This window comes from Cottoperca gobio, chromosome 12 (assembly GCF_900634415.1).
Source record: "Cottoperca gobio chromosome 12, fCotGob3.1, whole genome shotgun sequence".
NCBI classification, from domain to species: domain Eukaryota; kingdom Metazoa; phylum Chordata; class Actinopteri; order Perciformes; family Bovichtidae; genus Cottoperca; species Cottoperca gobio.
This window is the reverse complement of record NC_041366.1, coordinates 5811839-5883927: the sequence shown is the minus strand read 5'-3', so window position 1 is coordinate 5883927 and position 72089 is coordinate 5811839. Positions and strand designations below refer to the sequence as shown.

Sequence of the window (72089 nt, the reverse complement as noted above, 5' to 3'; positions counted from 1 at the left end):
GGAAGCCTGAACAAGTGGGGTTGAAAGCACAAACAGAGGTGGTGTATGTCTACATTATATATGTATGTGTGTATATGTGTGAGTAAGTCAGGGGCCAGTTGCGCTAACGCTAGCTCTTATCTGCTGCTATAGCGACAAGTAGGTCTTAACGGTATAGGAATGGTATGGTCGTCATCAGACTAGTTGTAGAATTTAGATAGATAGATACTTTATTCATCCCGAGGGAAATTTAGGTTTAATTTAAGTGCAGTTTAAAGCAAAGACTAACCATACATGTATGTAGCTGGGGCCTCATTACATAACTGCTTTCCTAATGTCATCTTGCTATTACAGAAGCAATTTCTGAACTCATGGCTGAGTGATATTCCCAGATCTCCCATCTTATCATCTTAAATCCTAACGATAACTCTAAATGTTATTCTTCAGCTGGCACTACTCCTGTCATGCCTTTATCTTTGATTATAATGTACAGGATACTCAAAATGAACAAGCGATGATATCAACGTCCCTCACTAGTCACTAGCTAGCTCGCTATCATGGACCAAAAAAGACAAGCATTCAATTGTAGCCATGAGAACAGGATAAAGAGTAAAGCCGTTTAAAGACAAAGCGAACATTTAAAGCGTCATATTACAATTTGAGTAGCCGTTCAATCATTAAATTGTAGACGTCCTACAGACCTAACAGTGCTGTTACGTGAGTTGAGGACAGGGTATATGCCATCTACCTACTACGGTTCTGCAATAGCTAAATTCCTATCCTAAAATAAGATTGCTTTCCTAAATGCAGTTAGGAAACATGTTTCTGTAATACCAACAATCCTAAATGTCATCCAAACTGAGATGAAATAGGATTTCAGACTTTCTGTAATGCAGCCTCTGGTCTGTATGTGAGCTTGTTGCTCCGTGTTGAGTCATGGGGAAGAAAAAGGCTGCAGAGACGGGGACTGGTAGCCAAGACTTCGTTGACATAAGAACTAACAGGAAATCAGTTGCTTGGCTTAATGAAAACCAGATCATGCAAAAAAAAAAAAAAAGGAACAAGAACGTACGAGTGCTCAGCACAGCCCGGAGTGACGTCACGTTCATAACAGTAAGCAGTGCTGTACAGGAGCCTGCTGTGGTGTCCCATCCCTCACACATTAACACTGCACACCAGTCAGAAGTACATTAGCTCATGTCTACTTTCAAGCGTAAATCAATAGTGCTCAGCCCTTAGGCACCTAGTTACAGAATGACACTAAAAAGCAGTTTGACAACAAGTTAAAAACTCTAAAATATTAGAACATTTCAAGATATCGAACATTTTCGTCTTTACAGGGGCTCTACCAGCAGGATAGGCCCTATGAAAGCGCAAAATCTGGCACCTTAGAATCGGTTTATCCTGGCTATTTTACATATTTTTTCATCTTGCATCCTTCACTTACCTCAATAAGAATAACAAAACAAGAACAAAATTAAAACTATCAGTACAACTTCTGTGGGTTCAGGCACATAAAGAGTAGAAAAGAAAGAGGGATTTCGATGAGTATAAAACAGTCACATTTGAAGGTGGAGAAACATTCTGTATGTAAATGCACTGGTTGGTGATGGGACGGTTATCGGTGATTCAACAGATCAAAACCTTTAGGATTCACAGGAATGCAAACAAACTGAGAAATATGTAGCTGCGTAGTGAATGGCACCTTCCCCACACCTCTAAACATGCTCTAATAGGACGGCATTAAGAGACAATAAGGCAAGGAAAGATTTGAAGTGACAGCAAATACAACGTTCTCTTTCCTCCCTGAATCTTTCCCACAATTCTCCCACTTAATGGCCTAACTCTCAAGAACAAGGCATAAAGCTCTATTTACTACCTGCCAAAGCTCCTTCTTCTAAGACTCACAAGCTCTAAGGCAGCTGCCAAATATGGAATATGGTTTTTTACTTATGTACCTTAGCAAAGCCACAAGTGGGGGAAACATGAGATGAGAGCCAGTGCAGCCAGAGTCTATGATCCTAATAAAAAATTGCTGTGTTGTTAAATTTTTCTAACCTTAAGGCCGTCCTCATGGCGATTAATCAATTGGATATTGATCGCAGCAGTGTGTGACGGATGGCGATGCACTGGAATGGGAAGCGATTCAAATACAACATAATACAAATCTTAAAGAAGTATTCGATTCTTGTCGGCTGAATAAACTGCAAGACTTTTCAATTTCAAGCAACCTGTTTGGCCTATTCAAAGAGCAAGAAAAGAAGATAACAATACGGGTTTTGTACCAATGCTCCATTTAAACTACTCCCAAAATGAAAATAAACAATAGACATCCTGCATGGAAATGTTCCTCTTCTCTTAACTGTTTTAATTCAGTTTAGTCTCACTTGACCCCTCTATTAAAACAACAGTAAAACAAACATCGGTTACAATGGCAGGGAGAAAGTACGGTATAAAAAAAACTAAATAATGCAGTCAAAAGTGCTCAAATAAGGAGTGTTTTCATTTTTTCTCTTTTTTTCCATCATATGATGCAGACCTTTTTTTGTTGTTTTTGCTTTAACTGTCCTCTAGGATCTGGTTTTGGGGAGGAGGAGAGTGGATACGTGGAAAGCGGCGAAGGAGGTGGTGAAAGATGGAGGCTGATGGATGGCCGGGTCAGGTGCTGTGAAGGGTTCGGCTCCTGGTGTCGTGACGTGTTTTCCTCGACCCCTCAGCTCCCGTTGGCCCTCCCGTGCTCCGATAATCGTTTCCTCCTTAGCGGCCGAGGACGGACCTCTAACCCAGGCTGGTAATGTTGGCCCTGCCGCCTGGTGGTGCCACGATGCGCTGGGTGCTCCGGCGAGGAATGTTGTCGTCAGCCTGAGCGCCTGTGAGATCAAATGAAAAGTTGCTTACTCAAGGTTGTTTTTATACTTGTTTGTTTAAAGTGATTTGGGGGGCTTATCTATACACAGTCTATGGTTGGGGTTAGTTTAATTATTTTTTTTACAACTAAGCTACGGAAAACCTGACAGGCAGGTGGGAGAAAATAATTCTGGTGATCCCTTTTCCAATATTCAAAAGGTTTTCTCTCATGTGTTTACAAACATGTGAACAAAAGCTTTTGATAATCTTTCTAAGAATCTGTTTTTCAGCTACGTTTACTTTTCTTTGTTTGTTGTTGTAATACTCATTTCAGCCACAAGAGGCTGAAGTGCACCACTACCCATGTTTTTAATAGGACTAAAAGCATTCAGGTTTCCTTCCAGGTGAGTTTTCATTGCTCTTAACAATGTAATCATTTTACCTTGTGTATGTACTAAAGTAATGTATTTACCTGAAACATGAATGCTTTTAGTCTTATTTAGAACATTCACAGATGAAGAAAAAGAGAAATTAAAAAAAACTTGAAAGACTATCCTGGTAAACCCTCTTTTTTTTTTTTTTTTACCCATTCTTAAATCATAAACACAGGAGAGAAAACTATTTATCTCAGACTTGGATCACCAGAATCTTGTTTTCTCACTTGCCTCTCAGGGCTTCCGCACAGACCAGAAAGTGGCAGGGAAATATTATTTTGCCCTTTGTTGCAATTCAAAAGCAGTATCAGAAGCTAATTAGCTTGCTTATGACAGAAACTAGCTAGATGTCGACCTAAAACAAACACATTCCAGAGAGCATGGTTGAACTGAAAGGCAGTGCATGAAACAGTGCTAGCCAAAACAACAGCTTCCTCCATTGTGTTGTTAATTTGTGGCATGCACTTTACATTGAGATTAGGTCAAATTTTAAAGAGTGAGAGCAAACAGACAGAGCCAGGGAAAGACAGTAACACACATGGAGTATGCACTGGGCGAGCAGCTTTCACTGGAATGCATGGCTGCCATCTTGGAGTCCAGTATCCAGGTAGAATACATCTGTGGTTAAAAACTGTTTGCAAGTGATCAACAATATGACTTCACATGTCAAAGTTCACCTTAGTATGGATTTCATGTAACTATGACATGAGAGCATTCATTTCTTTGCAGTGACTCAGTTCAGATGGATTGGATTCGGGGCAAAAGTTCAGTGAGGAATGTTTGTGTGGTGGAATGTTTATGGCATCGAGTGGCATCATCTCCAATTATGAAGGTTTCATGCTTTGACGCTATAAGCCTGTTTACTACTGTAAGTAGGCGCTTGCCAAATGTAGGTTTGTTATTCCCTACTGTCTTTTCAACTTTACATAAAATAACAGACATAAATTGCAACCTGTAGTTTATCCGCCCTGTATCTATAGATGTGTAAAAGTATATGTCATTATTTTTTATAGGACCTGTTACTTACGATGGCGTATTGTAGGTAAAACATTTTTTTAAATGAGCCAGGAGAGAGGGGTAATATTCTGAGAAATAAACTCAGAATTTCTGGGATTAAAGTCGATAATGTATGAGAGAAAACAACTTGAATATTGTCTGAGATTAAAGTGGTACATTTATGTTGAAAAACTCACAAATGTACGAGAATATATTGGAACCCCATCACTTTACTTTGCAAGGTTGGATCAACCTCATCACACCACACACTTTACTCTTGGAAAATCTGAGTTTTTTCTCAGAATATTCTAATTAATTTTTTTACCTACAATGGCCCTTATATGCTGTTGTGACTTGATTCCATAAAGGATCTAATTTAACAATGATAATGAAAGCTCACTGTGAACAAAATGAATAGGCCTCTTTGATTCGGTGTTTAAAGGGCAGAGCATTGCTTTAATGAGTCTTCAGAATCAAGTAATAGAAGAGAAGTAACAAAGATACGATGATTAGAACTGACCGGATAGGCTGAAACCAGACTGGTGCAGGTTACGGACGGGCTGGTTGGGCTGCTTGGCAGGGGAGGTCTTGGCGGAGGAGGCAGGAGTCATCGTTTTGGGGGTGACTGACACCTCGCAGACCGGGCCATCGTACAGTCCCCTGGGTACACCCCTCAGCTCAGCCAGCTGCATTTGAAAAAAAGGAAACCGACACAACACTCATGTCAGTGAAAACAAACAAGGACATATCTCTAAGAAGCTGCATCACCCCTCAAGCTTTCCACTAAACAATCATCTTTGTAAAACATTTCTGGTGTAGGAAGCCTCCATCCAACAACCTCACTAGACAACGTTTGTACAAAGTGGCTGTTTACAGAACAACTTCAGTACTGTACCCTGCTGCGAGCTTTTATCCTCTTGTAGACGTAGTCCGGGAAAGGTTTGCGGGCCACGTAGCGTCCCGAGCCCTCGGTGGTGTGGAGGTTCCCTTCCTCCAACACAATCTTCCCCTGGCTGATCACCACCAGAGGCCCGCCGCGCACCTCTGTGCCTTCAAAGATATTGTACTCCACAGTCTGTAGAGGAGAGCAATAATAGAAAAGTAGGTATTCATATATATGAGCTTAAAGCTCATGGTGTGGAATGCACCATTAGTGCCTTTGGAACGACCCCCCCCCCCCCCCATTAGCTGCCCTCAGCAGCTCTCTCTCCAGATTTACAGAACTGACTAAAACCAGTTCACACCAGCCATTAGTGAGATCAACTATTTTAGTAATTTAGAGTTTTGTGTTCAAACGAATGTCTCCCATAGAGAGAATCCCATGTCAAGTGTGTGTCACACATCACAGTTCATGTACCTTTCCTGACAGACGTTTTACATTCACAGTGGGTGGCAGCACTGCTGGATAGCAGCAGCGAGTTGGAAAAGGAGGACAACACACAACAGGAGTGTTCTGAATTCTCACTCTGAGTGGCTAAATGATGCTATTTTAAAATGTCATTTTGTAGTTGAAAGAAAGTATTTTCTCTGGGCTGGATTTCAATGTTAATGTTTAATTGAGGCTTACTAGTAAACTGATTGGTGTATCTCACCATCAGTCAACATATGAATAGCTCTGTTTCTTACAAGCAAAATAAACTGCACCTAACGGAGAACGAGGCTGTAATGACTTCAATAAATAGCTTTTGTAAACTTTTCACAATTTAAGTTCTATTTTATCAATTTTGCAGTTGCCACTTCCACTACAAACCTCACAGATTTGAATAATTAGTTAGATTACTTTTCTGTATCCATATTTAACACCTTCAAATTTTTGTTGAAATGCATTATTTTTAAAAGGTAACCCAAAGTCTGCACATATACAATCCTGGTTATCCTGAAGAAAAGTGCAATATATCCACATTTGAAGCTAATAACAGACTGAGTCAGATAAATGCAAGCAGCAGTCTGGGCTGGAGTATTTGACGTTAGTTATTGTTGTATATTGTATAGTGCTTTCTGCAGTGAAGATTTTGCAACATTATCCATGACATGGTACTGTAGACATTTCTTACAGTGATTTTTAGGTTGACTTTTTAGTTTTGAGGCAGCATGAAGTTCTCGTGTGACAGCAGACAGCTGTGCTCCTGTGTTTCATTACAGCTGCTTATACCTCAAACAACCAATGCAGATAAATCAAATCGCAGAAATACATTCAAAGCAGAGACACACCGATCTCCCACCATCATACCGATGATGTAATCTCATGCTGTATCTGGGAATGTTGCTGCTTTAATTCACAGATTTATGAAAATCTCAACTCAGTCTTTCTCTGGAAACTTGCCAGAGCGATGTTGATGGACATTCCAGTTTGTGTTCACTGATGATGCATGCCACCGTGTGAAATTGGCAGAATGTTGATGGATTAAAGTGCACTTGTGAAGCGAGCTTAACTGATTTAACATGCAGAGTTGAAAGTGAGAGCAAAGATAATCGCTGGGGGAAAAACACAACTGATGTGGCACAGAGGACAAGAAGAAGAAGAGTCTTATGAGTGGTTTGGGTGTGTGTAAACCGGGAGGGTGGGGAGGTTGCTGTGTGATAAATTTGGAAACTGTATGAATGCTCTTTCTTAAAAACTACTGGCGCTATGGCTGAGGTCATGGCAAGCTGGTGGATTCTGAGAACCTGAAATGAGATCACCAGTAGGCTGGGCTATCCTGACACACACACACACACACACACACACACACACACACACACACACACACACGATGTGTTCCAGTTCTCTGGCCGCTTTAAAGGATGACATCACTCCCTTGACGCTGTGAGGCCCACACCCTGTTCATACAACAAAAACTCCTCTAATAAACCAGTTGCTCTGACGGTCATCAATTATATTAGCAGATTTTTGTATTATTAATCAAATAGTACAATAGGTGTTTCTGTATGAATCTAAGATGCATTTCATGTAGAACCATCACCTCGCTTGGTATTTTTAAGAAAGTAAAAAGCAGTGTTGATCTGACTTTTCCTTTGGAGTAATGCTACACTCCATGTTTACACTACATGGTAAATGTATGTGGACACCGCTTGACTCAGACAGTCGATTCTATGAAAGCCTTGAAACAAGTTTCTAATTGGTCAATTGTTTTACTTGTTTATATATAAAAACTTTTTCACTGAAGATTTACTTTTGATTGATATAAAACAATGTATTTAGTCTTGTTGTTCTACTATTCTGCTCAACCTTGTTTCCTGATTTAAATCCTGTTTAGTGAAGCCCTTTGAGCATGCATGAAAGGTGCTGTATAAAAGGAACTATTTTCATGTCAGGTACTCACCCATTCATAGAGCTATTACTGCCTGCATGCACAACACCAGTAACGTGAGAAGACCTTTACAGTATCTGAAAGCCACTATGTTTCGCCTTGTGGCCACAATAATCTACACATGTGGCTTTAACATTTGAGGCCTCACTCCGAGTTAATATTGTCAGTTATTAAGTTATGAGTGAAGCAGGTACCGAGTTGTGGCTCTTGGCAGAGATAATCTTCGTGACGTCGGGGTCCCACAGCACCAGGTCGGCATCTGAGCCCACGGCGATGCGACCCTTGCGGGGGTACATGTTGAAGATCTTGGAGGCGTTGGTGCTGGTTACTGCCACAAACTGGTTTTCATCCATCTTACCCGTCACCTGAAATGAGTCAGAGCTGGGAGTGAGAATAGTCCAGGAAACACTGTCCCACTTTGATTTAGTTTCGTTAGTCCTGATCTACTTTGTGCCATTCCTTTGTTCACATGTTTATTCAATCAGTCTTGCTCAGTGCTGACTATTGTGTGTACTACTGTTCCATAAAGCCAGTATGTCTGCACAGCAGCAGATAACAATTAGGCTGCACTGATTATTATTATTATTATTATTATTATTATTATACTATTTGTAGAATTAGATTCCAGTGAAGGGTTGTTTCAGACTCATGTGATCCAAACATTTCCAATATATCCAGAGTGTTGTAAAGTGCAAAAGTCAAGATGTATTGAAAAGAGATAGATGTAATCATTTCCAAAATATTTGGCTTAAAATCCATATTTGTTGACATTTAGCTTTTCAAAAACAACATTTCCACTGCGGTAAAAATAATTGTTTGCCGCACTCAAAAGAGAGGCACTGACGAGTTATATTGATAATTAAAAGGTGATTTATTAAAAAACTAATTTAATCCGATTAATTAATTAATTCAAATTGAGGATTTTGTTTCGAGCTTCATTTGAAAACCTCAATAGAAGCTTTGAATGTAAAAAAAGACATTCGGTAGATGCCTACTAGAAAGAAGAAAGGTGGAGGGATGTAATGACATTGACCTGGGTGGATTTACATCATTTGAATATCTTGCTATTAGAGCTCAAAGCAGAATTATCTTTGCTCATCATCACATTGTACAGGCCACCAAAATATTCAGAACTATTTCTAGAGGAATTCTCAGAGCTGATTTCACTCAGCATCACTACATGTGAAAGAATAATCCTGCATGGAGACCTAAATATTCACGTAAATAAGAAGAATGATCCCAAGACTATTGAACTTGAAAATTTACTAGACAGCTATGATCTAAAACAAAATATCAGTGAACCCACTCATCAGCATGGTAACACGCTACACTTAGTGATAACGACAAGGCTGGACATCGATAAGGTCTCAGTAATCGAATTACCTAATATCTGACCATCACTGTGTGTATTTGCTGCTAACCTACTCTTAACAAAGACCAAAAGAGAGACCGTGGTCAAAAAAAAGAATACAAGCTGACACAGCAGAGGAAACATTCTCTAACATCATGAGATCATTTGAGCCATGCTCAGACTGCTCCTTAAATCTCATGGTTGAAAATCTAAACAACACCTTGTCATCTACCCTGAATATTGTTGCTCCATTAAGGTCAAAAAGAAATCCACTGACAGAATCTCCCCATGGTTAAACAACAGCAATGTTACTCAGACTAAGAGGACTTGTAGAGCAGCTGAACGAAGATGGAGGAAAACTAAGCTCACAGTTAACTTTGACATCTACAAAGATTCCATGGCTGCCTATGGTAAAGTGTGCAGCTGGCAAGAAAGGATTAATTTTCTAAGATTATCACAGAGAATCTTGGAAATTCTAGAATACTATTCTCGACTATTAACCAACTACTGAACACTGCCCCCACACCTCCGCAGTCCTCTGCATCAAAGTGTGAAGAACTTGCATTGTTCCTCAATAATAAAATAACTTCAATCAGAGCCAGCATCACTTATGATGCAGACACAGAAAACTTCTGCAAACATTGTGATGTAACCATGGGAACATTCACCTGCATCACATTAACTGAGCTTCATAAAACTGTGATGGAATGTAACTCCTCCACCTCTTGTGTTGACCCGATACCTAAGTGGATATTCGACAGCATTTCAAGTCACGTTCTATATATTATAAATACGTCTCTTCTAACGGGCATCTGACCAACTATAGGCCAATATCTAACCTTCCATTCATCAGCAAAATACTCGAAAAAATCTCGGTCCAAATAAACTTCTTTTTTAAAGAAAACAACATCCTGGAGGAATTTCAATCAGGCTTCAGAGCCTGCCACAGTACAGAAACTGCTCTGACTAAAATAATGAGTGACTAGAGTAAACTCTGACACAAACAAGGTCTCAATTCTTATCCTGCTAGACCTGAGCGCAGCATTTGACACGATCGACCATGACATCCTAATTAATCGTCTAGAAAAACTGGTTGGTCTTTCTGACTGTGTATTAAACTGGTTCAGAACATATATCAAAGGGAGAAAGTATTTTGTCAGGCTTGGAGATCATGTGTCAGAGAAGCATGATGCCCACTTTGGAGTTCCACAAGGGAGCTGCCTCGGTCCATTACTGTTCTCCCTATACATGCTACCACTGGGGGACATCATTAGAGAACACAATGTGTGCTTCCATAGCTACGCGGATGACACACAGCTGTACATCTCTGCTGAACCAAATGATGCTACAGCTGTTAACGCCATCACCACCTGTCTGTCAGCAATAAATAAATGGATGAGCAATAATTTCTTAAAATTAAATGAGAACAAAACTGAAATCCTACGAGTAGGTCCTGTAGCAAAAAGAGAGATGATGCTGAATAACATGGGGAAACTTACTAAATAATTTTCAGAGTGTGTATTTTTGAAAAAACTTGAGATCAAATAGACTGTTTTACCACGGGAAAAAGAGGAAGTTTCTCTGATAAATGTGTTTACATGTTCTTTACACAATTAGTGGAAAAGTGAAAGATTAAAGAATATATTGGAGAAAAACCGGCTTTAACCGATAGGTTTCATAAAACTTAACAAACAGGAGTTTGTTTATGAAGCGGGCTTTAACCAAGATTTTGCCAAAATAATCTGGACTCACGGAGACGTCTGTGTTTTATACGTTAAAAGGTCAATAAAGAGGTTGACACTGTAAATGTAAATAATGGGTAGCAAAGGGAGTAAACCAGTTGAAGGGCCACAGGGGCCCATTGTTGATCTCATACTTTCAAAATATGGCCCTGATAGTTTAAAACATTTACAAGAATGGTGTGCCAATGTTATTTTATACTATTTTAATTCTGCTATTTTTATAATGGTACTTCAGACTCATTTACATGAACACTGTGATTATTGTACTGTAAATGCTCTTACTCTGTCTAATCTTGTACTAATTGTTATGTTATTGCTGTGAAGCACTTTGGGCTGCAATTCTTGTATGAAAAGTGCTATACAAATAAAGCTTATTATTATTATTATTATTATTATTATTATTATTATTATTATTATTATTATGTCAAAATTAAGGTAAAAATACACATACCACACACTTGTCCCAGATGATGGACATCCTCTCCTCAGTACCATTGACGCCTTCAGGAATCAAGCTGAAGTCGTCTTTGCCCACGGCACGCTGGGCGGTGTTGAAGGGACAGTGTGCGCTTCCTGTCACCTGCAGGTCACCACTGTACAGAAGGTCAAGGATGCAGAAAGAGGGAGGGAAGAAAGAAATCAAGTTGTAACACAAAGTCCAATTTGGCATTAGGATTCTGTTCACCATATGTCCAGTTTGAATGTTTGGATCATCCTCTCACCAGGACAGCAGGGAGTTGAGATAGTCTGGTGTGGTTGGGTCAGGGCTCAGGGGAGGAGAGGTGACGTAGGCAGCTGCCTTGGCCCAGTTCTTGCTCCAATAGTGAGAACCGTCTGTTCCCAGGCTTGCAGTGATAGGCTCTCCATAGACCACAGTGCCTGAAAGTCAAATCCCAATTTCAACACCAGATAATACAATCCTGGAGTTTGTTTCGCGCGTGTCAATGTTTCCTATTGTACTTGTTTGTGTCTTACGGTGTCTGTTTTCTGTCAAACCTACTGCATGAATACTCTGGATTGGAACTGAACACTTAAAGTCATTTTAAGTAAGTAGGGGTTTTCTACTCCCCTACCCACAAAAGTATTTATGTCAGTGTTAGAGGGGTAGACTGAGGTTTTGTTTGAATTCTCTGTGGTTTCTAGTTTTGGAAAAGAGAAATTTGAAAGGGCTAGTTCGGATTTTTTGAAGTATGAGGTACTTGGACTCAAATTTGGAGAAACAGTACTGGTACCGAAGCAGATCAATGCACCGCTGTGGACGGGGGCAACAGCAGCAAAACTCATTTTAGTTTGAATAACATTTAGAATATTCAACTTAAGTGTGCATGGATTTTTTTTTAGGTGGCTAAAATACATTTTGCTGCCATCTACTGTAGCTAATACACTGATAAGTACCTCATACAACCCCACTTCAAAAAGTCTGCAGTATCCCTTTAAAATTGTGACAAACTGTGCATGAAATGTCCATTTAATCAGAGCAAGATCAGATGTATATTCTGATTATAGTCTCACCCTTCTTCCTGGCCTGGGCGATGACATCAGCAGCACTCTTGCTCATCACCTTGGTAACATAGAGAGGGCAGTTGGTCTGGTTGGCCACAGTCACAGAGCGGTTTACAGCCTCCGCCTCCACCTGCAGGAGAGAAGGGACAATAGAAAGTGGAGAAGGGATATTAGTTTGCCCTTTTCTTTCTTCTTCTTCTTCTCGTCCATCACATCGCTACTTTTCCTAACAATGTTACTACCTGTAAAGCTCTTCCTGTTCTCTCAGTCCTTTGTAGATTTCATATGATCGTATGAAGCCTTTATAACTTTGGGGAGGTTTTTTTGTAATAAGACTTCAGACTTTTATGAAAAATATAGAACAGATAAAATGAGTTTAAGACAATTAAAGAGAGTTGAAGAAAACAATTAAATACAGTCCTTAGGAAATACTCTTATACCTACGTGGAATTGTTAATCATTTTGGGCAGACAGGGCAGTAGGCCAAGAATAAAATGAGAAAAAGAAAATAGATACCCCTCTCATCTGTACATCAAACATGAAGCTATCAACTTGCAGCTGGTTAGCTTAGCTTAGCATAAAGACTGGAAACAGCTCAAGGACTTGACTGACAGCACATCAGTTTGACTCATTTCTCTACTTAGGTACTTCTACTGTTTTTTGTACAGCTGACGGTAACTTCATATTTACGGTACAGACACGACACCGGTTTCAATCTTCTCATCTTACTCTCTGCAAGAAAGCAAAGAAGCCTATTTCACAACATGTCGAAGCTTTCCTCTAAGTTATTTCAGGTTTTAATGTCCTTAGAATCTGTTTTCCATCCATAGCAACAACAATAAGGTAATACACTTAAGAGAACCGTGGCCATTTATTTTGACAAGTGAGATGGCAGGATTGTGATATAACAATGACACACTAACAAAACGTTCCAAGAAGTGAGAACACTGTCAATTCTTCATCTTGTCTTTTTTGGACCAGATTTACTTTCTTTTAGTATTTTTCAGGGTTCCTTTTCTCTCTTTCAATTTGTCCGAGGTTTTAATAACCATTCTATAAATCGCTAAAGATTACAAACCAGATTTGATTACGCTGAGCAGGAATGGCAGGGAAGTGAGAAATCATTCAGTATGTTAGGACAAGTGTGTAATAGCCATGGAGGACGAGGGCACATCCACAAAATACATGAAAAATGGAAATTTGTTTCTCCCCGATTTTCACAAATATTTTCAAAAAGAAGAAGAGAAGAAGAGAAAGACAGAGGTTTTAGCAATAAACCTTGCTGCCATAAGTCAATACTTCAAATGTAATTTTCTACTTTGTTCCCACATCTGGATGTTCATGGGCAACAACAATGATTTACGGAAAGGATGTGCTCCTAGATGTAATGCCTTGGAAAGGTCAAATCCTCTTGTAGCGGGGAAAGGACACAGAGAGGAATGGATTCCTCACTTCCCAAAGTCAAACCAGCTTTTCACCCAAAAAACTCCCAGACAGGTCAGTCAGTGTCCACAGTGCTGAAACTCTCACCTCCTCTGGGCGGCTCAACACGTGCCCCTCAGGCCCAGTGATCCCCTGCTCCAGGATCTTGTGCTGCTCCTAAACACAGATAAAGACACAGACACAAACAAACCAGATGTTGAGTCATGTGCAGGTGCACGTATCAAAGCTTCATTTCATCCAGCAGAAAATCATTCGTCTATTCATGTCCAGATCCCCACTCTTATGAAGGGAAATGTCGTACCTCAGCGATAATGTCTCCATTCTCAGCGTGCACCTGGGCGATGGCTCCCAGATCGCGGATCACACTGAACACCTCGTACACCTGCAGCAGAGAGGGAGACAGTTATAATCTCTGATGCAGAAATGCAATCTTGAAGTTTACTCTTTACTGTATGTCCAGTAGGGGTTTCACTGATCAACGATACAATATCATCGATGTAAAGTGAAAACATCGATACACATCATCTTTAAGATACGCCTTCAGCCTTTATTTTGAAATTCATATGGCACACTTGTGTCACTATTTCCATCCTTCCTACAGATGGACTCGTTGGGATCGAAGAATATGGTGCTTGGCCATTTTATGAGAAAAGCATGTATGGTATGTGGTTGAGGGAGATTTTTTTTCTTTTTTTCATTAAAAGAGTGTTTTATTAATGTGTTTTTTGAAGAATAAATACAGAATATCTCAACTATTACTTCCTTTGGTGCTAACGCGATCTTTGATCTAAAAAGGTTTAAAAAAACATAATGTCAGACACCACCTGAAATATCATTTTTAAAAATACATTTAACAGATGTCTTCGTCAAGCAACAGGTTCACAAGGACATCATGTCAAATCCCATATATCTTTGATTTAAAAAAAAATAATAAAAAATTGCCACGCATGAATTGTTGTATTGTTGTACGGAAGCCCCGAGAGGCAAGTGAGAAAAATAAATCAATTTTTTTAAGTATGATCTAAACAGTTTTCTCTCGTGTTTATTACTCAAGACATATTACATACATATTGCCAGAATAATCTAAGTGCCTTAAAACGTTTTTTTTTATCTTTAAACAGGAAGGAAAAAACAGTTTTGCCAGGATAATTGATCAGATAACTGTTTTTTTTCACCTGTGAAAATCTGTGAATTTCTTTCATCTTTTAAAAGTGTTTGTTGTTGTAATACTTATTTCGACCACAAGAGGCTTTGAGGCATAAACACAGACGAGAAAACAATTTGGATCAGACTTCAGAAGGTGGATCAGAAAAAGTAATTCTCACCTGCCTCACAGGGCGTCCGTACAGTTCTGGCAAAATTCTGTTTTTCTCTTTCTATTTTTAGCCCCTCTATGGATGCTAATGTCAGCTTGACATTTGGACATTTGGATGAATGTCTAAATTTGGTACAGACAGGCATGGAACGGTAATGTCTTTAGTGATCCCTTAACTTTTCTTCTATCCATCAGCAGGTCAAAATGTTAATCTGCCCAATAATTTGGTTTATGACTAGATACCTGCGAAACTAATGACATTCCTCTCAGCCTCAGCTGCACCTTGTGTTTGGAACTAAAATCGATGAACATGGTAAACACTATACCTGCTATGCATTAGCCTTGTCATTGTGTGCATGTTAGCATGCTGACGTGGAACATTTCATCAGCCTCACAGAGCCACTAGCATGGCCGTAGACTCCTACTGTCGTTTGTATTGAAAGGTCTTGTGCAACCCTTGTGCACTGATGAAATGTTACCGGCTTGTTTCATCAATTATTTGCTCGTTTTGTTCGACCAACAGTTCCAATTCAATTCACCATGATGCTGTATAAAACAGAGAAAAGAAGCTTGAACCAGTGAAGGATGGCGAGCACTGCAGTTATAACCAGACCTGCTGTTTTTACACCAATGCTCTAATTAGAATCACTTTACATGAACTGTAGCAGACGAGATATTAAGCCCAAATTTCTTATTATATTATTTATATTTTATACTATATTTTTTTTATCAACCGGTCAATGACCAAAACCTCGGTGGCTCCTAATACTTTAGCGGTTAAATAAAATATGGAGCCTGATTTCCACACGGTATGGACTCAAGAGAAACTGACGTGTGAGTGAATCATCTCCTCCCCACTGCCAGGCACGCACCAATAAAGAGCCGTCAAAGTTTGACGCTAGAGAGAAAATTATAAACTCTTTCCTCCTCACACATGTGCAAAAAGACCAACACAGATCTGTTTCAAAGCAGCTTTCAAGTTGGATTCATTCATTTTTAACCACGAGTCGCTCTCCTCGGAGAAACACACACGGTCGGTATGAAATGACGAGCCAAAAATCAAGGCTGCGATACGACTTCAATGTTATTTTAGTATGTATAATACTCTACAGTATGCTGCTGAAACAGGTAAAAACATAATGTGGTGAACATCTTGGCAGACTGACTGAAAATAAATAAAATATGTTTTTTTGTTTTACCATAATTGCTATTGTGGCTGAGCTGTCAGTCTGACTGACGGCAACAATAAACAAGTTATGATTTAGTTGTTATTCTGGTTAATCCAACTAGTGCCTCTACAGTAAACAGCATTATCTTTGTGCAGTCATGTCCCATTTGTTCATGGACCACTGATGACCTTTAGTCTGACTGCAGTTAGCACAGATCAGATTTAGAGTCATGTGCAGCAGCAAGTTCCATTTTAAAAGGATATTTTTAGTTTAATTAGATTGAGCGTAGGAGAGGCTGCATCCCACGAAGGCCAATCAGTGTCATTGTCAACAGACCAATACAGAATCACAGCATGCCAAACTCCCTCCGGCTTTAATACAAAACAAAGATATTAGATTTCAATGTAGCATTTATTGCATCTAAAAAGGCTGCAACCCAGTGACAAAATGCATTATAGTCTTCCGTTTGTGACAAGGAGAAGCGGAGAAGAGGAGAAGAGGAGAATAGGAGAAGCCCCACCTGAGCGTCAGTAAGCTGGAAAACATCCTTATAAGCCAGGTACACCAGGAAAGAGTTGACTCCTAAAAACACAAGATGTCAAAATGAGAGAAAGGACAGACGCAGAACAATATCATACACCACTCTGACTGAAAGTGTGATAATAGAGTCGCTTTAACTCATGTGATCAAGTATACAACAATAAGCAGAGAGAGGACAAACTGTAAAATACTTCCAGGGTATTAAATAGGTTGAGTAAGGTGCCACATTTTAAGTGTGATTTGGTTAATTGTGGGTTGTAGTGAACAGTGCAGCTCATAGTCTTGGTTCAGCTCGTCTTGAATGGATTCTTTCTGTAAATGGTATTGTTGAACATAAATGTGTTGTTGTGCAGTTTACCGTCATCATGTTACATGACGGGGAACTGAAAAGATCTTGATCCGCCATTTAAAAGCATTTCAAAGCATTTAATTTCTGTCTGTTAAGTCCTCATATCACCGAATGAGGTGACACAATGGTGATTGAGGCTATGGCCCACTGAGGAAAGTATTGCAATACGTATATATTTGCAGTATCAGGTTACAAACTGGGCGTGTATGGCGACATTCCTAGACAAAAAGCTGTCTTAAGTTACTGCGGATGCAAACTGAACATTTCCTGCTGCTGCAGCTTCACATTAAAAGCATTCAACAGGCCAAACGCGAATCGACTTTTATTATGTAGTCACAGGAAATGAAGTGCGTTTGTCAGTAAGCTCGACACTGACTGCTATTGTTCATCATAAATACAGTTCATACAGGTCTTTTTTAATCTTTTTGACAGCAGATCAGTTTGAAAGGAGCCAGGAGCTGCAGGAGACAGGCTGCACACGTCCCGCCAAATCACCCAGGAATGAAATTGGAACTTTTATGAGTCTCTGTGAAACTGGAGATTTTGATTAAATCTAAATTTGACTTTGCGTCGGGCGTGGTCATACCGTGATCCTTTACGAGCGTCTCCATGTCTTCCTGGATGCCCTTGTGCCACTCGCTGATGTCGACATGCAGCGAGTAGTCGCAGCAGGACTTGCTGTCGGCCCATTCGCGCCACTGCTCGAAGGCCGAGATGAGGCTGACTCCAGGCTCAGGAACCACGTGGTCAACTGGATACACACAAACACACACAAACCGTCAAACACATTGACTGAGCCCCTGATATCATCTGTTATCCATGATTATGATGTTGTGTCTAGACCAAACCTGGAACAGATTGTAGTTCACACCTGACGGCCAAATATATTCCAGATTATTCTCAAGTGACTGCTGGTTATTGATCTTTGAGGATTACCAGATACACGAGTCCTGTCTCTATACATATCAGAGCCAGAGCCAAAATACAAACCATCATCTGCTCCATCTGCTCATGGTTTCCACCACTCAGGATGTTATTTTTGAAGATGTTACTTTTGGGTGTGAAGATGTGTGTACGAGTGTTTCTAACTGCTTCTATGTCAGACTTCCTTATATTTATGTTCAGACTGGCAGCTCACATCTGATTTCTGGCATCAATATCCATATTCTGGATTCAAATCCATCTGAATCCAGCAACCTGCTGAAGGGTTTGAAACGTTTTACAGCCAGAAACTGTAAAAATATAATTTTTTGGCGTATTTCGACTTTAACAATCTTTAAATGAATCACGTGTAATGGACGCTTTCATCAGTAAACTAATCTTAGCTTAAATAGTGATATTTCATCAATATCACTTTATTATACATACAAAAATAAGCAGTTTGCAGGTCATCAGATCCTGTAAAAAACATAAAACTCTGAACTACAAGTGGCAAGTCATGATTGACTGAACAAACACGTCATGACAAAAACGAGTGAAACTTGGACTGAACTGCAGGCTGTGTACACAGAGAGGAGAGGACAAGAGAGGTTGTAAACATGTAAATAGTAAAATATGTAGAGCATGTGGAACTGCCTTTTTTTCAAATATTAGTAAGAATTGTGGGCACTTGGAAAAATGTTGTGTACAGAGATCTTATTTTTTTTTACATTTTTGTAAAACAGCAAAATAACTGTTATACAGCACAAAAGACATTTTTGAGTTCCCATGTGACCGGAGCAAAAATCGCTCTTAACTGCTTTGGGTTTAGGCCATAGGTCTTCAACAGGGAGTCCGCGGAGGTACTGCAGGGGGGGGGGGGGGGGTCGTTTTGTTTGTAGATAAAGCAATTATTTTTGCTTTGCGCATTCACATTCCCTCCACTGTGTTTCACGAATGGCGGGACTTCGCTCCTGACACACACACCTACAGTCAGAGACTGAGCGAAGGACCGAAACACCAGTTTGGGCCTTGGCATGAAAAACGTTGAAGACCCCTGGTCTAGGCGGTAAATCTAATCAAACCTAAAAATTCTAAATGTTTATCCTTCTGGCCTCTCAAATCACATTTCTAACTGTCTATTTGGCATTGTCCATATTTGGTGCAGTCACATCTGTTCACATGTGACATGCACTCTGCTGACATTCACTGTTTTGCCATGCATTACGTCCCAGCTCCAGACCTGCCTGATCCCGTAGCAGTCAGCGTTTTGCCTGGGAGTATTTGTTCTACTGTTCAGCTGTTGAGTCAGCAGAGGGGAGGGCCACGGCTTCATTTCATTTTGTTATCTTTACAATCTTGTGTCTCTTTTAAATAATGTAAAGGTGTAATGAAGCCACTGGTTCAGGACTGATAGTATAGACAAGAGACAGTAGAATGTCTCCTTATTGAATTAAAATTCCTCAGGAAACTCAAGACTCGTTCAAGTTGGGTATTTTACCAACTTGAATGGATCCAAAATGAATCTGACTATCAGAACCAAACCCCAGCCACTGTAGCATGAAATAGTACAAGGACATAAATACTGATATACATTAGCACAGGGCTCGGGAACCTTTTTGGCTAGGAGAGCCATAAAAGCCAAATATGTTTTAATGTATTTTCTTGAGAGCCATATATTTAATTAAATTGAAAGAAACTTTATGCATGCAATTTTAAGTATAACACGTCAGTGTTTTATTGAACAGGTGCTCTTTTATTACATAAACTAAACGCTTACGTTATTTATCTAATTTATGTGCACGCTTCAGTGTTTACTGCACGGGTGTCAAACTCAAGGCCCGCGAGAAAATATATGTCGATCATAACTGGCCCACCGGTTTTGGTAATTAAATCAATGCTTGGCACAACCATGGGAAAATACATATTAGCAGATTAGTGGGGAGGATGTGGGAGAAGATGCAGCGGGAGAACTGTGTAGGTGAGCTGACGGTGTATCACTGCATCACACACCAGGAAGCGCTGTGTTGTAAAACTCTGGAGATGGAACATGTAATAAGCACCGCAACACAGACAGGAAACTTTATAAGAGTCAATGTAAGTCTTTTCCTGAGGAGATACATTCTGAACATGGCGGTGCGATGGCTGAGTCGAGGGAAAGTGCTGAATAGATTTTTCGAGTTGCGTGACGAAATCTGCCAGTTTTTGGAAGCAAAGGGAAACACACCACAGATCTCTGGGACGAAAAGTGTGGATGTGAGCTGGCCTTTATCTGCAACATAACGAAGCATCTCACTGTTAAACCTCCAGCTTCAGGGCCAAATTTTAATCTCCAAGATTCTGAGTTCATTTATAATATCCCCCCCCATACCCCTGCTACTTATCTTTTGTTTTTTACCTACAATGGCCACAATACTTGGTCGTAGATCAGATATTTGGAGAATAATTTTGATTTTTTATTTGACCTGACCAGCAAGACTTTGGATCGTAAGAGAAAACCTGAATAAACCCAGGGATTAGAAGTAGATTGCACACAGAAGAAAACAAGCCTGAAATGTATATGAAACATCATGAAAACAAGAATAAGAAGCTTAAAATATACGAGGAGAAGCATCCATTCAGGGTGTTTGAATTAACAATGTCAAGTCTTCAGAATCTATGTGTCCAAAGGGAAATTAACTGACTTCCTGGCTCAGTCTGAACAGCAGTGAGTCCTCAGAGCAGAAGGCCGGTTTTATATTTTGGCTCGGTCATGAGCAGGCCTGGCACCCGTCCTGTTCTCATTAAGACATTTTCAATTAATGCCAATCAGTGAATGAAGAACCACTGCAGTCAGCCACACCCCGGTCAGCTTTCATTCTCACAGAAAGGATTTGAGAGGGAAATATCCTTCAAAGACAAACATGTCGGTGTCAAAACTGCCACAGTAATGTTCTATATTGATTTGATTTTCCACTTTCTCTGAGTACATTTTTTAACCAACCTCAGTCAGTGATCACAGCTACCAAATATTCATTCATTTTCAGAATCTCCACCCTTTAAATGCAAATGAAAAAACACATTCTGGGATGTCAATGATCAGCAACTTTTTTGATTTTGATGTATTTTTTTTATATTTTATATGCAGGAAACCGGGACAATAGCAAGACTTACTGATCATGGTGGTGCCTCCGGCCAGCGCAGCCTTGGTGCCCTGGTAGAAATCATCGGCGGACACCATGCCTCGATCAGGCATCTGGAAACGCGTGTGCACATCGATGCCGCCCGGCATCAACATGCTGCCGTGGGCGTCGATGGTTTTAACCCCACCGGGCACGATGAGATTTTCCCCAATTTGTCTGAAAAAAAGAACGTCATAAATTACAATAACAGACATCACAACACTATAGTAATGATGATGTATATTATGAAAGTTAAATTCAATAGAAAACAAACTGGATTTGAATACAGTACAAATCATGTACGACGTCAACAAGAAATCTTAACTGGAAAGTTTCCAAACAAATTGTCAAAAATGAAAGAAACCTAATATGATCTGAGGAATGTGTTTGTTTTTTTTAAAGGACAAAGTACAAATGTAAAAAACGAACTGTACTTAAGATTACTTACATTTGTGAATTCATGGAGCAGTTTAGTTAGGAGCTAAACATGTGTACTAGACTGAACGTTTGAAAAGAAAAACGTATTGAAATAATTTAATGAACAATAACAAAAATGCATGATCAAAATGGTAGGTTGGAATTATTATTGTAGGGATGTTGAATCATTTTGTAGAGATAATATTTTGGGCTTTTAATGATATTATAGTTTAAGATTAGGAAGGGAGGAGAGAGAGGGGGGAGGACTTGCAGCAAGGGGTTAGGGTCGGATTTGAATCCCGGGCTACGGCTAAGACTCAGCCTTTGCATGTAGGTCACCTGCTCTACCTGATGTGGCTTTTTGGTGCTAAACAGGCTGCGTGTTGTACAGAGGGTGGGTGTAATGATCTGTAGTTTCAGTCAGTAGATAATCTTCTCTGTTGTTTTATTGGGTTGTGTTGTGTTCTGCTGTGGGGTTTTGTTGGAAGTAATTGCCTACTTTGTTTTTAAGAAGTTTATTCTGTCCTGAAAACAGCAGGTGACAAAACAATCTCACCTTAAGGTCCATTTAGTGAGCAAACATGGACAAGAAGTCCTGATAGTGCTCAGAAAAATAGGAAGTGACAACGGGGCAAACTCCATCTGCTGAGGAAGATCGTTATATACGATTGAAAGCTCCAGAAAAAAGCTACTAAATGCCCTGGAGGTAAGATTGTCCCACTCCATATGTTACAGACTGAAATAAATTCCAGTTGCATTGTGTCTGTTACGGTGCTGAATGACAGTATGTTGAAGGTGAACACAGAGAAATTGATTTTGGCAAACGATCATATGTTCACTATTAATCCTTTACTGAGAGGCAAGTGAGACAAAACAATACTAGTGAACCATTTTCTTTTTCTCCTGTGTTTATGACTTAAGATCAAGTGGAACAATTGTTCTCCTTCATTTTTTTCATTTGTGGACCAACTGGGAGAAAACGTTTTGCCAGGATCATTATTCTAATGATGACTTTTTTTTTTATCTGTGAAAACTGGTAAAAAGAACATTTTACCAGGTGAATTTTGTTTTTGTCAGGATCAGTGAGGTGTTTGTTGTTGTAATACTAATTATGGCCACAAGAGGCTGAAGTGCACCACTACTACATGTTCCAGGACTAAAAGCGTTCATGTCTTCTTCCAGGTGATTTTTAAAATGCATGAAGAGATTGTTTTCACCAATAACATACGTTGCACTGATGTAGGAAACATGTAACATAACAACATAACATATACACAGGAGAGAAAACTATTTAGATCAGACTTAGAAAATGAATCACCAGAACATTTCTTTTCCTCACTTGCCTCTCAGGGCTTCCGTACCACTTTTGAGACAAGTCAGACAAATGGATGGATAATAACTTAGTAAACATGAGGAAATCTGGATTTTACGATAAGCAGCTTGAAGAAAAACCAGTAAACTCACTTGATGACTCCATCCTCCATATAGATGTCAGCACAGAAGGACTGGTCATCGTTCACGATCTTCCCTCCTTTGATCAGGAGACGGTCGCTCTGGAAAACAATAAAAGATGATTAGTTGCTGCACATTTAATTCCACACTACATTAAATATTTCATCAGGAAAAGCTTGTGTAAAACTGTGGGAACCAGACTTCTGAGAACGCTTTAGGATGGATCGGGTTTTATAGACGCCTATCAAAATACGCTTCTATGGATGAGTATCCGACTTGGCTGGATTGGATGCTGTATTAGATGAAAAACATTTTGGGAAATGTCACATAAAAAAGGTGGATTGGCAATCAAACAAAAAATAAATACATGAAAGCTGCAGAGTTCACACAGCAGCCTCTGTTGGGCCTTTTTAGGATGCAGTCTGATAAGGAACACATGGCTGTGCAATGTCTTTCAACTGATACTGACTATCTTCATCGCCACACACACGTAATGTGAAGGGTGGGGGGGGTGTTAGAGAAAAGATGCAGGGGGAGACGACTGAGGAGAGGGGAAGAGAGGAAAAGGAGATGAAGAAAACCTGGGACGGGATGTGAGAAGGAGTCTGGCATTTAAACGGTCTGATTTTTGTTACATTTACAAAGTGATTTGTGAAGTAAAAAGACAGGTGTCTGCTTCTGCTGACCAACTCTACAGTCAAGTGACACTGAAGTGACACAAAAGTTCAGTTTACATAAAATGGTCAACAAAAATCTTTATTGGTTCGTAACTGCAGCAGTTTAGTGCGAGTCTTCATTACATATAAAATGTAAATATGCATAGTAGCAGGGAATATTATATGGAACTAATAATGTTCAGAGGACATTTAAACCTAAATTAAACAGAAGAACAGACTTTTTGGAGCTTTTGTTCAGAGAGCTTTCAAAGCAGCATCACTGCTCCTCTTTCTTAATTCCAGCTCTGCATGAACAACATAATGAGGGGGAAAGTATTCACTGTTGTAACAATGAGGACAGCAGCGCGCCTCCAAACACGCCCCTCTGTCCTCTTCATGTGGTCGAGCTGTCCCGGTAGCAGACATGAGAGAACCAATCAGAGCACAGACTGTGTAATCAATCATCTATGCCTGCTGTTGTGCCACTTGTCTCTGTGCGGGAGAGGTGTGTGTGTGTATGCGTGTGTGTGTGTGGGGTGGGGGGGGGGGGGTCTGCCACCTCCACAGCCTCCCACACGGAACCCCTCGCCCCCAGTCCCTGCCTTGTGTCAGCCCGTCGACTCGGGTCTCCTCTGTCCAAAAAGGGAGTGGCAGCTCTGGTCACAAGGCGTCCAGCATCCCCTGCTAACAAAGGCTGCTCTGTTCGAGCCGCTCGCTGCAGCCCGGCCAGCAGCTCTGGCCCCGAACACAACTGCTGCTGCTCTGCAGAGGCTCCCCGTCAGAGCCCCACCCTACATCTGAACCAGCACATGCACAGCTGAGCACTGCACGACAGCTCCGTCAAATATTACATGTTCTTTATCTTTCCAGACTCCTAATCAGACACAGATCAGGCCAACATATAACATCTGACTTGTTTTTATTAAGTCACATGCACTACAATCATTAATGAAGCAAATCTGTCAGAGATTGTCTGGTTCAAGCTCGGCATTTGCTGCTTTCCTCTGTTACATCACTGCACATGAATATATTTGAGTTTTGGACTATTTGTCTGACAAATTAAGCGATATGGAGACCTCAACTTTGGCTCTGGGAAATCCATAGTGTTTTTAAGAATGGATACAGTATCACTAAACATACCATCACCATACTGAAGTGTGTAGATAGTTCCTTACACCCCTAGTACTCCCCAAGTCCTGTAAACAGACTTTGTTGTGTAAAAACTTCCCCTTTCAAGCCTTGACCTAAGGATGTGTCATGTGAATAGATATGTAAAAGGTCATATCTTTCCAAAGCTGCGAATACATACGTTTTTGAATAAAAAGAAACCAGTAAAATAACTTAGGAACCAGTTTGTGCTTGAATTTAGCCAACGATGGACTCAAAAAGTAGTTATTGGTTTTGTTTTTCTCCCGTTTTGCCAGTTATTTTAAAAGAGAAAATGACGATCAACTTAGTTTTCTGTTCTCACAGCTGAACAGTAAGCAGACAAACACGCTGATAGCATGCATACGTCATAAAGTCATAGCCTCTTTGATTTTGCATAGAAAACTGTTCTTAAACTGCTTTGGCAGCCACACATGACTTTTCAATGAGGGGAGGAAGACGCACGCAAACACAATACACAATCTTACAGTACACACACACACACACACGCACGCTGACTGCAGCAGGTCTGAAAAATGCTTTGCTGTTGTCCGAAGGTGTGGCAAGTCGACGCTCTGACAGCACAGACTGAACTAATGCAAACAGATCATGTGGTAATCTTCGATCTATGCTCTGCTGGAGCGACTGGCCTCGCTCCAGCCCAAAGCTGGCCTGCTTTCATCACAACAATGGCTTCCAAATATGTCGTTACATCATGCGCCTCATCATGACTGTCATTATCACATTACTTACTGGAGTTCGACAAGAGACTTCGGTTCATGAGTCGACACTCACACAGACCCAAAGCTGCGCCAGGCAAGACTGAGAGGCAACATTATCTTTTCAGAAACAATTACTCATTTTTGATCCATAAACATGGGTTGGTGTTTGGGTTATTCAGAGTGGGAGAGGCAGATGGTTTAAAAAAAGGTGTTTTTTATCTTAAAGGGTTCAGTTTTTTAAGCTTCAGCTGCAGAAAACTAGAAAGATGGAAATTAGCGCAACAATCACTTGTGCTGAATCCAGACTGTATAATCCTCTAATTGTTTTGGAGCTCATGGGGGTTGGAGAGAGTGTCTGATTGTACTGGCTCAGAGCCAAACATGACAGCGACCTTTCCTTCATGGGAACCTCTCACAGCCTCACAAACAGGATGTGGACAAAGCTCAATGGGCTCACTGTTACTGAACTGCAGTGTTTTCATTCCACACTACAATACGTAACCTCTAATACAAATGCCGTACCAGAAAGATTTTTAAATTAAGAAACCGCTGCTTTGAACCTAAATGTTTATTCATTAATGTTTTTAATATAGGCAATAACTTTCTCTAACCCCACATCCTAGTTGGGCCGCCACTTGGGGGGGGGGTGTAGAAGCTTTTAGGGGGGAAATTAATTAGTTTTATGTGGGAACAATAAAGTATTCCCATGCTAGCGAGGCTAGCAAGAATCAGGTTTGTGTGATTTATTCAGACACATGAAACAGATCGATCTCTATCAGGTTCTTCTCTGGTTCACCACAATGAACCCTCAGGGTCTGAAAAGTGAAGCCAATGCAGAAGTGCCCTAATCTGCATTGTTTCTAATGGCCAGCAGGGGGCGACTCCACTGGTTGTCCAATTGTATAGAAGTCTATCAAAACCTACTTCTCGCTTGATTTATTACTCAATAAACATTTTCAAAATAAGTTTATGGTCTCAATCACTAGTTTCAAGTCTTCTTCAATACAGCATGATGCTCATTTTGTAAATGTTTTCATCCAGCATTAAAATTAACTTGTTCAGCGTTTGGTTGTTCTCACAGGCCTTCTAAGGAGTCGGCAGTCTGTTTTTTGCAGTAAATATTTTTTTGTTGTAAGCATGTTTTTTGCTAACCAAAGTTAGCGTCCCTATTAATATCACCGTTAACATGATTTACGAATGCACTTTGCTAACCAAGCAAGCTAGCGTTTGTTATGCTAACCGTGTCTCAGTACAAATCTTATCTTAATATGGTCATTTCTGGTTCCAGAAAATATATATTTAATAGTTACAAGTTTAATTTACATCTTGGTAAATAGCATTCACTTTAGTTTGTTTTGTTGCTAATTTCATGCTTGAAAAATGAGCTGGTTTAAAGTAAGGTTGGGGGCAACAGTTGAAGAACCACTGTTGTAATCCTTAAGACTGCATTAACAGGTTTTTTCTAGCCACTTGGGGGCAGCACAACAAGCTCTAAACACAACATGTTATCACCTCATAAAGTTTATATGGCAAACAGTTGCCCATCTTCACATCCAGCAGTCACAGAGCAACATTAGCATTCATTTAGAGACGTCTTTTAGCTCATCTCGTGCATACAAGTCAAATGTTCACTCTCTTTTTAGCTCCGTTTTACTCTCAACCATCCCCTATAAAACAATATCCGTCTCTGTAGCTACTAAATGATCCACTTTCTTCACCAGCTGCGTCTAAAAACAACACTGATGAGCGGTGAGAGGGATCCAAAACAGTAAAGTTGTCAGCTGTAAAACCAGAACAATGATCTCTAAGATTACGTTGATAACTGTGTGTTCATCATTCAGAGAGACCCTTTACTCTTACATCATTTAACCCATTGTTAATACAAAAATATTGATTATAGCAGCTTTAAACAAATATATTTATAGAAGTCATTCCAATGCTAAAGACTGCAGAGAATAAATTAATAGACTACTGATAGACTCTGGGAATATTGATTATTTCTCCATTAGTCAGTCAGATCAATATGACTCCTGTAAGCTTTGCTCATTAAATACACATTTTGTATAAACAAAGCCACACAGGTTAAAAACTAAAACGCCTCAACAGAGGAAAAAACGTTCATGAAGTCGGGATGAAATCCATGTCAGCACTATGAAAAAGTCTGCTAGTGTCAGACGTAACCCGGCAACGGCGTGTGTTGTTGTCCAAATGGAAAATATCCATTTGTGAAGTCAGGTGAACACGCTGCCAGGTCAGACGTTCAGCTCTGTGGTTTATGAGAGTCCTGGATTATTGAAAACCCAGCCTGCTACCAAAACCATCTCCGTGCATGTTCAGACAACTGCTTTAAAAACACAAGTTCACAGTTTTTAATTTGAAACAGACCACATGCTCTTACACTAAATAACCAGCTAAACAGGAATTAAACTAATTCTCAGAGGGATGGATGTGTAACTTAACACATATACAGCACAAACTACTGGGTACAACATATCTCAACTGAGATGCATTTGTGTGTGTATTGAACTGATATTGGGAGGCTTTCATAGATACAGTACGACCTTCTTGTTCACCAGAGAAATCCTTAGAGAGGCTTCAGAGGAAGATCATCATTCATTTGAGTCTCTGTTTGACTTTACAAAATAAACTTACTTCTTTGACCATTACAAAATATTTACCTAAATTTTGTCTTTGACTGAAAAATTCACTTAAATTAACTCTTTTGTAGGGCTGCAACTAACGATTATTCTCATTATTCTACCAATTATGTAGATCAATTAATAGATTGGTCTAGGTCCAAAAACTGTGAAAAATGTCTATCAGTTTCTCAAAGTCTAAAGGTAATGTGTTTAAATATCTTGTTTTGTAAGTGCATAACTCAAATATATTCACTTTAATATGATATAAAACTGAACAGCAGGAAATCTCCATATTTGAGAGGCTGAAAAAATCCTTTTGCCATTTTTACATAAACAAAGAATGACTTTAATGATTAATCATTTATCACAATAGTTGGTGATTATTTTTGTTGGATCAACTTGATTGGCTGACATCTTGACAACAAAAACTAAAAGTTCCCTCAAATTCTCTCTTCAACTGAAAAAAATAAATCACATAAACTCTCTTAACTATAAAAACATCCTCTCATTGACCTCTTTCTGAAGTGTATAGTGCAGCTGGAGGCACCATGATCCTGTTGCAGATTCTACTCAACACTATTCTCCTTTGTTAAGGTGCTGATAAAATAATAAAGTTCACTTTCTGTACACACACGTTGCGTATTCTCTCTGACTTCTGGCTTCATGAATGGGGGAATTCAGGATCACGTTGAGTGTAAAAAAGCGAGGCTGAGCCGCAGCATGTTGTGTGAGCAGAGCGAGCCCCGGGCTGCTGTGCTCTGTGAGAGAACAGCATTAAACAGACTGAGGACACCTCAACCAACACACAGCGAACTTCCGCCGGGGACGACTCCTGTACTACAGGCGGGCAAACGAGCAGACTGCCTAATGATCTCTCATCCTCTGAGGATTGTAGTCACAGAGACTTTAATCCAGGACAGTCTTATTATAGCCTCAGTCTATTTTTAACCTCCTTTCAAACGTGCACATTAGAGCGGCATTTACTTTACTAAAACATTAGCTTTGTTTTTTACTTTGCTTTCACCTGTATTTATATCTTTCACTGTCCAAACACACCGTTCTTGTTTTGGGCAGAAATAACTTTAATGGATGAAACATTTGTAGACATGGGATGTCTACAAATGTCTGGTTTTAAATGTATGTGATTAAGTGATTTAGTTGATGCGATGATGAATGACAAAGAGAAGCAGGAAACCCTCTCATTTGAGAGGATAGAATCAGAGATTATTGGAATTGTTTCATTAGACGTTTCGTACATTAAACGATTTTCGATTTAATTGAAAAAATTAATAGCAGATCAATCGATAATCCAAATAATCGGCAGCTGCAGCCCAAGATAAATGCCCATCACAAGTTTCAGAGTCCAATATGAAGTCTTCAAATGACTGGTTTGGTCCAACCAACAATCGAAAACCCAAAGATATTCTATACGCAGTGATAAACGTGAATCTGAGAAAGTGGGCAGGGCTTAAATAACTCATCAATCATCACATTTGTTGAACTGAAAACTGTAATCTGAACATATAAAACTGAATGTCAGACAAAACAGTAATTTAAACGAGGTCTCCTTAGACTCTGGGAATTTTTGACATTTTAACGACCAAATTAATAAATCAGCAAAATAAATATTTGTAGTTGCAACCCTTTGTTAACTCAATATTCACTTCTACCTTTAACTTGGCTCTGATTTAGCCGTATGAATCTGATGAGTCACAGGAGCTCCAAACCCAGGTGGTCAACTTGTGGAGGTTCATTCATATTTGATGAGATCTGCATTAAGTACGTCCCTGCCTGTGCAGCTGACCCGACTCCATCTGTCCAACACAAACCAGTCATCTCTACTGTTATACGGAGACTCCACCCCTAATGACCGGGGGGTGGATGGATGAAACATTTAAATTCAGCATTATGAAACACTAATTGTGATTGGAACACACAGGGATCCTTTGTCACTGTGGCTAAAGCCTTTCCTGTTTAGCTTTTTATTGAATTTGTCTTCATTCATTTCCTCTGCAGCATCCGTTTGGTTTAATAAACTTGTCCACTCTTCACGCTGACGTCTGTTTAGTGAAGAAGACCAGTAGTTCTGACCCAGGACCAGCTGGAAGAATGAAATCCACAAAGTCACTAAGAGATGCTCCTGTTCAGCAGCTATAGTCTCTTTCAACACATTAAAAATATATATTTTAAATTCTGTCTCTGACCCCCTTTTCTTTCATGCACTGTTCAAGAATAGGCAGTCGATCCATTTAGGTCTGACTTAATCACTATTGGAACTACAACCCCTACTAATCCTCTGATCTCTCCACCAACTGGCTGCTGCCTGCAGAGAGTCCAGGGGGAAATCATTCACCTGAGAAGTTGCCCATTTTCATTGGGGACACCAGGACATGACCACTCTCTGCGTAGATCCACAGATCACATGCATCTGTGCTGAACTATGATTGCAATTTATGACGTCTGCATGATGGCAGTTCCAAAAGCTGTGTTGTGAGTCACTTTGGCAACACTGTCACATGCACCTGGTGCAGGAGAGATGGAGGTGTTGGCCTCTTGCATAGGCACAGATGCATAAAAAGTCCCTTGTCCTCACCACCCCACCCCACCCACATCACAATATACTTTATTATAGAAAGGGAATTAGATTTTTTCAGAAAGACTTTTGACTGAACAGACTGAAATGTTAACATCATTAAAGATTTCACCCCAAAATACACATGTTTCCTCTTACCTATAGAGTTATTCATCAATTTAGATTGTTTTAAATGGTAGATTAGGCACTCAGCTTGTGGTGCTCAAAGTGCCAAAAAACTACTTTAAAAAAACTAAAAAGCAATATCTCTTTCCAGAAATCATAACCCGGTTAGTCCAGATAATCTACAGACTTTGTTGTGAGCAGTTTCATGTAGGAACTATTTCCTTTTCTACTGAACTACTCCCACCTCACTTAACACTGGGGTTATAGTTTAGGGAACCCCTGATGGCCTCTGGGCCTGTCCCGTGGTATTTATGAGTATGAGCCACATGATTCATGTAGTACTGCATCTTTCTATCTACACAAAGCATCAACTCATATGTGTATCAAGAGCCCACATATAAGACACTCAGACACTCCATAAGGCTTTAGTTCTGCATGTTCTGAGACATTTTTGACAATGTAACCCAATTACATTCACTTGACTAACATCAGCATGGAGAGACAGTGACCTCCTTCCTGATCAGCTCTACCTTTCTGCATCTTCCCTTCATTACACAGCTGAGTGAGAAACATGGAAGGAAATAGGACCCACCGTCCCCTCCCTTCCCCCTGCTCCCCTCCCTTCCCCTCCCTATTCTCTACTTTCCATTGAACCACCACCACCACCACCACCACCATCCCTGCAGCTCTGCTATGAATTCAGGGAAGTAATCTAATAACAACATTAATGTGAATTGAAATGCTTCTGCTCCTCTAAAAATGAGATTAAAAAGCCAGTTTTACAAGGAGAGCTCGGAAAAAAACCCGCCGGGTAGTGAGCGTTAGAGCGGATGCAGGAGAGCATTTGCCCCACCAGTTGGTGTGCAGCAGTGATACCCGGCGAAGCAGACACACCGTGTAACAAAGACCACCGGCGTGAAATCTCAACTGTCATGCATACCATGCACAAAGGAGAGCACCCTGGCTGTTGATCTTCTGCAAAATTAGTATTCTGAAAGGTTAAGTGGTGGGTTGTATCCACTTGTCGCAAAGATGCTGCAAAAAAAAGCACACACATTTTTCAGCCTCACCACACAATCGGCGATTTATCGATCCGAACGTGTGGTTGAGTCTCCGAGAAGCATTTCTCAATAAAATCCGATCTGCTAAACGCATCTCAGGAAGAATAGCAAACTCGTGCGGTCATATCCTTCAGCTTGGAGCTCAGATTTGTCGCGTCGCAGGCAGCATGCCGCCCCGGTGACATCCTGCACCCACACCCCGCAGGCCCGCGCGGCCACTCACTGGACACCCCGGTGGTTATAGTCTCTGCTACTTCAACATTTAAACACCCAACACTCACTGTGATGCGGGGGATGTTCTTCTTGCCCTGATATCCAGACATCTTCACCGGTGGTTCGTCTTGCGCTACAATGAATGCGACGGGATGTACGGATTACCGCTGCTCGCCGGGTGGAAACGAGGATGACGGCGAAGAAGAAGCTCACAGCTGATCCTCGGGAGGCCACAAATGTAAACGAATCAAACTATCTCTCAACTCCGGATCGAGTCCTGTCCTGGCAGCCTCCCCGGTCTCTGCCGATGCACCAAACCTTTGCCTTTCCCAGACGGAGTCAGACAAGAGAGGGGAGGGGAGGGACCGCTTTGCGAGGCTCGTCCCATAAAAGAACCGCACGGAGCATGCGCAGAGCCTCGCCCTGCTCCATTGACAGGAAAGAGCCACTAATGCCATCAATTGCTTTCCTTGGATTAGTGAAGAAGGCAGAGTGCACCAAGTCGAACAAATGAAGAAACAGCCAGCAGCCATCTTAACTCTACTTTCATCTGTTGGGTCTTAAAACGCGAATTGTATTTATTATTATAAATCAAAACTCAGCCAGTGGCCGGAGAGAGCTCACTCCACCTGTTCTCTGCTCTAATGAACTTGTTTCATCAATTTTCTTGGCTCACTATTTTTCATAGGCTATAGGACACACTGGAATTTAGCTTTCCAACTGTTTTAAGAAAACAGAAATAATGTCAAACTAAAGGGCACTAGAAGAGCGCAGACCTACATAAGGCCAAATCTCTTCATTTGCTTTGTTAAAGAAAGTGAAACATTTATTTGTGCATCCGCCCCGTGATTGAGTGGGTTCTTCACTGGCCCCTGCTACACCCTTCCACAAAATGTCATGAACATTTGGTCTGTAGTCATAGTCCATAATCCTGCTGACAGACAGACAAACCAACCAGACAGAAAACATAGCCTCCTTAGTGGAAGTAATAAAATTGACTTGGCATTTAGGGAAATTATTTTCCATAGACTGCAGAAGCGAGACCAGAACTTGGTTTGTGTGAAATAACAGGATGAACGCCCCAATCTTTTTACAAGAGATACAGTAAAATCAGATTGAGAAGACTTCACTTAAGAGTAAATTAAATTAATTACCTTAATCAGGGGCGTCAAACTCATCATCGTTCATGGGCCACCATTAAAATCAGAGTACTTTGGACAAATTGTCCAAAGTACGTTCTGAAAATGTCTATCTTTGTACAAAACATTATGAACAACCTGACATTTCTTAAGAAAAAAAGGTGCAATTTCAACAATATTATGCCTCAATTTATCATTTACACATGTGCATTACAACTTACAGATCACAGTGTATAGTATTTCACTTTATGATCAAAACACATTTTTACACTTTACAAAGTCATCCCGCGGGCCGGATTGGACCCTCCTGGTGGGCCAGTTTTGGCCCGCGGGCCGTATGTTTGACACCCCTGATCTTAATGCTTAATGGACTCTATCTCTGCTCCAATTACAAATTATGGAAAACTGCAACTTTCATTTTTCATTTAAAGCAAGACTATGTACATTCTTCTTTTAAAAGAGCTGACTTAACTTATTTTAAAGGTTACATAGTCTCATTTTAAGGGCTAACTTTTAAAAATGCTGCACAGGTCTGTATGAGGAAAGATTGTTCTCCAAAGTTCAACCTATATTTTAAATACAGATCTCTGCAGACTATAATATGTTTTACTTTGGTTAAGAGTCCCAATACCACATTTTGGAAATAGTGCATATAATATTTTACTTACAATATGTAGTACCAAAAGTGTTATATTATAGTATTAATTATATTATAATTATTGATGCATTCATGCTAAAGATGGGAATAATCTTAATTACTTAATACACTGCGAGGCATCTTGTGAATTCTCCCATTGCATCAATAAAGTCTTATTCCATAGTAATTGTTTCATCATTTATTTGTTGATTATATTTTGTATTATTTATCTGAATCTGCAAAGTAATGTATCAAATAAATGTAGTTAATTACAATATCGGTCTTTTTAAATGCAGTCGTGCAGAAGCATGAAGTATAGAAAATAGAAATACTCATTTAAACTCAGTAAATGTACTCAGTTGTTTTCCACCACTGCAGTCTGCTTATGTGATGACCAAGCGTGATCCTAGGATGTAGGCGAGCTTTTAAACATCCCATCCTTTCATTATTATCTCTCTAATCATTAACAACCAAGAAATTAATCCATGTCAAATGTATATTCTTTCATCAGAGAAGAGCAGGGCTACTACACATGTAAGACTTAAATAGAGATGTGTAGAGAGTATGTCAAGAGCACATTGTGTGACTAATGCTTCCAGACAATATGTAACATGAGGCTCAACACTAAAGCTTTTAACAGCATCCTGAGTGCTTACATATTAAGTAAAGGAAGCTGTTTGTTCCACGGTTTACCACCCAACTGTAAAATATGGACGGTGAGTTTGAATCTGCAGCAGAAAAGTTGACATATTTTCCTGCAAGTCATGCAAGTCAGCTGCCATTATCATCCCCACACCCTGAATGCTGCTCTTAAAGAACTTAATGCAGCAGCCACCGATCATATTGCCTTCAGAATCAGGTTGATATGTTTGCTGTTGTTTTTTTTAACATTCTAACAGACATGTTAGCAGATGTTTTGCTCAAAGACACTTCAGCACTTTATGAACACCCTCCACAGTGTTGTATTACCGGCTGAAGTGTGCAGCAGAGGGGATCAAATCAACACCAATGTAAGCTCCAGCCAACAGGAGCCACTCCCTCCCGCAGCTCTGCATGGTGGGGCCCTCCATTTATTGTATTACATCACCACACTGCTTTCTGGGAAATGTAGTCAGGGCAAGTTGTCTGGCTGTGAGCTTGAGCAAACTCAAATGAGTGGTGGTTGTACACTTTCACATGAAAATGGCGCAGGTTTGTGCAAAAATCTGAATGTTGGATGACAGAAAATATATATTTTTTTAAACATGGATTTGTACAAAAAACATACACAATAAGCATGTAAAATCAGAGAGATTTACCCTTTTATTGTCCAGATTCTGCAGAGCTTCTTTGCCCGTGCTCTCCCTTATCTCCACCTTCCTCGGCTGAGAGATGTCGGTCTGCCGGTCAATGACTCGCCCGTCACTCTTCTTCCTGCACGCCGAGAGCGCATCAAAGTCCAGCGTTTTGCTGTCCGAGGAGCCTTCCACCGGGCAGAACATGCCACAGAATTTCTGCCTCGGCCTGCCGGGGCTGTCAGAGCCTATGCTCTTGAAGAAGGCTGGTACTTCCCCGGTGGACGACATGCCTTGCAAGTGAGGCGGGGGACGGCTGTGAGGTTTCTGAGGGGGAGTACAGCTGCACAGATGCTCAGAGTCTCAGCTCCTTTCCTTTTTTTTCAGCTCTGCACGCCTGGACAGCCACCGCCTTTTGCCGGGTTTCAAGCGCAGGTGGTCGCAGAATGACAAAAGATCTGTGAGGCTAATGCTGCGTGAAAACACTCCCACTAGAGAAATGCAGCATAAATCTGCGTGATATTAGAAGGGAAAGATGTGAGATAATCCTCCGCTGACGATCCCTCTACAGATTGATTTGCTTACGCATGAGTCTATATTAGCTTCTAGCCTCCAGCAAATATCCTTGTGCGATTTCAAGAGTCACAAGTCAGCATATGAGGGAGAGACTTCCAGTCTGGCTTTGTCAAAATAAAGATCCAATAGGCTAAGGAGGAGGATGTTTCCCAATGAGTGATTACCTGTAGCCTGTGTGAAGACACCAGATCTGCCTGTCCGGAAGTGATTAGTGCTTTCATGTCCAAAGTAAAGACTTGATGTATAAAGATCTAACCCATCAGGGTACAGTGACCTGCTGCCTGTCAGTGAGTGTAAAAGCTGTGTAATCTAATAAGTGAAGCATGTCATACAGCTGTGAGTCTCAGAAGGGCGTTTCATGCACAAAGTTTGAAGTGATCAGCACCACGGAGAGTTCCACAAAGTCACACCCTGTCCAACATTGAAGGGCGCTGTCCCGTCAGCACCACACGATCAGATGCAGCCATATAGCACACATGTGTTAGGATATAGCACAGGTATAGAAAATGCTGAATCATAAGCACATTGTATCTAGTAATAGTGGGTATAATGAGTATAATGCAAGGAAAACAGTGCAACATGTGCAAAATTAATTTAAACTAATGTTTGCATTTAGTTGAAATATTTAAATCAATATGGATTAGGAAAGAGAAAAAGGAAAGACCGATCGAAGTAAAAAGGCAACAAAAAAGACAAATATAACAATAAATGTGTAAATACTAAATAACAGAGACACACAATACCCGCTGTTATATTAATATTGATTGTTACCCCTGCAAAATCCTGCACGGCAAACTTCTGCTTGGAGTGTTTTCAGACTTTGCAAACTCGACACTTCTTCAGCGTCAGATTGTCTCCTCCCATAAGGTTATAATTTGTCATTTGATACAATTTACTCTCTACTGTCACACAGCAGAGTAATGCACTGCATATGTACTGTATAGTAGTGTGGCGTGTACATCTGCAACCATACTGCAGTTACAGTATACCAAATTCTGAATGTATTTTGTATGTAGAGTTAGATTCTTCAATATCGATACACAAATATCAATAAGTCAGTAATAAGAGCAGAACTGTAGTGTAATTAAATTAGGTTTTACTGACTGACAGATGTGGCTTGATGGAGAGGAACATGCTCACTATAGAAAATCCCTATTTTTTACAAATGATTACTTTCAGCTTAGAATGTTTGTTGCGTGCGTTCGTCCATATTCTCAAAAACATTTATTAAAAGTTTTCCAGAGGCTTATCATTTCTGCACAAACCTTGTGTTTTCAACTGTTTAACAGTATTCTCTAGGCTTGTTATTCTTACTGCCACTTAATCATTGTTTTTAATGCCCTTCAAATCCTCAAGCACACAGTGTAAGCACATCAATACATTATAGCCATCATTGTATGAATTATCGACACGCATCATAGGTCTGATGTGGACATGTCATGTGACTGTTCGCTTTTAAATATCCTCAGCAACACATTGGAAAAACATTATATGGACATAAGAAAATGTTCTAACAAGCATTAATGTTTGTTTTTTTAAGTATAACTTTTATTTAATAAATGTATTACTATAAAAATAAAATATTACTATAAACACAAAAACAGGCCATTACACACAGCACACGTGATGAGTCTTGTATTAACTACCAGGATCTGTGCATTTCATTATCATATTAGAAATAATGTTTTATGTATCATAAGTTGTGGAAAATCTTATTAAAGTGAAACAAATTAAATAGTAAATGAACTCACCATGTAAAGTCACAGGAAAAAGCCATTACCATGGATGGATTACTGATTACAGCACAGGCCCCCTGGCCTTCACCGACAAAATGTCACTCAGAGGGACATACCAACCAGGAAGAGACTCAAAATGACCACAAACAAACATGAAACGACTACAAAGAAACACAAAGAGACTCACAATAACTATGAAAAGGGCAAAAACAACCACAAAGAGACACAAAATGACCAAAAAGAGACAGAAAGCAACTGTAAGGAGGCTAAGAATGACTACAAAGACACCAAACAGCGACAATGACACAAAACTACACAGAGACGAGTAATGACTACAGAGACTATAAGTGATTATAAAGTCTGTGTGTCTTGCTCCTACGCAGGAGAGGTGATGTCCTTTGTCTGTGTCCAGGGGCCTATTTCTCATTATCCACCCTTAACCATGACAACTAGTAATATCCTACAATATGTAGATGTACCTTATTATGTTGCTTACAGTGAAGTTAGAGTCATCTGAAGAATATGTATATTCATTCATCATGGGTTGTAATGGACATACTTCCATTTTTAGTTGAGCCTCATAGAGAATAGATGGCTGTGAGACATAAATAAATCAGTGCTGCATGGTGATCAATAAGAGCAGGAACAGCATTCTCCCACACACACACACACACACACACACACACACACACACACACACACACACACACACACACACACACACACACACACACACACACTGCAACATAGAAATCCTCTCCTGCACATTGGAGACATTTCATTTCAGTGAGTCTATGTCCACTCAGTTTCCATAACAACGTAATGGGCAGCAAATGGCTTTGCTGCTACTATTGCCTCTCCCAGGGGGCTGTGAGGGCCGCTGTGTGTGTGTGTGTGTGTGTGTGTGTGTGTGTGTGTGTGTGTGTGTGTGTGTGTGTGTGTGTGTGTGTGTGTGTGTGGGTGTGTGTGTGGGTGGTTTGATGGTCATCACTGCAGGGGAGGCCAACAGTCTGAATGTCAGAGTTGGATTCTGAAAAACTGAAAATATTGAAGGTGCAGCCACGCCCAAAGGTTGCTGTTCCACAAAACAAAACAAATGTCCCTCGCTGGGAGAAAGAGACACACACAGGGGGGGTGGGTGAGTGTTAGATAATTAGAGGGGAAAGTTGGCAGCGTTCCAGATAAACAGTTGGAAGAGGCGGAGAGAGAGAGAGTGTGGTCTCTGGACAGGAAGGCCACGGTCCTGGCATCCAGGAAAAGATGTAGGACATGTAGTGATATCAGCAGCATGAGAGGACTCTCCGAAGTGCTGCCCCAGCAGAGTGTTATCAGATTAGATTATTGGTTCTGTTGAGTGCAGTTTACACAGCAGTTTGTCAATCTCAATGAAGCCAATTTAATATTTGTTGCATTTTGTAAGAAATTGAAATGAATCAGCGCGCATCATGAAGTCGGTGCTAATGTTTCAAAAGAAGTCAAAACCAAGAAAAGTAAAGATTTGATAGAATATAATCCTCCCCGAACACAAGAACCTGTGTCGGGGCCCCTGGGGCCAAAAATGCTAATTCACAAATGTTGGCATGCTAACGTGTCTTTGACCTGGCCAGAATGACATTGTCTCTCAATGTAGACATAGAGCTTATTTGCATAGCCAGTCATTTAGGGGAAAGTAGCGACATCACCTGTGACTAACAGCCAGACAGCAGCCTCGGACAAAAACAAAAAAAGCCTCAGATTTGAAAGCCCACATTGATATTACATTTGAATTCATCACTTTGACACAGATCTTTAAACGCAGTGAGGGTTAAAGAAGTCATAGTGGCTCTTTAACCCACGTTTCGTTCTGGTAGAAGGCACGTGGAAGTGAGTGAGGAGAGGGAAGTCAACCAAGACAACCCGCCTGCCAACAGGAAGACATTTCTGTCAGCGAATGTTTGCCACTGACTTTGTTTTATAAATAAATATGAATGACTAGAAATGGCTTTTCCCATATTTAATGGATCCATGTGTCTGCAATTTGTGTTAGCTGTTGACTTTATTAATAAAGCATGAACACAGCTGATGTTTCACATTTACAACAGCTGTCTTGATTTGCAGACACATCATTCAAAGAAGCTAAATTATTACTGATTATTGTTCGACTGTCAGGATTCTGATTTCTTCTGGCAGTGAAAGCTGATGCAGTGTAGTGCTGCTGAATCCTGAGGAGGGGATAAGGGAAGGAAAGTCTTCCTCACCAGAGGGATGGAGACGAGCTGGCCACCACCCTGTAACCCATGGTAACACCATCAGCTGCAGTGGGAGGAGCTAGGCGTCTCACTGTGTCTGGATTGGCTGGGAACAGGTGTTCTGAGGTTGCATATAGGGAAGATGGAGGAGGGCTGGAGGAGGAAGCATGTCATCATTGACATATTATTCATAGCTTTATATGTTCTTTTATCTTTCTACTTGGATTATATGAACTTCTGATATTTAAATGTATTATATTAATTAGGTTGAAACTGAAATGTCAATTAGTCTTATGTCAAATGGGGGAAAGAGTAAGGAAAAAATCAAGGAATAAAAATAAATAAATGGCATTATATAAAAATAAAATGTAAACAAAATAAAGGAATATACAGAAAATATAGAGTATGTTAAATGCAAAAAATATATAATAAATAATACAAGTATATTCATAAATGAATGAACAAATAAATAGGAAAATAAATAGGAAAATATGTTTAATTATTTTTTTATATTATGGTATATGTCTTTATATTTCCACATTTATTTATTATTTTATTTATTCATCTTTATATTTCCACATTTATTTTTCTTGTTTTTTTTTTACAGATTTATTATCTTTTATGGATAAATATTTATACTAACTGGAGCTAACAGCCAGATTAGCATAAAGAATGTAAACAGGGGGAATTGTTAGCCTTGCTCTGTCCAGATGTGAAAAAATTTAAAGAATACAAATGTGTCCATACCTGTAAAGCTACATGCTTTCCTTTCTGCTCTCATTTGCTTCGCTTTTTGTCTGTTAGATTGAGAACATTGTCTTCTGTTATGCAATGTGATTTTATGTTAACTGATTATCTGCTTCACATTGTTGTGTATTCATTGCTTGCATTTTACATGTCCTACTTTGCGTGATGCTTGCCTTACTCCTCTCAGCTTTTTATCCTGTTTAGCTGCTTCATGTTTTTCCTTCTCCAGTTCAAATTGACATGTTGTGTGTTTTATTGTTGTTTTTTGTCTAATTTAACATCTGGTCAAGGGACAAACGTTGAAAATTAGCCTTTTAGCTAACAATGGCCCATATATAAAGTGATATTGATTAATTTGCATTGTACCTGAAAATAAATAAATAAATAGAAGCTGTGTGTTCAGTCCATACAGAAAGTGTAGGATCATGTTATTACTGAGCTTTCAAGGTGCTGGTAGGCATATTTCCCCCTGCTTCTAGTCTTTATGCTAAACTAAGCTGAGCTAACTAGTTTCATATTTAATCAATTGAATGGTATCAAACTTCTCAGCAAGAACCCGACTGATCATTTACAAGTCAAACTGTTCCTTTAACAAACATATACTGTGGAGTACAAAGAACACAGTTCCTCTCTAAAATGTAAAACACCAGAAGTATATTTCGTCCACAAATGATAGCACAAGGGAACAAAATGCAAAATGTTTAATTTCCATATATCAACTTTGGACTTTGCGAGTGTAATCCAACTAATAGTATTTATTCAGGCAGTGAGAAATATAGATCAGTGGAGGGGCAGAGCAGCCGAGACTGCACACACAGCAGAGTGATGTTATATGTGAGGTAGCTTTAATACCCTTCAGCCGGGAAGTGAAACCATTGAATGATAAGTGCCCCAGTGTGGTGATGAAAGTAGAATTACACTTAAAGCTTTAAAAGTACAATACCTAAGTACATCTTCTTCAGTTTCTGAAGGAAAGAATGGTATATATTATGCGATATTGTGTGAGAAAGAAAGAAAAAAGAAATATCTTAAAAGCATGGGATGGAGTTCTAAAGTGCTCAAGGTCTTAATGCAAATGTGCAGTCATAAGGGTCTTCTCTTCATGTTTTAATTAGGCTTTGTGAAAGATATTCCTGTGTTCAGTGCCTTGGAACTACATGTCAAGGAGCAGAAAACACATAAATAAACTAACTATCTTTCTGGCTAAAGTTAAATACATTGAGGACTGTTGTAGCAAATATGAGAACAAGACAAAGTCATTGGTAATTGTGTGGAGAGTACATTGTTAAGGGAATAAGAGAAGGTACCAATGACAGTCAGCACTGCAGAGTGTCTGCCACTGGAGTGCAGCACTTCCCCAGTCAGCTCTGTTCAGCAGATTTACTGTCTCCCTCTGTGACAGAGAGGGAGAAACTAACAGATTGAGACAGAGGTAGAGCAGCAACTCCTGTGTTCTGCGAGGTAAAATTAATGTTTTTATTAATGGAGTCTGGTGGCTTTGAAGAGAGCATTGATAAGGGCTTCAGTTCCTTGTCGGAAAGGTCTGTCTGAGAGAAACGTAAAGTGGAGAAAATCTTCTAAATATAGCGTACTACTGCTTTCTTAAAGAGCCTTCTTTAGGACTTTCTTTTAAGCTGCATTGTTTAGCTTCTGTGCCTTTACCCCTGTCTGTTTTTCCAAACTGGGGGCGTGCCGACCACCATCTATGGTAGACTATGATGGATAAGTACCACATATTAACCCCATTTCAAAACATCTGAATCATCCCTCTAAATTCAGTCCTCTGCTCTGGTTTCAAGCAGCTCAAAACATCCAGGTCAAGGTTAAAGGTTTAATGGTTGAGGGTTCTGCGAAGAACAACTTGACACTTCAAGTGTCATACTTGACAGCAGTGGCTTTAAACAAACAGGTATGTTACAGCAGGGCCACTGAGGACAGATTCAAAACAAAAGACCATAACCAATCTCAAACCTAACAAAGTACTGTTCTCTGGACAACTTAAGAGCCTATGAAAATACATAATTTGCAAATATTTCAACCTAAGTGAATTTTTTGTCAAGTGTCTTCTCTCCTCAGCTGCTTTTGATCCCACACTGTAAGTGTCAAGCAGAGCTCGCAGGAATGCTGCAAGTTAGGAAATGTCTGGTGATTTCCTGAGAGGCTGCACTGCCTCAGGTATGTGTGAACTCACTGCACAAAGCTTCCACTGCTGTGGACCTGACATGTTTTTACAATTTACACTTGAATGTTTGTGTTACTTTAACGCACATCTCTGTACACTACACACTCTTCCTCACACTCCGTAGTGTGTAACTTCCTCTGACAATTTTGCACAATACCACCACTTCTAAAACTGCACAGATCTTCCACTTTCAATTCAGATATACAGCACTGTTCATGTTTTTTCAGTCATTTGTTATTTTCGTTTCTTGTACACATTAAAGAAAATTATAATAAAATATTAAAACGTAAACCATGCCTGGGCATTTCATTTTTTTTTTCATTTTTCTGTGCGCTTTAAGGACTTCTGTAGCAATATTGATTAGATAAGTTTGAGATTTGGTTGCTTCTAACAGTTTCATATTATAGTAAAATACTATTGTAGTCTTTTTTGGGCTGCTGGTCATCAAAATCTATTCTTTATTTTTTTAAGAAATTGATCACTTTGGTAATAGTAATACATCTTTAAGTATTAAACATGTTTACAGTAACTCATTCAGAACTGTCAAAATGTAAAAAGACACACTCAGCAAATGACTTCATTCAGGTCATCTTTAATGACAAAATGTTTATTAATTATTCCAATGTAGTGGGAAAAAAGAAAAATCAAGCAAATGCATCATTACAATAATAACTACTGTTAGACCATCGCAGTCTGAGGGAAGTCTCTTTCCACTCTCTGCGACATCAGGGAAAAAAACCTTAAAACAAGACAACTCAAAAAACAAACAGGAAATAACAATCCAAAACACGGCTGTCAACCGTGTTCAAACACAGGCAGACTCAGGTGTGTCGCAGGTAAACAGTACCTCTGTGGCTGAAAAGGAGAAAAACCCCAGTGTTGGTAGTTATTGAGTCTGTCAGAAGAGGTCAAACTAAAAGAAAACGCGTACTAAGTCGACCTGCTGGGTCAAAGAGTATGCTGCAAGAAGTAGTATTTTAAATACTTTCACATATATGCTTCAGGACGAACTCATAACTTTCCTATAGAACAACAATACGCCTATTGTTTTCTTGCTCTGTGAAATGTAACACTGAAATGCAGTAATCATAAAATATTTTTTTTGAAAAGGCAACAAAGCGACGTCAGGTACACTACATGAAAGCTCACCTTTAAATCTGAAAATCATTGCGTCATCGTAGAAGTCAAAGAAGAAGCGGAAGAAAAACTGAAAAGGCTAAAAAAGAAGAACTTCTTGGCATTCGATGACATTTTAACTTCTAAATGAAATATGACTTGTCGCAGGTGTGGCTGTGGAAGGACCACATTCCACTGCAGTGAAGCCGATGTGTGATATCAAACTTATTCAACATGCTAGCCAATAACTTATGCTTCCACATAAAGTAGAGCCTGGTCAGGTAAAAACAAACCTCCCTTCAGTCGATTAGAAGTTGCTGCACATCTCCAGTCTGTCAAAACCCTGGAATCAGTTCCCTTCATCTGCAGCTTGATTAAGCATTTCTGGGGAAATGTTGGCAAACGTGTTGGGAGTGTTAAAAACCAGGGCTGGCTACCACCGCACATTTTTCACTAAGATAGCGGCGTTAAAAAACAATTCTCCTGACCCAACCAATATCTTAAAATAAAAGTAGATTCATTGAAGTTTAAAATTAAACTTCAATTTCATGAAATACTTAAAAAGTTAAATAAAATTACTTAAATATCATCAAAACAAAAGCCAATAAAGAGACTTCTCTTTATTTCACGCTTTTTGGTACCAAATAACTTTTGCTGAATTAAAATCCACAAAAATACGAAACGTCAACACCACGTATGTCGTATCCATCCCTATCTGGAGTGGAAGTACGGGGGAGCCGAGCGTTCAGGGCCAAACTCTACGACATGTTGCAGACAAACCAGAAAGCTAACTGGAGGAGCAACGTGGACCGCACCGCGCCGCCTCCCAACACCCAGCCACAAAATACTGTCAGTGTGCGCCTGCCTGCACCACACACATCTACACTCTGGTATCCAACTATTGTCACTTTGCAAAAATATTCATTCAGATGTAGAATAGATTTTAATTTCTAGTTTCCATCACATAAAAAAAAAAGTGAAAAGAATGTCACATACATCTCTCTCAGAGCCAGAGACTTCCCCCGTGCAATTCAGGAGCGCTTGTGGTTTAGCATGGCCACTATGTAACTCCTTTCATCATTACACCTTCTCAATAAACCACCACGGTTTTAAAATAAGTTTAAAGAAAATATTACCTAAAGAAAATTAGCTACTTTCAAAAAGGCATGATCACATTTTCAGCTTGCGTAGCCCTTTCGAGATCGAGTGTCGGGCTACTCATGTAGGTGGCACAATCTGTGGTCAGTTCTAAAACGGGTCGGTCCTCCCTTGTTGTCACATGATCAAGGGGTCGTGTGTAGTAGAAGAGTTTGGTTAGATGCTGCGACCCTCGCTGTAAAGCCACCCGTTAGAAACATGAAACCCAGTCGCTGGGGGAAAGGGAAATATGACCTTAATTATTCTTTGAAAAGCTTACACAAATGAGTGAAGGAGAACAAAAGGGTGGGGAGGGAGGGGGAAAGGCAGATGCATTTCTCCTGAGAACATGTCATATCTCAGGGACGAGGAGGGGAGGCGGGGGCAGGCGGGACAGAGGTGAGAAGAGACGGGACGTTCATCTCACGACAGCAAAACTTTCTCCAACAGCTCGTGGCCACTCCTCAGGCACTTTCCTTCTGCTTAGGGTTCAGAAGGAGCTGGTGGGGGGCGTGGTCAGCCTCTTTCCGATGTAGACTCTGTCCAGAATAAAAGCACACACGAGGAGCAGGTTTCATATCACCGTCCATGCATTGGACTAAACAGGTGTGAATAATGACATTAAATGTTTCATCACAATAATAAATGGCACAGAGACATCGTTAATGATTAAAAACTAAACTTTCACCTGTACTTCTGTGTCTCCACATCTCTATACAGATCTGACATTTTTATTTAAAAGCTACTGATACTGATTCATACGATCAGAATAAGGTTTATTGCCAAGTATGTTATTCACATACAAGGAATTAGCCTTGGTGTTTGGTGCAATAGAAATACAGCAATAGTAAAGAAATATGAATATAGAATAGAAAGTGTGCTTTTGTAATGCTGTACAATCAATATGTAATGTATGTACAATACTGATTGGGTGTGCAATTCCAAACAAGTTTCTCAGACTTCTTAAGTGTTTTTTTCTTCTTTGAAAAGTCCAGGATACTTTTATTAAGTTGTTGTAATTTAACAGTAGTATTAGGTGACTTACTAAGAGGAAAATACATCCCTAAAATAGCACTTTTGCACTTATATAACTATGATTAATAGTTTTATACAAAGTAACCGATATTGGAATATTATGGATATAGATTTTGACAGCCGATATCGTCTGAAGCGGATGCCAGTACATCAGTGTATCTCGTGTATTAGTACCTGGGGATCTCTAGTTATTTGTAATAATTGTGGAAGTCGTCAATGATCTTAATCCTGTCTTTTGTCAAGTAAAAAACCCCACTGCCAATGACCTATCCATATATGACCTAACACAGAGGTCATGTGATAATACAAGTCGAATCAGCATCTCTGTGACTTGGGGTCATATTTGTATTTTTGCAAGGTATTTGTTTGGAATTGTAATAGAATTATAAATAAAAGATTTGACAGCATTTTTGGCTCGTCTCGCTACACAGCATGGAGACCCATTCGCACCGGATGCAAGAGGCCTTTAGGAAATATTATATAAAGATAAAAAGGCCTGTTTCATATAATATATATAATGTTACATATACATATGATATAGTTATGTTTTTAATATGTTACGCCGAGTCTTGGCATCATATCCGGGGGATAATGTCAGTACATTTGAGTAAAGTACAGACTTAGCACTGACACAGGGGGAGGTCCCATGGTAATGCTAGTCCAGTGCAAAGAGGGCAATAGAAACTAGAAACATCCAAACCCAGCCCTATGGACTAACCGGTACTCTAAGTCTGGTACATGAAGAGGATGATGAAAGATTCAAATAAACAGAAATCTAAATAATAAAAACCCTATTAACCCTCTGTCTCGTAAACCTCTTCATAATCAACAGTTACAGTCCAGTGAGAAGCGCCACGGGACTTATTATGCAACAGAATAAACTCCAGAATGGCCAACAGAGCTGTTGTGAAGATGACAGGTTTGTTAATGACTCATTGCATACCACATCACGTAGAGGAAAATTCTGCTGCCTGAAGGCTTCGCTGCTGTGACATTATCTGATTGAAGAGCCGGGATTATTATGACACGTGTTATCTCGAGCAGAAAAGGCTCATGGGAGTGTTGGAGCTGTGAGACAGCAGGTGTGCAGCCTCTTAGTCAGCAGCTGCTCTGACTGTTTGGCACACAGATCTGAAGGGAGGGAGGGTACAGCTGACTTGTGTCTGTGGCCCTTCAGCGCCCCCTACTGGGAGTTACGTGCTGCTAAATGTGAAGAACCTCTAACAGGGGAAACCGGTGATCTGTGGTGTTTTTTCCTTACCCCAGCCCCAGAGCGAGGATGTGTGATAGTAGCAGCGAGGGGATGAATACTTTGAGGAAGTCAGAGGAGAAGATTCCTCCTTTCTTCATGGCCCCCGTCTTCCTCATGCTGAGTGTTACTGAGCGTCGAGGGTGACGAAAATGAAACTCCCTGCAAACATCACAGTCCCTTTAGACACAGCACAGGTGATTGCCCTCAAACATCTGTTCGTGTTCAAGTCACTCATAGAGCAAAAATAGGAAAACGTTATTTAGTTAAAGCTTCTTTCAATCGTTCCAGGCCTCATCCATTATATTTTGGAGCCTTTGGCAGCACAGAGGGCTGCTGATTATGTTTCAATATTGTTGCAAACTGACATGAATACACACATGTGACCCATGATGCTGCAGCTCGGCCTTTGGAGACTGGCTTTGAAAAGCTGCAGGTTTTACATGTTAGGAGAGGGTTGGCTGGATCGTCATCATTTTATCGGGTAACATTTGTGTATACAAATGTGTGCAGCAATAAGACGCATCAGTTTTTCCCCCCAATTTAAATGTATAAATGTTATTCAAATTATTGTGTTGACATTTATGATATACAATTACTTACTGAAAAAATTAAAAACGCAATTAATGGCTAAATAAGCCGTTTTTAATTTCATGGGAGCATTAAAATGACCAGTTATTCAACAGGTTTTGTGATTGTGCCGTAGCTGCGACATTTGAAAACGGCTGAAAATCCGAGATGGTCAACACAAGACACGGGACATGAATAGCTTTCCTCAGAATATTTAGAAAAATGCTAAACTTTGTACATAAGAAACAAACTAAACTAAAGTTATCAGCCTCAGAGTTTCAAACACTGGCTGGCAGTCAGTTTTATATTTGTGCTTTAGACCAACTTAATTGCTGTAACGACTCACCGCCTCCTCTGGACAAACAAGCAGCTGTGTGTGATCAATTGCCATGGAAACATCACGTTCACCGAGTTGAGACTTACTTGGGGGGAATGTTTTCCGGTCGACTAGACCAGTCAGCGACCCAGTCTGCGTCCTTCATCAGGATGTCCATGTCCCTCTCCTTATCCAAAGTGTCCTCTTCTGACTATACACACACACACATACACACACATACACACACACACACACACACACACACACACACACACACACACACTCTGTAAATGTATACGTGTGTCACATGATGGTGACAATAGGAAAACAAAAATCTACATTGGGCGCGGCAGCCATCTCCATGGAAACTTAAGGCAGACAGCATGTGTCATTCTCGTACACACACACACACACACACACACACACACACACACACACACACACACACACACAAGTTGAGGTTGCCATGACAACAGACTGATGGGGGGAACAAGCTCTTACTAGGCTGTCTCTTCTGCCGCTCACGTCCACGTCAAAGATGATCTGTCCGTCATCCTCTGGACTGTGGGGCCGCGCGGGGCTGTGGGTCAGAAAAAACGACAAATCAGAGGCCTCGTTATCGAAAGGTCGTGAGCTCATGACTCCTTATGGACTTCACCTCATCCTGGAAGATTCTCATGTGGGAGTTAATAGGCTTTATACCAGCGGGAAAATATGTGCTTCCGATTGACTGGCAGGTGTTAGATACAATCATGTGACATTTAAACATTTAACATAGTTCAGGTCAAATGTTGAACAGCCAGTGAGCACAAGTGATATTTAACTACAGTTACAATTTCAACAGAGCTTCTCTTTTGCCCTACATGGCCATGGTAAACGTGCTTTTCTGATATTTTAATAAGTTAGGGCCTATGTGGTTTGATTTTTCATTATATTTATACAGTATATGGACAAACACAACACATTGAATCCAATGGGAAGACGACATGTGGTTCCCGAAAATGTTACTTTTTGTGACATTTAATAGACGAAGCACTTTCTCACGTATAGGAGAGAGAAAAGCCAGTGAATGAAATTAATCGCAAATGACAAAGAAATCATTGCTACCACTTGTGATGTATTAATGCTTACACATCTCATCCTGGGTTGAATGTGTTCTGCCAAGAAGCAGGGTCGATGCCATGATGTTAATCTGGCAGAAGCAATGCCTGTAAAATGAAATATTATTGTTCAAGAGCTTATCTAAAGATATTAGCAATAACTAAATGGACAAGTAATGTTGACGTTTTATGGATATTCAGCCTAGTCTCCTTATAATAACGTACAACAAATCTGCAATTTCAATTACGTTTCGAGGGAAACGCATTTTCTCCCGGATAATCAAAGTCTGTGGAAGTCCGCGTAGGGAGGAGGTCGGGTTGGTAACTTAAGTAAAGGCCCTGTCACACAAATACGTATGACAGAAACGTATGCAGGCGTATATGAAATATCGGCAATACGTTGATATAAATTAAGTGTAAGTTGTGATCGTTTGAAGGACGCAGACGTTACACCGAACACGCCAGACATACACAGTTCCGTATGGCAGAAACGTCTGCCGCCGTATGTGAAAATTAGCTAAAAGATTGTCAGAGTCCAAATACGTCCAACTTTTCCACAGCGGTGTTGTAGCTGACGTATACATAACGAATACATAATGAATTATTATATATATGTCAAACATTGATAGCGTATCACTTACCTATTTAAAACGTATCAGAGCGTCTGGACAACGGAGCTGGAAAAGTGCCATCTGGTTCACATCATGCTGATGTAGGTATTCACGTACTATATTTACGTAGGTAAGTATTCACGTACTATATTTACGTAGGTAAGTATTCACGTACTATATTTACGTAGGTAAGTATTCACGTACTATATTTACGTAGGTAAGTATTCACGTACTGTATTTACGTAGGTAAGTATTCACGTACTATATTTACGTAGGTAAGTATTCACGTACTGTATTTACGTAGGTAAGTATTCACGTACTATATTTACGTAGGTAAGTATTCACGTACGTATTCCGTATTCACGTATGTCTAACGTAACGTAACGTCTGCATATCTTATGAAGCACATGTCGGGTACGTCCGGTAATTTTGAACGTGCTCAAAACATCAGCGTTCAACAACGCACCCCAGCGTAACACAGTGAGCTCTTAACGAATACTACTTATACCTTACCTTATATCTACGTACACCAGCGTAACACAGTGAGCTCTTAATGAATACTACTTATACCTTACCTTATATCAACGTACACCAGCGTAACACAGTGAGCTCTTAACGAATACTACTTATACCTTACCTTATATCAACGTACACCAGCGTAACACAGTGAGCTCTTAATGAATACTACTTATACCTTACCTTATATCAACGTACACCAGCGTAACACAGTGAGCTCTTAATGAATACTACTTATACCTTACCTTATATCTACGTACACCAGCGTAACACAGTGAGCTCTTAACGAATACTACTTATACCTTACCTTATATCAACGTACACCAGCGTAACACAGTGAGCTCTTAATGAATACTACTTATACCTTACCTTATATCTACGTACACCAGCGTAACACAGTGAGCTCTTAATGAATACTACTTATACCTTACCTTATATCAACGTACACCAGCGTAACACAGTGAGCTCTTAACGAATACTACTTATACCTTACCTTATATCAACGTACACCAACGTAACACAGTGAGATCTTAATGAATACTACTTATACCTTACCTTATATCTACGTACACCAGCGTAACACAGTGAGCTCTTAATGAATACTACTTATACCTTACCTTATATCAACGTACACCAGCGTAACACAGTGAGCTCTTAATGAATACTACTTATACCTTACCTTATATCAACGTACACCAGCGTAACACAGTGAGCTCTTAACGAATACTACTTATACCTTACCTTATATCTACGTACACCAGCGTAACACAGTGAGCTCTTAATGAATACTACTTATACCTTACCTTATATCTACGTACACCACGTGTTGCTGATATTTTGTATACGTCATATTTTTGTATATATTATGCATTCGTTGGGCATTCGTCTGATACATTTTGTATAAGTAAGTGATACTCTATCAATAGGTTAGACATGCGTATTTGTATATGTTCACTTTTCCGATCCGATGAAAAGTTGGACGTATTTGGACTGACAAATTTTCGTATGCACCGGCATACGTTTCTGCCATACGGATATGTGTGACAGGGCCTTAACATACAACAAACGTAATTAAGAATGCAGTTTCGATGTATGGGCTCGTTATTTTTAGGGGACAGGGTTAGAATATTCGTCCATGCAGTTTATTTCAATGACTCTGTGATTGCAGTCATTGAATAAATGAAACTTCACTTCATATTTTATTTTATTTAGTTGTAAATGGGAGAAATGCCTAAAAATGTAACATGGCATGAGCACCAGGCCTGCATTTGTTAGATTTATACTAACCCAGACAAGACAGTAATTCTATATATTTTCCTTTCTTGCTCTGAATCTTTAATGAAGACTGAAATGTACTTAAAGTCAGACAGCTGGAGTGAAACTGGAAGAATAAAGCTTGACGTTACAGCAGCTTCTACTTGTCCTGCTGCTCCTGTACTCTGACCTCTCGGATGAAGTGTGCGTCTTGGCAGGACATCGTCCTAATGAAATCTGTGTAATATGACACCCGGTTGTTCTATGAGTGTTAAGACAGGGCCACGTTGATGTTTGTGTTCCAGATTATTTCAGAGCAGCCTGTTGATACAGTGCTCTTGTGTTCTCAAATGCTCACAAACATCCTCAGGTGACTCACTGACAGCTGACTCCCGGCTCTCTGATAGGCTCTGCTTTATCGCAGCCGTCGAAGGATTACACACAAAAACAAAATGTGGCTGGGAGTTGAAGGGTCACGATGTTTCTAAAGTGCTTAATACAATGAGAGGCATGCTGTGAAAAAAGACGTCATTTTGATTAGATTACATCAAATCAAGGGTTATGATCACCTCAGCATACGTGGAAGTGATTTTGTTTTGGCTTTAAACTGAAATGTAACTTGTGAAGCAGGCTGCTCTACACTGAGGGAAAGTCATGAGGAGCATCACCACAGCTTCACCGCGTGCCCTTGATCTTCCACAACTATAAACACACACTTGTATGAACAAGATAACTCATGACTTTCTTGGAATTTTTCAATCATGGCAGACATTCCTGTGTCCATGTGTGACTGTTAATGTGAAGAAGAGAAGGAAGTAGAACAGCCTTTATAATGTTTCAGAGTTAAAGATTAGTTTGCTATCTACGTACAGGTTCCTCAGGATATTTATGCAGTCTAATCATGTGAATTGCCTCAAATAATTGTTCTTTTCAATAACAAGCACAACTACAAGAACCCCTGGAGCTGCTGGGGGCTCAGTGCTTCTTGGGGCCCTTCAGCAGGGCAACAACTGCAGTAAAATACTTTCAGAGGATTATTAAAAGAGTACTCCACAAATGAAGCATTGCACTCTTATAACATTGTCAGACTCCTGATTGTTAAAAACTGTTTCTTTTCTTTTGAAGGATCAAAGTCTTTGAAGCAGAACCACACATTCTTCTTGTTAACCAGTGGCTGCCTCATAATCCATAACATCACTACTTTACCACTGACAGTGCAGTCACATATTTGGGTGTATTGTGACAGCAGCGATAAATGTAGCATTGAGGCACTAACTGACGTAGGTCACTGACACCATTCCTCAGACTTCACACAGCTCCCTCTGGAGCCACAAAAGGCTTTATGCAACATGTTTCCGATATGCAGTAGTCCTCCCCAAGTCCTTTAAACTTGGTGTGTAAAATCAAAAGTGGAGTTCCCCTTCAACACTACCTGTCGCAGGAGGAGTTGCTGCGGCTCGATTCGTGCTGAGCGTCCAGCAGAATCTTCTCCATGTCTCCGTTGTGGATAGAGGATGAGGATGGGACATGCTCCAGCCCCCCCACCATGGCCTCCTCTTCCTCCACCTGAGGGAGGGGCAGCAGATCTGGAGCCGGGCCGTCTGTGGAGGATGATTGGGCTGATGCGGCTGTGCCTCTGTTCATCTCCAACTCCACCCAGGACCCTTTGAGAAGAAACAGACAAAAATAACTTTCATTCACTCACCTCCGTCAGTGCTGCAGATTTTCAATGTTTTGCTTTTTAATGATTTTCACCAAAACTAAAAACACAGAAACTTAGTTTAAACTATTTTCCACCCAGTGTTGATGTCCCCAACAGTGCTGACCACCATAGTTTATTATGCAAGGTCCCCTTATTACAAAAATAAATGCACATTTATTCATTCCTGGATTTTAAATAAAAAAAGAGCTTTCACTAAAATAATACAGCACGGCACTTTTGATAAATCAGCAAATGTAACACAAAATTTAAGGACTTTTTATTGCGGTAGAGAACAATTATGAGATGATATAAAATGGTCAAACTTAAGGTACTGACTGAATACTTCGCATGCCAGCCAACTATTCTACAAAGTGGTGCTTCAACTGAGTTTAGCCGATGTAAAAGAGCTCAACTGCATGGGTGCATTACAACATAAATATTAGATATCATAAAAATGTGCATTACTTTTCCAGGAGTTTTTCCATTTAAACATGTCTGGATACAAGTGTCAGGATCAGCTGAAAAGACGGATCCAGTGTAAAGTCATGTCAATAAACGAATAAGCCAATTTCCTGCTCAGTGCATCGGATATGCCCCCAAGGAGCAGGCTATTTACATAGTCCTGTCACACATATCCGTATGGCGGAAACGTATATGAAAAATAGCTCACAATTTGTTCATCGGATCGGAAAAGTGAACGTATACAGATACGCATGTCTAACCTATTGATAGAGCATCACTTACTAATACAAAATGTATCAGACGAATACCCAACGAATGCATAAGATATACAAAAATATGACGTATACAAAATATCAGCAACACACTGGTGTACTTAGATATAAGGTAAGGTATAAGTAGTATTCGTTAAGAGCTCGCTGTGTTACGCTGGTGTACGTTGATATAAGGTAAGGTATAAGTAGTATTCGTTAAGAGCTCACTGTGTTACGCTGGTGTACGTTGATATAAGGTAAGGTATAAGTAGTATTCGTTAAGAGCTCGCTGTGTTACGCTGGTGTACGTTGATATAAGGTAAGGTATAAGTAGTATTCATTAAGAGCTCACTGTGTTACGCTGGTGTACTTAGATATAAGGTAAGGTATAAGTAGTATTCGTTAAGAGCTCACTGTGTTACGCTGGTGTACGTTGATATAAGGTAAGGTATAAGTAGTATTCATTAAGAGCTCACTGTGTTACGCTGGTGTACGTTGATATAAGGTAAGGTATAAGTAGTATTCATTAAGAGCTCACTGTGTTACGCTGGTGTACGTTGATATAAGGTAAGGTATAAGTAGTATTCATTAAGAGCTCACTGTGTTACGCTGGTGTACGTTGATATAAGGTAAGGTATAAGTAGTATTCGTTAAGAGCTCACTGTGTTACGCTGGTGTACGTTGATATAAGGTAAGGTATAAGTAGTATTCGTTAAGAGCTCACTGTGTTACGCTGGTGTACGTAGATATAAGGTAAGGTATAAGTAGTATTCGTTAAGAGCTCACTGTGTTACGCTGGTGTACGTTGATATAAGGTAAGGTATAAGTAGTATTCGTTAAGAGCTCACTGTGTTACGCTGGTGTACGTTGATATAAGGTAAGGTATAAGTAGTATTCGTTAAGAGCTCACTGTGTTACGCTGGTGTACGTAGATATAAGGTAAGGTATAAGTAGTATTCATTAAGATCTCACTGTGTTACGCTGGTGTACGTAGATATAAGGTAAGGTATAAGTAGTATTCATTAAGAGCTTACTGTGTTACGCTGGTGTACGTTGATATAAGGTAAGGTATAAGTAGTATTCGTTAAGAGCTCACTGTGTTACGCTGGTGTACGTAGATATAAGGTAAGGTATAAGTAGTATTCGTTAAGAGCTCACTGTGTTACGCTGGTGTACGTAGATATAAGGTAAGGTATAAGTAGTATTCATTAAGAGCTCACTGTGTTACGCTGGTGTACGTAGATATAAGGTAAGGTATAAGTAGTATTCATTAAGAGCTCACTGTGTTACGCTGGTGTACGTTGATATAAGGTAAGGTATAAGTAGTATTCATTAAGAGCTCACTGTGTTACGCTGGTGTACGTAGATATAAGGTAAGGTATAAGTAGTATTCGTTAAGAGCTCACTGTGTTACGCTGGTGTACGTAGATATAAGGTAAGGTATAAGTAGTATTTTTTCGCTATAATAATAATAATAATAATAATAATAATAATAATAAGCTTTATTTGTATAGCACCTTTCATACAAGAATTGCAGTCCAAAGTGCTTCACAGCAAAAACATAACAATTAGTACAAGGACAGAATAAGAGCATTTACAGTACAATAATCACAGTGTTGATGTAAATGAGTCTGAAGTACCATTATAAAAATAGCCGAATTAAAACAGTATAATATAGCAGATCAAATAACAGAATTAAAATAATATAATACAGCAGAATTAAAATTGTATAAAAATAGTTATGAGCATTTTTTTATTATATATGCACATCAGAAGCTTTGACAAATAATTTCACTTTGGGCAAGCAAGGAGGTGTAAAAACTCAGAGGTTTATTGAGATGTACTTTATAATATCAGTATATATATATATACACATTGTTTCTAAAGATTTGAGAGCGTATCCAAAACAAATCTCGGAAATTCAGAGTTTTTTCTCTAAATATTACCCCCCCCCCCCCCCCCCCCCTCTCCAATGCATTTCATTTTCACCTAGAATGTATCGAACACACCATCGTAGATTTCTGTCTGAACTATCAGAGACAAAGTTTTAGTTTTTCACAACAGGTGTTTGACTTATCATAGCAAGAGAAGCACAGGAGTAAAAAGATTAATGCTATTTTATATTTTTAGTGTCCTGGTGAGCCCGCACTTACAATGCAGGGAAAACTGGCACACCTAAATGCAAACATAATTAATGTTAATTGCAACTGTACGTTTCCTGTTATGAGATGTTAAAACATCTACTTCTTGTCAGCATGCCCTCAATGTGCAGCAAAAAAATGTTTACTCAAAAGATAAAGAGAAATAGGGGGATGAGAAAGAGAGGAAAGATGTCAAAATGCTTTCCTGGTCCTAAGTGGGAAAGGGACAACGAGACAGACAATCTGAGCCTCCATTTACTGCTATGTGATGAAAGAGCATGTCCGTGTACTGTACACGCTGTGGCCTCTTGTGGACCTTGACTGTGATATATGACACCCTCCCTGTTTGTAGTGAGCTTGGGCATGGAGTGGCAGCTGAGGCAGGTCAGAAGTGGGTTAGCAAGGACAAGAATTTAAAGAGTTGGGGAAAAACTTCCCTAACATCCCTCATCATGCAGCTTTCAAAACACTTTATCCTTCTATCCTCACTACAAATTAAAAAGACAAAGTTCTCCTGAGCAGGTTACATGACCACATAACAGTAAGTAAACACCATGTTCACATGAGATTTCAGGGGACTGAATTTCACAGGCATCAGGCGAGTTAAACCCACTACCCAAACGATACACCCCTCCCCCCCTAAAACTGGCCTTGACTCAGCACTTGCACTCATCCTGCGGATTACACAGCGGACAGCGAGCCAAGCTGCTGGTGACAGCCCATTGTCTCCGCTCCGTGGACTAAAACCACACTGCCATGGGAAGCTTCCGAACATTCTGGCCAAAGAGCAGCTATCAGCTGTTGGGTGGGTTTAGAGGGAGCAGACGTGATGTGACCTCTTTGATTGACTGATTCTGAGGCTCAGACAGGGGGGGGTTGAGGGTCAGAGGATGCTTAAACATCCCAGGTATTAGATAAAAATGACTCTGGTGTGAGAGCTTCAGGAAACGCCAGAAACAACGTAGTCTCGGATAACCGAGCACACTGCTGGCCTCTCCATCTGATCAGTGCAAGATCTTATTGTCTATAAAGCTGTGTCTCAGCATGTACTGATATAGTATAATACTATATGTCCTAGTGCATGAATGCCAACAAAATAATATGTGAATTTTACATTTCATAATAGGGCTGTCACAATATTCGATTATCGTGGCCAAAATAATTCACGATATGTATGGACATTTTGACGGAAAGAAAATAAAGAATATATGCAAAGTCAAATTCCTCTAACTTTGTTTAATGTGCACAAAATGTCACCTTTCTGAAATGTTTGTGGGACTTGTCCAGTCTTTTTCTTGTTCCTGGTATAATAGTAAGATATAGCCTAACATGCTGTTGAATGTACAATCCAACAGCCAAGTGCTGTAAACGTGCTTGCTCCATCACTGGCTATCCAATCCTATGAAAAAAAGAATCTATGACTCTCTTAAAATAAGTAAAGTGGTTGGAAAGTTTGATTCTGCCCATTTGAATTAACCAGCCTCTATGTTCTCACACTGCAGTGTGCTGTAACACTTTCCCTTACTTTCCTCACGTCCAAAACGTCTGTCCCCTTGTCACTGTGGCCATAAATAGCATGCCATGTCACTACCCCCATAGTGTGGTAAAACTTTAACCACAGCCGCTCTCCAAGTAACGTTAAGTCCCTGAGTCAGTGCAGCAGGCTCATAAACATGCCTTTGTTTAAGTCCCTAATGCCTTATGCAAGCCAAGGTCTTGCATGCAGCTTATCCCATTTCAACAACTGGTGTGTGTTCAGGTGATACATTTGCTCACACATGAAATGATGCAGTGAACACACCGACAAATTATATTTGCCAGAGGATAATTTGGGTAGTATTTTATTTGGAAATCCCTTTATTTTTGTAAATTAAAGGATGAACGAGGATATAAACGTTAGATATCTACGCTGTGTTCTGCTATTACTAAAGATATTGCTGACCGTAAAGTACAGCAACTACGTGTAAATGGTCAACATTTCTCTGTCTGCCCCCATTTCTTCTAGTTCTGATTTCTTCCATCTCGCCTTGTTGACAAAGCTTAAACCCGCCTCAACCCCTCCGCGTGAAACGCTCATTGGTTTACTCCCTCGTCAGTCAAGCGTGTCGACCCGCCATTGGCGCCACCAGTGTCAATAAACACTGTACATAGCGTTCTCACGTCTCCCCCTTCAGTGTAGCTTCACAGTAGGGGAAAAAAAAAGAGAAACGGGGAGAATAAACTACCTTTAATGATAAAGAACCCTCAATAAACGTATTATAAACAAACAGTAGTGTACCCCGATACGTTTTTGTAGAGAAAACACACTGACAGGCTGTCCCAGTTCAGCAATTTGGTAACATTTGGCTTACCGTTCAGCCCGGAGTCTCCGTTGTTGTCTGAGGAAGTAGTGGAAGTAGCCGCGTCGGACATCGTTGTGCCTAGTGAGCAGGGCGAGTTGCATAAAAGGCTCAATTCAAAACGCCCACTACCTTATCTGCACACATTCAGACGTGCGATAGTACTACTGACCCGAGTGGGCTATTCCGTTTTTCAGAGAGCGGTGAGCTAAGCTAAAGCACCGCTGCAGTTTGTTTTGTCGCCTGTATGCTGGTCTGGGAGCAGCCGCGAGCCGCTCAGACCTTTTCGGAGCTGGGTGATGACGTCAGACAGTCAGTTTATAACAAAAGAGGGAGGGGAGTTGAATTACATAACGAGCAGGAAAAACACACCCGCAAAGGCTCACGGCATGCATGAACTATAAACATCGATAATTGAGCGGAATTACAAATTCATGTGTCGATGGTGCCAACTTAATCTGCCCATGTGGGAGGCGTGCGTGCACCCACGTACACAGCCCATAACCCTAGCCTAGCCGATTGAAGTAAAAATGTATATCGGGTGGTTTTATTATGTCCATCAGTCAGATCAGGGTCAGATTCATAACTGGGTTTACACCTGGAATGCCAGGTGACCACAATGTTTAATGCTTGAAAGCCAGCAGGAACACGAATGGAGAATCAATGTTGTCTAATCAGAGTAGTTTATAACTGAACCTTGAGGATCACAGATCAGCATCAACATGGATAACACATTTAAAACTAGAGCACAGTACTGATGAGATCTCATCAACGATCAGGCAATCACAAGGGTGCAAAAAGTAGTTCCTTTATTATCTTCACCGTCATAGATTAAAACTGTAGTTATACATTACTAGAGGCATCAATTTAATTGAACTGTCCACATTTTAAATACGTGTGGAGACATTAATTGCCGCAAATCCTTGTGCAGCTTATTGTACCATCACATTACAGTAGCAGTTATAATGTCTGCAGTAGTTTTAAACAAACACTTTAAGTGACTTAATGCCTCAAATAATGTTTTCTTTTAAACTTACAACACATCCAAGTACTTTAGTTGGTGCAGCAAGAGTCCAGTGTCAAATCAAAAAGTTTTTTCCCTGTTGTGAAGTACTGCTTCAAAGTTGTGGTACACCATAGGAAGACAATAATTAAAGATCACTCTAAAAGAAGTGTAAGGTCCAGGTTCATTTCACAAAATAGGACGGAACAAATCTGGTGACATTTTAACTTTTTTTTAATATAAATATGACAATCATAATAATTATCTTTGAATAGGCTATCTCTTATACCTGACTATTGTCAAACACAAACAAAAGGAGGAAGAGGAACCAATGCACAAAAGACGTTGAGACAGAGCCAATCAAAAAAAAGAAAAAAGAGGATCTATTCTGTACTCTGGACATATTTGAGCCTGAGGCACAGCAACAGTGAGCGGGACAAATCCTCACTGGGCCGGGCTTTCAATCTGTGAGAACACACTGTACTCCTCAAACTCCTGGAGGCAACCGCTGAGGTGTTGCTGTCCTGCACGTACGAGCAGCAAGTGTGGAAACAAAACTGTGCGCATACATTTGTGACTGTTGAGTATGCATGGTTTAATGAACGAGGGGAGACATGAAGAATACTATGACTGTATAACTGACGAATTAATAAAAAGGTGTATACACACGCACAAAAAAAAAAAAAAAAAAAGACTGGCAATTTTTTTCTTAGAAAAATAAACACTACAATGGCACAGGACAATAAGGGGACATACTAAATAAGTGTTTTTCATTTTCTACCACAGAGCCATTGGGGGGGAAAGTTATAAAAATAAGTGTGTCTGTATTCAGAATTTTAAGGAAATCAAACTTGTGTACCCATTTTACCACAAGGGACGAAAGGGCCTGCCCCTTTCTTCCCCTCTGGTAACATGGGTTTTGGGCTGGCAAAAAAAATATAGCAATATCAAAAAGGGAAAAGAAAAGAATTGGCACAACATCACTTAAACAACAAGGCAGGTGTTACTCTGCCACAGACAGGCTGATGATGGGCAAGAGCGAGGCTTCCTCTGTCCACATCTAGAACAAAGTGGCAAAGTCTGGTCACCCAGTAGCGATGGACAGGGATGCTGGTTGTCGGCATTACCGCAGATCACCCTGGGTGAGGCTTGCGAGGCTGCAGGTGGTACACGTGACATCACCCGCGCCAGATCTCACATAAACTCACCCCGGTGTTAGTTCACTTTATCCTGGAATATGTAGAGGTTGTTGGTCGTCGCCACTGCAATGATGTTGTCCTGGGGATGCCAGGCAGTGTGAAGGATCTTCTTGTTGAAGTCCAAACTGTCCACGCTGATTTCGTCCTTCTTGCGCTTGCCCCCAGCGCAAACTTTGCGAGGCTTTAGGACCTGCATGGGCTTGCTGTTTTCTCGGGAGGCCTCCAAGGTTACATCCCGCCTTTGGCCACGGTCGAACATCCGGAAGAAGTTGTTGTATGAGCCAGTCATCACCACACTGACGGGGAAAGATATGAGAAAGGTATGTAAGCTGTTTAAGACTTGCATGTTTTAATTGAAAATCAAAGTACTTGGATTAACATAATGCATATGCAGCTAATATTAAAATTAATTTAAAGTAACTTGTCCAAAACATCTAAAAATGTTTCTTTCAGATTGAATGCCATAAAGATGAATTTCTAAGCTATAAAGAAGGACATACTTTGTAATCTCAGCTTTTTATAATTACATTACAGTAGTAAAAAAGAGCTTTGTAGTAATTTGAAGGCAGTAAAATAAATACAATAAAAGTAACATAAGCAGCAAGTCAACAACAACACTACTTAAAAAAATACTATTTTTTTCATTGGTTTTATTTTGTTGTCCTCATGCATGTCCTCACCTGTCATTGCCATTCCAGCAGCATTCAAACTTGTCAAAGATGCAGTCATTCTCATACAGCGAGCACAGCTTGCTCCTCAGGTACTCATGAACCTGTAATGATCAGAGGCAGGTGTGAAGGCACTACTTAAAGACTCACACATTCACTGTAAGCACTGTACATGTCAGCCATCTGTGCAAAACCATGTGTTTATGGTGCCTCCATGTGGCCACTATGTGGAATTACAAGGAAAGATTTTATTTTATTTTTTTTAAAGAAAGGGGGGGGAAAGGTGTGGCCATTGTTAAAAGTGTAAATCGTTAATTAGTAGCATATCTACAGCACAGAATCACATGTAACAAACTGCCATTGAATTCTATTTGAAATGAGAATAAATTGATATTTTCTGTTCAATTTAGTGTGTAAACATCACATACAATATTAAATAATTGCTACCAGAGTATTTTTTGTTGACTTTAAGAAAACAATACACCACCTGACTTTTGAACAATATTGACTTTATCCAGGTACTAGGTTAAAACAAGGCAACAGTCATTCCCATAGTGATTAAAGCCTACAAGTCCAGAATTTAGAGACAAGTGAAATTTAGTTTAGGTTCAAATCAAGCATCGGTCTTACCTGATAGGTCTCCACTGGCCTGTTCTCCATGTTCAGATCCCAAATCTTAACGGACAAGTAATCTCTGGTCATCATGTAGCGTCCGTTGTGGCTAAACTTAACATCTGAGATGGAGGATATGATCTCAGAGAAGAAAGAGCGATTACTGGGATCTTCTGGCTCCTCAAACACTGGACAAGAAAAAGGAAGATGATACAAACATAGGTAAGGTGTAATATAGTTTGACTGCAGCATACACAGGTTTCTGAGCAACATTAGGAAGATGTGCGTGCAGACAGAGATCAACATAAGAGTTTGTTATGCCATGAACTGTACAAATCACAACAATAATGGGTCAAAAATGTTTATCCCCAGAAGAATACCTCACTCTTAGCTCAGAGAGCCGAATCTTAGCTATTAACATCTACTGATCTGGTCTGGATTTTACAGTACATGGTGCAAAGTACTGAAAACGTTTTAAGTTGGGACAGTCTTTTCTGTGGGTTATGGCTTCTGACTAAATTGTCTGAACGTTAGTGAGGCTCTGTGATCAATACTTTGCTGATCAGTTTTAGGTGTGTTTAAAGTTTTAGTGTGTTACTCAGAGACAGCTGGTAGAGGTGCAAACACAAGGCTTTGGAAAATGAATCAGAGATTTTAGAGGGAGAACAAAATTCCAAACAGGTGTACACTCAAATAAATAAATAAATGCTCTACTATTACTGCTTCTAATAATAGTACTGCTCGTTGATGGGTTGGGAAATTTTAATTCTCAATCTCTCAGAATAAAAGCGAACAGGTGCTCTGCAGATAAATATTTACCTTAAGATAAAGGATGAATACAATTAAATGTATTTCACTTTCTTCAAAATAAAATTAGTTTATAGCTGAGGTGTACAATGAAAGAAAAGAAATCAAGCAAAAAAAAGATTTAGGCATAAAGGACATGATGATGATGTGTAGAGAGAGGGCACACCTGCAGGTCTGACTACGCTGATTTCATGTCTGTTTACAGGTGCACCAGGGATTCAAGAGACATCACACATTCATGATGTCAGGAACGCACAATACAGTGAATGCACAATCGATTCAGTCATCTCAGACTGTCGAGAGCGGAGATGCATCAGTATACAGCATAGGCCTTTAACAGTACTGCACCCGACACACACACCTACAGTCAGAGACAGAGCGGAGGAAAGGAGAGGGGTGAACTTTCTATTTAGTCCCTTCCTCTGCTCTGTCTGACTGTAGGTGTGTGCGCGAGCAAAGCCCCGCCCTTCGCACAACAGAGCGGAGGAGAGAATGTGAATGCACAAAGTAGACAGTTAACACTGAAACGTGCACATAAATGAGATAAATAGCATAAGCGTTTAGTTTATTTAATAAAAGAGCACCTGTTCAATGTGAGAAGTGAGTTTTAAAAAAACGTTTTCTACCTCCCTGCTACATGCGAAGCCTTGATTGTGTGTAAATGGGAAACCCTCTATTCTGCAGCAGTGTAGTATGAGATTAAGTGCAGTTCAATGACATCAGGATGCTTAGCTAATGAAACGGGTACAAAAGCCACCTGTCGAGGAATGGCAATTAAAAGTGACCAAGGTAGGTTCTCACATTTGGATTGCTTGTCGCACAGCGCTGAAGCCCTCATGTCACACAGACGGATGGTTCCTTTGCTGCTGCTGTAGACGAAGGTGTTACACTGATGAGGATGGAACTCTGCTGCTGTGATCACCTCCGTTAGCTCCTCCATGTTGGCCGGTTTAATGTCAACAATATCTGAGGGGCACAGGGTTAAGGAATAAACCTTCCGAGTGATTAGGACTCAAACTCGCCTGGTTTGAGTTCAGCTGATAATGTTTTCAGTGCATTTTTTGTAGCACAAAGATATTTCATAGCAATATTTTGGGTGACAGTCGGCTAAATAGAGCATTCTCATAAGGAAGAAAAAAATATATCATTAGATATAATAGACATTTCAAAATGAACATCAAGGATGACATTCATTAGTTAAACATGAAAGACAACAGATGGAAATTTAGTTTTTTTCCAACTCTCCTTTTCTTGTGACTATTAATCTAAATTCCTTTGCTTGTCTTTTCTCCCAATTAAACATTTTGATGTCAGGTGAAGAAAAACATTTCAGGTTGTATGAAAAAACTAAAAAGATTCCCCTCACACCTGACACTGATGTTGATCAGTCTGGCATTAGATAATTGATATTAAAATGAGTTTCATGGATTATGCAGGTACATATGTAAAAGAAACCATGTAATTGAGGATACTGAAGCTGCGGTCGGTGATCTCGAGGTTCCAGAGGTTGATGCGGAGGTCGTCTGCAGACAGGTAAGTCTCCTCGTCACTGTTGACCGAGATAGAGTTGATATGGTAGGTGTGAGCGTTGGCGAACACCCTCCGTGGACTGGCTTCCACCATGAGGTCCATGGGTATTAAAACGGGTACCTGAAATGGGAACAAAACAGGATATAATCCAAAACTCGTAATAAAAAGCGGAATGAATTTTGAAGCTCTGTAAGCTCCTTGTGACACATTTCCAGCCAGTGTGTCACGCAGTATTCTATGAATTTAAATAACTAGATGAAACAGGAAGCACTAACATCCTCTCTATACAGGAAGAATTCCAGCTACTCTTTTAGTCATGTAATGGGTCTGACGAACAGATTTGCTTCTTTTTAAATCAATAAAGCTGTCTACACAGCAGTCAGCGTGAACAAATGTAAATACATATTTTTTTAAATGCCTTTATTAAAACCAAAATGAAAACTTTTGCATCCAAGTTTATCAAATTTAGATCTAAAAAATAAACACAATTAGTATTAGCCAAGCTATTAACTCAATTAGAGGCAGCACCATTTGTACCCTGTACATCATACAAAGCCATTACCTGTGGAGACAGTACCTACAGTTAAAGCCACCACACACACCCATGTTACACCCACAAAAGGTGTGGTCAGTTATTTTGTCTGTTTAGACATCTCAGGGCAGTGCTAGCATAAAGTGTTTAACTAACATTTAGCTAGTCCTGTTTGATGACTCGGTTGTCACACCTGTTCCTGTTAGGGCAGAAAAACACACTCTTATACAATTCTTCTGGCAATCAGCAAGTAAAACTGAAGCCACATAACCTGTGTGGAACTTGTAGGCCATTAATACATTTTATCAACCATAACCAGCAGTATAACCACAGGGCGGGTAATCTGAGCAGTCTGCATTAACTCACGAAACAATCCTACTAAACTGGGCGGCACTGCTCTCTCAATATATCAAGTATCAAATAAGTGTGTAGAGATTCTATTCAGTTCTAGGTAGAAACCCTGGTCTGTCAGAGTAATCCCAGCTCTTTAAATACCACTCAGGTTGTGTTTGATTGAACTGACCCGCAGTGACGTGATAGTGTTGGGGTCTTTGTAGCGTCCATCCTCTTCTTTGAGATTATAGCCATCTGGTCTCTTGTCTCGTTCACTGATTTTCCACAACTTGATTGTCTTATCTGTCAAAAAGAAAAAATATTATGTCATTAACAATTAGGCTTGCCGAGGTAGTCAGCGTTACTTGTGGGACACGATGTCCGGGAATATATTGATTACATTACTCTCACCGTCGTTTTGCTTTTCAGCCAAGCCATCAGTGCCCACGTTCATCAAATAAGTATAAAAAAAAGCCTGTTGTAACGCTCGTTACAAAAAACTAGTCGGACAACGAACGCTACAATTATAAAGTGAAATGATCTGCTCTGTACAGCAGCGAAGGCGCAGGAGTCAGAGTTTACTCATCACCGGATGACAGTGGAGAGTTGACCAGCAAGATGATGGCGGGGCATTTGGTGTCAAAGTATTTCAGGTTTAATCCAAATAGGGAACCTGATAAAGTTAATGAGGCAATCTGTAAACTTCTGATATAAAGCCAAGCATTGCGGAGGACTGAGCGGTCTCAGCCGACTAGGCTAAGGTTGGAAACCTGTGGCCTCGCAGGAAAAGCTCGGACAGCCTTTTCTTGTAAAATATCCAGTGTAATCGGTAACACCGATGTTGTTACAAGTTTATAAACGGGTGGGAACTGTTCCTCACTATGGCATCGCTATTAACAATAGCACCATGGACAAATGCATACAATGGAAACTACATGAATATGTTGCTCATACTTTTGTTACATTTCAGAGGCATCAAATGAAAAGGTGGCAATTTACCCTGTTGTTGCCTCAACAGTGGTGATCCAAGGATGCACATTTCTGATAACTTTAAATCTCCAGTAATAATTGAGAGTTCTTAGTTTATTAGTGTCTTTTGACACTTTTTTTTTTATCACTTATGGGGCTGGTCTAAATCCACGTATTTTATTAAGAACCCTGGATATTGTGTTTGAGAAAGACGGAGAAAAACATTACATTTCACTATTCAAATTACCGGGATGATTCCTGGGAATGGGGACATTGCAATTATGTTTTCTGTCATTTTAATGCTAGTTATTGCTTCATGTGATGTGTGAATGTGTTGCCTTCTTTTGCATTTAATATTAAAGTCACAACAGATTGCTGATAAATATCTGGGTATGTGCTCAAAATGACTTCTTACCGTTAGTCGACAACAGGAACTGAGCAGCATTCTTCTGAGGAAGCCAGCGAATCTTGTTGATCTTCTCTTCTATTTCCAAACTCTTCAAGTAGTCAAACTCGGGCTCATGGCTCTGAAAAGTGCTGTAAACGTTGTATTCGCTCCGGAACTGAGGCAGATTCTTATTCTGCCAAGCAAAATATCAGACAAAGATGAAAATAGCAGACGTTAGACAAGAACAAGCCAGTGTTGACCATTTGTGTTCTATATTTGACATTACAGGTAATTTAGCAGACGCTCTTATCTAGAGCGACTTACATTGAACTAAGTACAGGGACAGTCTCCCTGGAGCAGCTCAGGGTTAAGTGCCTTGCTCAGGGGTTCAATGGTGGCAGCCCTGGTGTTAAACTCACAACCATCTGGTGTAGTATTTGGAAGTCATACCACTAGACCATCACCACAACCATATTTGTCCAAAAAGACATGTCCATCTTTTAAATAAGTAGTGTCAGCTTCTTTCGGACGTAAAGCATATCACTAGTTAAAATGTAAAACTCTTACTCCTTGCTTACAGAACAGTTTCCAGAAGAATCCTGTTTTTTTAAACTTGGAGTAATTGAGTTCAGGAGGTGACTTTCCCTCAAATTAATATTGTGTGGGAATAAAACAAAATAGCAGCTGTACCTCTATTTCCTGCTGGAAAATGACTACACGCCCACCCTTGTCTCCAGTGGCTAGCAGCTCCCCTGTGTGGTTGAACTCAACTGTGGATATGATGTCCGCTGCAAAAAGAAAAAAGACAAACATGACAGACATTTAAACATGTACATGTAATAACATTCTCTATATATCCTCCATTTCTTTGGTGTACAGACATACAATGACTTATTGCCAATACAAAAGAAAATGAGGAACCACTCTGTTAATCCCAGCTAACCCTGGATTCATCTATGCTGGAATCAGAGTGCACTAGATGGACGAGCGTGCAGGCCGGAGATGCAGAAGGATGTCAGAGCATGTAGAGCAGACGGAAAATGATCAGTAACCTAGTTTTTCCCCCCTTTCTCCCCCTGTCCCCCACTTCTACAGCATTACACATTTACCCCAGCAGTTGTATGTTGCTTTATAAACTGAAACTCACTCAGACATACACACTTACTTAACCCTTTGTTACCCACTGGAGCAGAAAGACAATGCTGCGAAAGGTTGTAGTAGGAGGTCTTTGTGTACGTTGTACTCCCCGAGGCAAAAGTAGGGGGTAATATATTTGAAATAGTAGCAAGGCTACTTGAGAGGACATACGTAAAACTATTGGGGCAGCAACTAGCTCATTATCCATCAACCATCCATTGGTTGTTTTCTATCAATTCAACAATTTAGTCTATAAAATAATGATGAATGTCCATCACAAATTTTTAAAAAACATCAACAGTAAAGCAGCATTCCTAAAAGGCATTATTTATTAATGGCTAATGGAAGTCACCATCCATGGATGCTGCATGAATCAAGAACAGTGCGAGCCAGAATGTAGGTCGAGGATACCGTACCGTTTTTCTGTCACTTTACTGTCGGAATGTGTTAAAGGTTGGAAACATGCCAGACTGCTGCAGAACATTGTGAACTGAACAACATTACGGTCTTACAGTAAAGCATGTTGCCATTCTTTAGATTCCAGCTACATGGCCATCCTTGGTGTGTTCGTAACAACACACTACACACAGAGTGTTGTGATTCAATAGGAATTTATTTCATCTGTTTTGGGATAGAAGACTTAAGACACAAAATTATAAACTACAATAACCTGATGATCTGCATTGCTGGCTCAATGAAACATCCTATTAAAAAAAACTGAAGAAACTATATATTCTTATATAAATATATATCTTATATACACAAAAAGGTGCATAAAGTATGAATATATTGTTGCATGTCTTGTGGTGCAGCAACCAGCCATAACAGAAAAGACCAACAATAGCAATGTGTTTGAGGCTGAAGTTTGTGGTCCTGTTAAATTGTATTACGTTACACTGACTATTATTTTGTCCATCCTATTTACACCAATGAGGTTAGGCAAAATAGCATGACAGCTCTGTTAGGTAGGTGTTCCTATTAAATTGGCAACAGGGTGTAATGTAATGCAACATTATCTGGCAACACACAACACTGGCCAGTCAAATACACGTGTAAGTACACATTCAAAAGGTAAAATACCTTATACCATGAACGGTGTAGCATTGTGCTAATCCAACTGTTTACCTTGATTTGAGACAAAAGGGAAAATGATTGCTGCGGTGACAACTCTTCAGAAGTCCTGTCTGTATAAACTACTGTACAGTATCTGATAAAGCTTCACACTGAGTATCTCTGAACTCTGAAGGCCTGCTGAAGGCTCTGCTGCCAGATTTTCCTATAGTTGGGACACCTGCACCACACAATGAGCAACCAACATCAGAGTCCATCATGCAGGCAAAGCACAAGTGGTACTTGTCGCCTGAGGCACTTTATCTACTCGGCTCACTGTAGATGTTTTTACTTTTAAAAACAAAGTGTAGGAGTGGTAATACAGATACTAATGTTTCATGGGCGCTGCAAAACTTCTGAAAATATAACATGGTAATCCTTTTAAAAATGTCACTTTCTCTCTAGTAATCTACATGATGACCACACATGGTGAGCCAGGCAATTGACAGTTAGGATTAGGCCAATAGCCATTATATTATTGTCCTGCTGTAGGGAGTGCAGTTAAAATGTGTAACATCACAGCTAAATTGTGTTATATCTAGCTGGTGGGAATGGAACAAATGAGGAAGACATTGAGCTCACTCATTGAAAGCTGCATATAACCTAATACATAGTACATTTTCCCCCACTTTCGCATCTGCGATTTATGCTTACAAATACTAGTTCTTGGCAGAGCTCATACCTTCAGCTACATCATCATCAATGGCTCCTTTCACCTGAGAGAAGCACCACTGCATGTCACCTCCAGGTCCTGCAGAAATACAAAATATATAAGAGTATAAAGTACAGACAGTATATTTTAATTTCAAGCTTCACAAAGTTTCTCACATCTTAACTGTATTGGGCTGGAAATAGACTATGATGCATGTTGAGATAAACTAAGATGGCCAAGTTTCAAAGTTTTTGCTGACGATGAAACAGCGTGCCTCAGCAATAATTAACTACATGATGTGGTATGTCAAAACAGTGTACCGATGGCGTTTAGACTTTCCTTGCTCATACATGCAAGTAGTTGTACCTCTATAAAGAAAAGTATTTATTTCAGCCGATTGTCATTCTCAGGTACTTAAATGATGCAACTACAGACGGATGGCAAACCTGTTGCCAAAGCGTGCGTTATCACTCATGTGCACATATCCTCACAACTTCACAAAGTCTAGCCTCAAAAGACAAACGTTATTGACATCACATGACCTTTCAATCTCTCCAAAACTAAACTCAAGATATAGATATCTGTGAACTGTTCCACACAAAATACCTGCAACACCAGTTATGCTATGGGCTAATTAAGTTTTATACTGTTATGAAACACATGCCACTTGGATGTTAAAGACATGCAACATTAAAAACATTTCATTTAACATAGTTGGTAGTGGTTTTCTCACTTGAGAGAAAAGGTGGATTACAAATAATTTTCATAAATACTGAATTAACTCCAGTGCATAGAAACAGTTGGTAAATGCAGTCTTGAAACATCTATAATTTTAAGCCTGGGCAACTGTTAAAACCAGCAGGAGATGCTCTCACGCCAGGCTCATATGTTAAATACACCAACAAGATAATACATGCTTTATATTTGATAATAACCTCATCATTCGCCTCAACAGGTTCTCCCTCAACACAGCACATTGCACAACATAGCGAGTTAAATTCCGCATATTTATACACGTGACCATTAGTGTTATTACACAATGAAAACTGGTCTGATTTGTCGATAACACGTCGTGGAACAGCTCTGCAGAATAATCAAGGACATATATGAGTCACCATTCTGAGATGAATCATGATTTAAGACAAACAGCCAGGAAAGGGTTGGTACTGGTCAGAACAAAATGTAGCACTCTCATGGATTGCCTGCATTCCTTGAGAAAATGCTCACAGCAATGAGGTGTTTTTAATTGTTCAAATCATCTCAGTCAGTCAGTTTCAACAAAAGGATGATGTGCAATGCCTCTGCCCAAAGACCAGTGTCATTTCCCCGCCCAAATGGATTAAATGTATGTACTAAATAGTCAGTAGGGACTTAGTTTTTGCTAAATGACTACATATCCATCAATCTCAATCGGCTACAATCGATTTGTGTCGCATTTTATTTGTAATAACTCTATATTCACTGCACAAGTAGCAACTGATGAATGGAAAGTGAAATGCTAACGTAACGTTAGGCTACAAAAATATCGACTATCTGGGTCTTTTACGGGGGGTATTTCCACTTAGGCATATTTATGTCCCCAATACTGGCTCTCTTGACTCTCCAGTCGCTTATGTCAGAAACTGCACAGAATATTTAGTCGCTTGTTCAGTCTGGAGCAGGCCTGGAGTACTAGCCTGCATGTGGGCAATGTCAAAGTTTGAGCTAGCTAGAACATTAGCTAGCCTGGCTTGTCAAGCCAGTCATGGCATGTTTGAGAAATGTGTGCAATGGAGTGAAAACCACCAGTTTTACCTCTAGCTACTAGCTTTATGTTTCAACATCAACAGTAGACGAGATCATTTAAATTAGTCATTCCCGTGCACAAGTGAGAAGCAGCAGCCGTTACGGCTACGACAAGTAAACGTTATACGTTAATGTCGCGGATAGCTATGTTTGGCTAACACGGTATGCAGCGTTAGCTTGCAAGATTGGCCCCGGGCCGGTGATAATGGTAAACAGCTATCGTTCGCTAGCAGCAGCTGGCTAGCTAGCGTTAGCCGGCAAAGACAGGCCAGATAGATGGGCGATGACACTCGAGTTTGCTGGCTAGCTAACGTTAGCAATAGCTAGCTAAGTTCAGTTAGCTAGCAACCGTTAGCTAAACTGACACTAGGCTGGGTTATCGAAATCGTGTTGCAACTGTCGGCGCAGAGAGCTTGTTGTAGCTAAATCGCGTTGTAAAAACCCAGTTTTATATGTGTAATTGTTCAACTGCATTACCTGCCATGACGAGACAGACAGTGGAGCTTGCCTCAGTCAGTCACGATCCTGCTTCCCACTCCCACGCGCTGGTTTGTGGAATCTGAACTTTTTCTTCCGCTGTCTGTCTGCGCAAACCTGAATGTCAGGCGATAAATTAACCGTAAAGCGGGTTATTTTATATCTTTCCCGCTAGTCTCGCTGTTGTTTCACTCTGTGTGTCAGTCACTCTCCCCCTCTGTCTCTCTTGCCGCATCCCACAAGTCACTTCTTCCCCACCCCTCTCGAGTCTCTTTCCGCACGTGAACTAAAGGCTTTTTATAATGCGCGAGCACACAGAATGGCAGATGCACAGGCACGCGCGTGCACATAGATGCAGAGACACACACTAGGGATGGAGAGAGCATCAGACTGGGCTATTCAAGCAGTAATACGTGATACAATTTTACTAAATTATTAATATTTTTGAAAAATGTTGAAAAACACTCGAATTCTTATTCTTGTTGAATATTAGGTCACAGCAAAAGG

At 40.0% G+C, this 72089-nt stretch overlaps 3 protein-coding genes across 4 annotated transcripts in view; all 3 read right to left on the bottom strand.

The window, feature by feature from the left end:
- dpysl2b (dihydropyrimidinase like 2b) overlaps window positions 1-35787 on the bottom strand; it is a 37028-nt gene extending 1241 nt beyond the window's left edge. The window contains exons 1-14 of one of the 2 annotated variants that reach the window (XM_029444257.1): window positions 35137-35787; window positions 22940-23028; window positions 21051-21235; window positions 17566-17730; window positions 16611-16672; window positions 13908-13988; window positions 13694-13762; window positions 12173-12293; window positions 11383-11539; window positions 11112-11253; window positions 7762-7932; window positions 5152-5331; window positions 4777-4942; window positions 1-2849 (exon numbers count right to left, since the gene is read on the bottom strand). The exon at window positions 1-2849 is cut by the window's left edge and continues 1241 nt beyond it. In XM_029444257.1, coding sequence (XP_029300117.1) covers window positions 2758-2849; window positions 4777-4942; window positions 5152-5331; window positions 7762-7932; window positions 11112-11253; window positions 11383-11539; window positions 12173-12293; window positions 13694-13762; window positions 13908-13988; window positions 16611-16672; window positions 17566-17730; window positions 21051-21235; window positions 22940-23028; window positions 35137-35403 — 1947 coding nt within the window. In that variant the 5' untranslated portion in view covers window positions 35404-35787 and the 3' untranslated portion in view covers window positions 1-2757. Of the gene's footprint in view, window positions 2850-4776; window positions 4943-5151; window positions 5332-7761; window positions 7933-11111; window positions 11254-11382; window positions 11540-12172; window positions 12294-13693; window positions 13763-13907; window positions 13989-16610; window positions 16673-17565; window positions 17731-21050; window positions 21236-22939; window positions 23029-32130; window positions 32433-35136 lie in introns of those variants that run through there. The other variant, XM_029444258.1, reaches the window with a different exon arrangement.
- Window positions 35788-43157: 7370 nt separating this feature from the next.
- On the bottom strand, window positions 43158-58617 carry bnip3lb (BCL2 interacting protein 3 like b). Its single transcript, XM_029444426.1, has 7 exons — window positions 58553-58617; window positions 58393-58461; window positions 52918-53149; window positions 48506-48584; window positions 48112-48215; window positions 47131-47280; window positions 43158-45373 (listed from the first exon to the last, which is right to left on the bottom strand). Exons 2-7 carry the CDS (start codon window positions 58451-58453, stop codon window positions 45325-45327), a joined length of 675 nt encoding a protein of 224 aa, XP_029300286.1. The 5' UTR covers window positions 58454-58461; window positions 58553-58617; the 3' UTR covers window positions 43158-45324.
- Window positions 58618-59174: 557 nt separating this feature from the next.
- ppp2r2ab (protein phosphatase 2, regulatory subunit B, alpha b) lies at window positions 59175-71850 on the bottom strand. Its single transcript, XM_029444867.1, has 10 exons — window positions 71583-71850; window positions 69351-69419; window positions 67112-67209; window positions 66449-66614; window positions 65255-65367; window positions 64142-64319; window positions 63471-63635; window positions 61881-62050; window positions 61263-61354; window positions 59175-60878 (listed from the first exon to the last, which is right to left on the bottom strand). Exons 1-10 carry the CDS (start codon window positions 71587-71589, stop codon window positions 60599-60601), a joined length of 1338 nt encoding a protein of 445 aa, XP_029300727.1. The 5' UTR covers window positions 71590-71850; the 3' UTR covers window positions 59175-60598.
- Window positions 71851-72089: the final 239 nt, after the last annotated feature.

Coding starts and splice junctions, on each gene's coding strand:
- bnip3lb (XM_029444426.1), bottom strand. CDS start 58,453: ATGTCCGACGCGGCTACTTCCACTACTTCCTCAGACAACAACGGAGAC. Junction 48,216..48,505: donor GCGGCAGAAGAGACAGCCTA/GTAAGAGCTTGT, acceptor GTGTGTGTATAG/TCAGAAGAGGACACTTTGGA. Junction 47,281..48,111: donor CCGGAAAACATTCCCCCCAA/GTAAGTCTCAAC, acceptor TGATGTTTGCAG/GGAGTTTCATTTTCGTCACC.
- ppp2r2ab (XM_029444867.1), bottom strand. Junction 66,615..67,111: donor TTTTCCAGCAGGAAATAGAG/GTACAGCTGCTA, acceptor TTTGCTTGGCAG/AATAAGAATCTGCCTCAGTT. Junction 62,051..63,470: donor GTGCGACAAGCAATCCAAAT/GTGAGAACCTAC, acceptor TTTCTTGTCCAG/TGTTTGAGGAGCCAGAAGAT.